This window comes from Somniosus microcephalus, chromosome 21, assembly GCF_052327205.1.
Source record: "Somniosus microcephalus isolate GS21.2 chromosome 21, FLI_Smic_1.0, whole genome shotgun sequence".
NCBI classification, from domain to species: domain Eukaryota; kingdom Metazoa; phylum Chordata; class Chondrichthyes; order Squaliformes; family Somniosidae; genus Somniosus; species Somniosus microcephalus.
This window is the reverse complement of record NC_141007.1, coordinates 65,047,729-65,119,243: the sequence shown is the minus strand read 5'-3', so window position 1 is coordinate 65,119,243 and position 71,515 is coordinate 65,047,729. Positions and strand designations below refer to the sequence as shown.

Genomic DNA, 71,515 nt, shown 5'->3' with positions numbered 1-71,515 from the left:
CCAGTGGGGTACTCGTGTCCAATGGGAGGGGAGTGGAGTGGAGTCGCCGCTCCCACTTCCCACTGTATCTAGCCGGTCTTCCTGCTAGGGGACTGAGGGTCAGGCTAATGACCTGTCCACATAAAGAGCAGGTGTTTGTTCTGGAAAAGCAGAGGAAGAAATGGGTTGTCTCATGTGCTGTTAGGCACGGAAGAGTGAAGATAAGCAACTATGACTGTTACCATCTCCACTCGTACAAGCACTCTTAAGAAACTGTATTCCGTAGAAATTATCGCTGCTTTTGCCTCACACCATCTTAGGAGTTTCAAGGGTAGTGAGTCACTCAGTAATTGGTGTCAACTTCATGTAGATTTGCCAAACACAGAATGATCTTCAACTTTGTGGAGCTGTATCTGCCCTCTGCTTGCTACTCTCAGGACTGAAGCAGACATGGTTTTTTTTTAGTCACCTCTGTGATATTGACTCAGATCAGGCAGTCTGCAGACAGCATTAACGGAACAGTTCTAATAAGCACTATCACCAGAACAGGAACAAGGGGGCACCAAACCAGCAGGCCTCTCACTGCAGTCACTTACCTGTAAACATTTCTTTCTCCAGTTTCATCTGCTTTCTTTCAACTTTCTTTCTAATAAACTTTCCCAACTTCTTCTTATCAAACCTATTTGATACAAATGAAAGTTAACTAACGAATGCATAACTTCCCACAATAGTGATAGTTTAAGACATTTTAATCCCTTGATCTCCAGAAATATCTGTAACCACATTCACCATATTTCTTTAAATGCATTTTGGTATTAGAAAGTTCCATGTTCTGGCTTGACGTTCCTGAAGCAGCACTCTGTGCCCACAGATCAAACTCTCCTGCCCTAAGAGTTTGCAACGGTGCAGCCTTGAAAGATTAATAGGATAGGGGTCACTGTGGATGCAGCGGTTTAGACGTGATTCTTTTGCTCCTTGGACTTGGGTTTTAAGCCAGTGCAGACCTACGGAATACCAGCTGGAATAATATCAAAAAGCTTTCACCATTTGTAATGAAAAAAGATGGCAGTGTCTCTGCAATTATTTCACTTTGAAGGGGCAGAGGAAACCCACTGAATTAAATGGGTGACATGGGACTTGATCCTAAGCAATGGCTACTGGGACTATCGCTGAAATTCTCTTATACCAGCCCAAGCGGGGGTGGTGAGGAAGAAAGAACAATGTCTATCCATTTATATTTGTACACTGTATGCAGATAGAACCTATGCTTTAGCACTGCCCTCGAGGCTGACTTGAACTAAGGTGCTCTGAACGTAGAGTCTTTCTGACAGGAGCACAACAAATTTCGAGATGTCTGGGCTCTTTTCTTTAGATTCCTTAATGCAGAGGACTGGAAAATGAAATGTTATCAAATAGATGCACATACCGGCGACACCTTCAAAGTAAACTGATGTTTTTTGTGTTAAGAATTATGGCCCACATGCATGCAATACGGTAGTACAGTCTGACTCGCAGTGATATATATATATTTTAATAATCACAATGACTTTATTAGATGCCCTTCCCAGAGACAGATTCTCTTTCCTTTGCTTCCACCCTGTTGCTTTCAGGAGAGAAGGGGAAAATACTGCAATTGCAGTTATCTATCACCAATGTCAGGTTCCCACAAGATGTAATACCTTATGTACACAGGTAATAGGACTTACTCTTTCTTTTTCTCAGACTTTGATTTCACGCTGCCTTTCTTTTCTTCCTCCTCATTCTCCATCTCAGGACATCGGGGCAGTTGATTATTGGTCATGAACATTACGTGCTGTGTTTCCTCCTCCATGCGTTGAATGTAGGCTTTCTCTGACTCCCATTTCTGCCTCTTAAACTTTGGAACTGGTATGTCTCCATGACGATCTGAGGCCACTGAAGCAGGCTTCTTCTCTGGCTTTGCTGGGTATTTAAAAAAAATAAGTTCATTCAGTGTTTCTCTGTTACAGGTTATCCACTTAACGGTTTAGTTTATAAGTTTTCCACACAAGAATGGGCTATTTTGGCCCAGAGACAGCCAACTCAGAACGAGCCCTAGGATGTGGATGAGGAAATACGACACTACACAAATGATAGCCTTTGGTTAATCACTTTCAACCAGGGTTCTCACTCATGACTATTATCCAGTAACATGCAAAGCGCATATGTGCTGGTGAACACTGGGACTTGTAATGCCTGCCATATGAACAAAGGGGATAGGAAAGAGCCATCTGCTCTATCATGCCTTCCTAACCAAACTCGGTGTGGCCATGTACACCATCGGCCCCCCCACCCCACTTCACACAATCTCCTGGGAGAGGCAGAAACAAACAGAAAGAGATGGTGAATAGCCCGAGGACACTCCCTATCTTGGCTCACCCATGAAGAACAGCTGCTTGGGCAAGGTGCCGGGAGGGCTGCTGGCTCTCATGGAAAAGCTAGGGCCTTCAGAGAAGGAGGGAGAAAATTAGCCAAAAAAAAACTTACAATTGGAAAACAACCAAAGGCCAGAAAGAAAATCTATGGATGAATTACTAGACTTAAAATATAATCAGGTGCCTTTAAGTAGGTGAGCTGACAAGTAGATAGCATGGGTGCAACGCAACATAAATGTAACTACTTAGAGAAGTTAAAGTCAAAAAGGAAAACTTAAAACTTGGACTGTTCCCCTGTATTGTGTCATATTTATGCACAGTTTATTAAAAGAAAGACTATTTGCAGAATTTGCTTTTCTCCCTCACCCAAAGTTATACTAATAGTGTAAAACATAAATGTGAAGCTGATAAAAATTGTTATGCATTTCGGATTTGACTCAAAAAAATGTAAGGAAATGATTCAACCTGTATCACTTAGCATTTCTAAATAGGCAAAATATACATTTGGACCTATTTAAAATGACTGTTAAGTGCCAAAATGACACAAACTTGTGTGTTCAGGTCTGATTTCAATTAATTTCGTGTGATGTTGTCTGTCATAAAAAGTTGTGCACCTGTAGGTTTGTAGGGTACCGCTGGACCAAATCAGATTACAAAGCCAGAATCAGAACGCATTATGCGCTTAGAATGGTTGGGATGATGTGCGGTAGTACAATCAATATACAGTGCAAGTATGTACAGGAGACAAATTAGTACAGTTCTGTTTTGTCTGCCATAAACAGCTGTCCATTGTATCATATACACCAAATGTGAAATCAGCAAGGCCTGGGGAGCCCAGAAATGGGAGGACAATAGAAATCAGAAAATGTCCTTTGTGCTCTTCAGCCTTCAGCGTTCTCGGAGACGTTAAAATACGGGTAATATGCTTGTATTTTGGGGATTTCCGCTTCAACTGAAGTTGTGATCAAGCCGCATTTCCACTCACTGTAGCAATAGCTCCCAAAATAAATCCTTTGATTACGACCATAAATAAATTTGTCCATACTGACATAATGGCCCAACAACTTTGAGAATGACTGAATTAATTTATTTCCTAGTTAAAACGAAAGACACAGCATTAAAAATATTGATCAAAAAGGGACAGAACAAACTGCTCCAGCAGCGCTCCCTGGAGGCCGTTTCTCTGCTCAGTTTCCTTCTTTGAAAATAAACTTTACCCAACACAATACCACCTCAACCTGCTCACCGACTGGCTGCACGTTCACCCCCACCAGCCTCCAGAATGGACAGGGAAACAAAAAGCCACAATGGCTCCAGTTGCTCATGAGGTTTGTCCAAACATAACGGTAATCCCATCCACACAAGTTAGCTAGTTTGGGTTCCACAGCTGGGATTTGTCCTATTTGTCTGTTCAAACCACACCCACTATAAGCGGAATGCACCGTATCGAATCTCAACAAACTGATACAAGATACAGGCACCTCAAAGCACTAGAGTGGTACCACTAATGCTGCCTCCGCAAGATCCTGCAAATCCATTGGCAGGATAGGCGCACCAACGTCAAGTGTTCTCGCTCAGGCCAACATCCCCAGCATCGAAGCTTTGACCACGCTCAATCAGCTCCGATGGGCGGGTCACATTGTCTGCATGCGCGATACGAGACTCCCAAAACAAGCGCTCTACTCAGAGCTCCGGCACGGCAAGAGAGCCCCAGGTGGGGAGAGGAAATGCTTCAAGGACACCCTCAAAGCCTCCTTGAAAAAGTGTAACATCCCCACCGACACCTGGGAATCCCTGGCCCAAGACCGCACAAAGTGGAGAAGCATCCGGGAAGGTGCCGAACACCTCGAGTCTCTTCGCCGGGAGCAAGCGGAAGCCAAGCGCAGGCAGCGCAAGGAGCGCACGTCAATCCAAGCACCCCACCCATCCGCCCCTTCAACCACCGTCTGCCCCACCTGTGACAGAGACTGTAGGTCCCGCATTGGACTCATCAGTCACCTGAGAACTCATTTTTAATGTGGAAGCAAGTCATCCTCGGTTCTGAGGGACTGCCTAAGAAGAAGACAAGAGCTATACTAATCGTGTGACCCAGGCTCAGGGTAACGATTACAAAAGCAAAATACTGCGGATGCTGGAAATCTGAAATAAAAACAGAAAATGCTGGAAATACTCAGCAGGACCTGACCTGCTGAGTATTTCCAGCATTTTCTGTTTTTATTTCAGGGTAACGATTATCAGGTGAACAGTAACTTCTAAAGGAACAATGATAAACTGACTACTTTACCAGCCTTTCTCTTCTGCTTATTCATCTGCTTCTTCATTTTCTCTTTACTCCTCATTATCTCACGGACTTTGTATGGAATTTCCTGCTCGTCAGTATTTTTGGGCTTCATATTAATCTTCTTTGGTCCACTGTAAGAGTTAAAAGTACATTATTGCCAGATGATCTTTGACATACAGTATTTTACCGCACATATTAACAAGGCTACCAAACACTCAAATATTCTGAAATTAATTTTTCTGTCCATTCATTTCCACATGTTCCTTCTAAAAACAAGAGTGTGGTTAAAAAAAAATAATGATTCATTCACTCTAGATTTTATAGTCATTTTCTCTAGCTTCCCTAGCCCCCAAATCTAGTATTCATCTATAAACAACCTGTTTCACTAGTGGACAGAATTAAAAGCGAACAGCAAACGTGTTGAGAACTTTAATTGCCAGGGCAATTCTCTCTGCTCACTCCCTCTTTCCTCCCAAGCTCCTCCAACAACAACTCAAATCTGTGACCCAACCATGTGAAAGGAGCATGTTTGCTGCTTTGTAATGCATGCTGCATGATCACAAGTGCTTGCTATTAATGTCCGTGTTTATTATGAATTGTGTCTTTTCCTATAAGAAAGAGCCACCTCTGCCAAGGAGTGAAAAACCTCTTCAGGGTAGTTATGTGATTTGGGGATCAGACGTCATGAGACTCAAAGAAATTAATGATTACTGGACTCCTCATTCTTCTACCTTAACAAACTACCCACTCCCCCTAAAAAATGCAATGAGGAGGCAAAAGTAATCATTTAAAACCTCATGATACCCCTGCTTGGAGAGTCTAGAACTAGAGGGCATTTTCTCAGGCTATGGGGTCCATTTAGGACTGAGATGAGGAGAAATTTCTTCACTCAAAGGATTGTGAATCTTTGGAATTCTCTACCCCAAAGGGATGTGGATGCTGAATCGTTGAGCATATCCAAGGCCGAGGAGTTTTGGACTCCAGGGGAATTCAAGGGCTATGGGGATCGGGTGAGAAAGTGGAATTCAGGTCGAAGGTCAGCCATGATCTTATGAATGGCAGAGCAGGCTCGAGGGGCTTTCCGGCCTACTCCTGCTCCTATTTCTTATGATATTTGGGGACTGGTTGCTTCAGAATTAAAACTCTGCCCAATAACCTGGATTAGAAGTTCAAATCCAGCCAGGCTGTAGATGAAGGGGTCTCCCTCTGCTTGTAAATGCATTTGTTGAGTGACAAAAAATGACTAGTCTCAGTTTAGTTCATAATAATGGGTACAAATTTATCATGTAAAACTCCTTCCAGAACAGAAGGCAGCTTGTTAATGGAAGTGCCCCACCGGCAATGTTTGGGATACTGGAGTGCTGAACAGGGAGGTTTTCCCTTCAGCTGCAAGGGAGGCTGCAGGAGCAGTGACCAGAGAGAGCTTGAGGCTTAAGACTTGTGTCAAACTGGTGAAAATGTTCCATTCCCAGTACTGTACCAGTCGAATATTCCGACCCACACGGGTGTGTACGCACCCATAGGGGCCTCGCAAGTGCCAGTTTCAGGCATGCGAAGCGCATGCGCTAAAACCCAGCACTTCCAATCTGTCAAGAATCCTCTTGACAGATCCTCCGCCTGCCCTGGAGAAGAGCCTCTGCGGGCAGAGAGTTCCGCTTTCTGCAGAACCTCTGCCCGCTGAAAACCTTTCAAAATCTTACACCTGGTAAAAGCCTGAGTAAGAGTTTTAAAAAAATAAAAAATACACTTTTTTCCACTCATTTATAATTTAAAAAATACTTTTAAAAAAGGTAAGTTTATTTTTAGCCCCGTAAAAAACTTTAATTTTTTTCAAAAAATTAAATGTTTAAAATATTTAATTTAATTTTAACTAATTTTAAATACGTGATTTAAAAAAAAAATTATTTAATGTTTAACTGTGTTTCTAAATGTGATCCCCATTCATACATTTGACATATCTGTGCGTAGAGACCTGTCAAACGTGTGAAGGGGGATTCCATTCTTTGATTGGTTCCCCATGGCCCATGTGATCCCAGGGACACTTGCGAACCGCCTGCGCCCCTGGGCCTCTGCCCTCGCAGACCCGGAGAGGCCCAGAATCGGAAGTCTCGGGATCTATGGAGTTAGCAGGTAAGTGCGTAGATTTTTGCAGATCGGAGGCATCCGCACGCAGGAAGTCTCCGATCGGAAAATCCGGCACAGTATGTTGCTGATCATTAATAAAACACAGATAACCATAATAAAGTTTGATGTATGTTGTGTTTTGTCTCTGCCAACTGATACATGTTCCATGATTATCATTCATGTAATTTCAAAGCAGGAGATCAGATTTAGTTTCATCTCCCCCATTTTAAATGCCAATACTTAGTGGCATGTTTATAATTCCTGGGTCACGAGGTTACAGAAACCTTTAATCGAGCAAGTGCCCAACTTTCAACTCTTATAGTAAAATTGTGAAAACAGAAGTGACTCCCCGATGACCTAGTGGGTTAAGGCACCACAGTGTTAGAGAGTTAACTGACCTGACCACATTAGCTATGGGCGTGGAATAGTTGGGATAATGTGCAGTAGTATAAAGATTTATCAATAATATACTTTAAAAAAAGACTTGCATTTATATAGCACATTTCACAACCTCTGGGCATCCCAAACTGCTTTACAGCCAATGAAGAATTTTCTGAAGTGTGGTCACTGTTGTAATGTAGGAAACGCGGCAGCTAATTTGCACAAAGCAAGCTCCCACAAACAGCAATATGATAAATGACCAGATAATCTGTTTTTAGTGATAAATATTGGCCAGGACACAGAGGATAACTCCCCTGCCCTTCTTCAAAATAGGGCCATGGGATCTTTTACGTCCACCTGAGAGAGCAGACTGGCTTCGGTTTAACATCTCATCGGAAAGACGGCACCTCTGACAGTGCAGCACTCCCTCAGCACTGCACTGGAGTGTCAGCCTAGATTTTTGTGCTCAAGTCTCTGGAGTGGCGCTTGAACCCACGACCTTCTGACTCGAAGACGATGGATAGGCCATCTGGTTTTGTAGTGCTGTTTGGTTGAGGGACAAACATTGGCCAGGGCCCCGGGATACCAGCGAGTGGGACGGACCCCAGTAACCCAGGCCGCGGTCTGCGGGCCGGTGGGAGTCGCCAGGGCTCGGGCAGCGCTGTGTGGATGGGGAATGTCCCGCACACGTGGGTCACAGGGCGCTTCCTCGCACAATAGCAGCTGTGAAGCAGCGAACGCTCCTTCCCCAACCTGTCCCGCTGCTCCTGCTGCCGCTTCCTAGGCCCCGAGTAATAGGGGTCAACAGCTTTGATCTTCCGATGCTTCCCCATGGCTCCAAACCCACACTCGGCCTCGTGTCTGCCACCGCCACCTTTCACCTTTCTCCCGATTGGCCCATTAAGAGTCACGTAACCAGGGGTTCCGGCCCTTGATTGGCTAGAGTCGTACGGAATCCGGGTCGCGGCTCTTGATTGGCTGGGATCGTACGGAATCCGGATCCGCGGTACTTGATTGGCTGAAATCGTAGGTAACCTGGGGGCCACGGCCCTTGATTGGCTGGGGTCGTACGTAATCCGGAGCTGCGATACTTGATTGGCTGGAGCAGTACGTAACCCGGGGCCGCGGCCCTTGATTGGCTGGAGCCGTTGTCAATCAGGCGGAGCTTCCGTTGCTAGGCAGCCGGGCTGCGCTAGGCCCCGGGTGAGCCGGGCTGCCTCGCTGCACTTGGACCCATGATCAGCTTAATCCGCGCTGCTGTCTGCGGCTTGTGTGTCCGCTGGAAGCCGCCCGGCGCGGTGAGTGCTGTTTACCGTGTGTCTGGGGGCCAGGGCCTGGCTCTGGCTCTGGGGGGACGGAGTGACCTTCACTCTGAAGGGCATTGAATCTAAACATGTCTTTTCGAGCCTTCAATTATATTTGATTGGATTATTCTCCCATTCCATTCCTGAGCCCGAAGTTTGTGGGTTCAAGTCCCACTCCAAAGACTCCAGCACAAAAATCTAGGCTGATGCTCTCAGTGCAGTGCTGAGGGAGTGCTGCACTGTCGGAGGTGCCGTCTTTCGGCTGAGACATTAAACCTCTCTGGTGGATGTAAAAGATCCCATGCCACTATTTCGAAGAAGAGCAGGGGAGTTATCCCTGGTGTCCTGGCTAATATTTATCCCTCAACAGGTTTTCTGGTCATTATCATGTTGTTTGTGGGAGCTTTCTGTGTGCAAATTGGCTGCTGCGTTTCTGATGTTCCAACAGTGACTACACTTCAAAAGTACTTCATTGGCTGTGAAGTGCTTTAGGAGGTCCTGAGGTCGTAAATGGTGTTCTATAAATGCAAGTCTTTCTTTCCCTGTGCCTGGATACCAGGCATTGGCCAACCTTACTGCATTACAGGCAACTGAAAAGTTAGGAGTGGCCTGGGTCAGTTCCCCTTTCACCACCCCCCCCCCCCCTCATTGGCACAGCTATGACTGGAAAATCAAGCAGTCTGAATTTCCAGTGTGGTGTACCGCAGCAATCGTTAACTTCTTCAATACTGTGGTTTCAAGAGATCCTCGCTTGTGCTGCTGTCACTTTGATAACACCAGAGTTGCCGATGTTGAGTTTTAATTGCTCTTTTTGAAGGAGCTATGATCATCTGTCAAAATGATACACCAACTGTTTGCTTATTACTGTTAAAGTAATTGATTGCCTGAAGGAATTAGAAAGAAAAAAGACACTGTATAAAACAATTGAGAGCCCTCTCATAGAAGCCTTGGCTTAAAAGTGCATTGCCTGTTCTGATACTGAACTGCACAGAGCAGGAAGCTCTCAGATGATCCCTGCTGAGTTAGCTGATCTCGATTGGGGCAATAGTTAGGGTACTAATGTCTCCAAGTTGGGAAGTCAGCCAGAATTCCTGCTCAAAATCACTATCGAATGAGCCTTTCTGGAAAGGGGATGCACAAGGATGTCAGCACAATGGATTGCGTGCCAATACTCTGTACAAACTTACACTAAGTCCAAGTACCTTAAGGACTCCCAAGAGAGAGGCCATCCATGCAGTTGCTTCTTGCCCCATGTCTTAAACTTCCTTCATCCACCTAACCCCTGATCACTGTAATGCACACAACTCTACCTCACCACCAATTCCCTCAACTCTTCAATTACCTGTGCTGTCAGACTGCTTGTCTGATGCCAAGTCATGGAGGCAGAACTTTCCTCCAACTGAATATAGGGAAGATCAAAGCCCTTGTATTCAGCCCCACCAAAAACTCCTTACCCTTGCTATTGATTCCATCTCACAGCCTGACATTGGGGAGTTATGTTCTGTTCTCACCGGATGTCCATACACATACATTTTCCAGCAGAGGTCACAGGACGGCAAACACGAGTGGGAACCCTGCCTGATTTTTTATTTCTGTCTTTCTCAATTTTCTCCTTCCCCTTGCCCACCAAGCCAAGCTTCCCCCCTGAACTTGCATCTTTCTGTAGTTCTTCCTATCGCTCCTCGTGCCCCCTCCAAGCTCATCTTCTCCACGAGACCCACCAAATCTTCTTCTGACCCTATTCCCACTAAACTTTTGACCACCCAACTTCTCTTTCTTAGTCTCCATGCTAGCTGATTTGTAAATGCTTCCTTCTCAAGTACTATACCCCTCCCTTTCAAATCTACTGTCATCTGCCTCTCCTCAAAAAAAACACCCATGACCCCCTCCATCCCTGCATGTTACTACTGTCCCATCTCCAAAGTCCTTGAGCATGTTGCCTCGTTCCACTTTTGCCTATCCACTTGTAGCCAGAGAATATCCTGCAATGACTTCTCTTCCTGCCCCTGCACCATTGCCTCTGGACTCCAAGGATCTATCCTTGGCCCCCTCCTATTTCTCATCTATATGCTGCTCCTCAGCAACATCATTCGAAGTCATGATGTCAGGTACGTGTACGTCGACGACATCCAGCTCTGTCTCACCAGCTCCTCTCTCGACCCCTCCATTGCCTCTGATTTGTCAGACTGCTTGTCCGAAATCTACTCTTGGAGAAGATCGAAGACGTTGTATTCAGCCCTCACCACAAACTCCATTCCCTCGTCACCAATTCTATCCAACTTCCTGGGCAATGTCTCTGGCTGAACAGACTGTTCGCAACCTATTTGACCTAGAGCTGAGCTTCCTACCCCATATCCTCTCCATTGCAAAGACTGCCTACTTCCACCTCTACAACATCACCCGTCTCTGCCCTGCCTCAGCTTATCTGCTTCTGAAACCCTCAGCCATAATTTTGTTGCCTCCAGACTCGACTATTCCAAAGCTCTCCTGGACAGCTTCCCATCTTCCACCCTCCATAAACTTAAACTCATCCAAAACTCTACTGCCCATATCGTAACTCGCACCAAGTCACGTTCGCCCATCACCCCTGTGCTTGCTGCCCTACATTGGCTCCTGGTTAAGCGGCGCCTTGATTTAAAAATTCTCATCCTTGTTCTCAATTCCCTACATGGCCTCACCCCTCTATCTCTGTAACCTCCTCCAGACCTACAACCCTCCAAGATAACTGCGCTCCTCTAATTCAGGCCTCTTGCGCATCCCGATTTTAATCGGTTCACCATTGGCAGCCGTGCCTTCAGCTGCCAAGGGCCCTAAGCTCTGGAATTCCCTGGCTAAACTTCTCCGCCTCTCTACCTCTCTTTCCTCCTTTAAGATGCTTCTTAAAACCTACCTCTTTGACTCATCTGTCCTAATATCTCCTTATGTGGCTTGGTGTCAAATTTTGTTTGATAACGCTCCTGTGATGCGCCACAGGACATTTTACTACATTAAAGACGCTATATAAATACAAGTTGTAGTTGTTAACCCGCACTAAGTCCTGCTCACCCATCTCCCCTGCGCTCACTGCTCTACTTTGACTCCCAGTCCACCAACGGTTTGGTTTTAAAATTCTCTTCCTTGTATTCAAATCCTTCTATGGCCTCACCCCACCCGATCTCTGTAACCTCCTAAAACTCACCAAAAACTCTGCGTTCCTCCAACTCTGGCCACTCTTGAATCCCCACTCACTTCTCCCCACCATTGGTGGCCGTGCCTTCAGCCGTATAGGCCCTAAGCTCTGGAATTTCCTCCCTAAACACCTCTCCACTTCACCCTCTTCCTTTAAGACGCTCCTTAAAACCTGCCTCTTTGACCACGTTTTTGGTCACCCATCTCCATATCGCCTTTAGCTCAGTGTCAATTTACGCTCCCCTGAAGCATCTTGAGACGTTTTTCGATGTTAAAGGTGCTATATAAATGCAAGATATTGTACTGACTAATTAAATTGTGAAGTACAATCAAAGGTCACACATTCACTCAGTTTAAGCACCCGTGCATACAAAAATAGTGTTTCATTATGATTTAATTGATTTTCTTTTGTATTTAAGTGATAGATATTTTATAATTGGATTTAAAAGTTGACACAATATTTGGGGTGGACCAGTGAGTAGTGAGGGGAGCGGTTGACTCTTGTATCCTGATTGTCTTGGCTAAAGAACAATACTATGTAAATGAAAAATAACACACCATATCACTCAGCTCTGAAGGTTATTGCCCAGCTCTGCATCCTGTTTCCTATCCTGTTCTGGTCAATCAAGAGGATTCATTGTTTACAATCTACTAACAGATCAGCAAATCTTTTTTATTTGACAAATTCTCCCATTCTTTGTATGGACTATGGTTCTACAGGTGTCGGACGATCTCAAATCAAATCAACTTTTATTGTCATTGTTAGTGCACAAGTGCAGTACAATGAAATGTAGGCTTGCGGCTCCCGAGAGTGTGAGCCAAGATAGTGAGTGAGGTTATAAACTGCGTGAGGCATTACAACCGACCTGCTATCCTCATCCACTCCCAGTAGGGATCCCTGGATTGGGAATGGGAATCCAAGCTGCTTTACCCCTCCCCCATCTCTAGGCTGGAGGTACTATTGGAACCTGGGATTTTTCTAGTTTTGTGGCTCAGCTACTCAGTGCCATAACCAGCTGGGCCATGGCGGGCGGGCGGGGTGGGGGGAAGCATTTAACAAATCATTCTTCACAGTAGACATGCCTCTGGTTCAAAGCAATAAAATGGCTTCTGAAACATGTGGTCTAATTTTTCATATAACCCATTTCCTATTTGAATACAAAGCAGCAATGACAATTTATTTTATAAATAAACTCTTCCCAGTAAAATTTACAGTTCTCTAAGGTGCAAAGAGATGACGAGGCATTAAAAATTAGGAGAGGCTGTAAAATAGTCCTCTTTATCTTGAAACCACTTGCTGATCAAACAGAGAACTAAGACAGAACTACCTGCATGAGCCTCAGAATGGCCTCTGCTAATCCTTGAACGCACAGGTATGCAGATAAGCCCTCTTGATAGCACACTCATAAAGCCTTTCTTCAAGTGCGAGGCCAGATGGCGAGTGTCAGCAGATTATTCGACTGTCGGGATATCACAGCCCAGTCCGATCCTGTCCCCAACCAAATCCATACATGTGCTTTCCATCGGGGGGGGGGGGTCACTGGACAGTGATCAGGAGCAGGAACCCTGTATAATGTTTCTAGCCATGGGGCACTGTGGCCATCCTACTGCCATTCTGTCTGAGACCAGTCCAGACCAGGGATTGAAGCTGGGGCCAAGCTGATCTGCAGGATTCAGTACCATGCCAGAGGTACACTTGCCATTGCACCATCATGGAGCTTTAACTACTAATTGTTTTGGGACAGGGACTTTCTTTATGTCCTCATTGACAAAGCTTCTTTGTTTAGATCCTGGTATTTCACAAGACACTAATAATCACTGCATTTTTATATGCTTTGCAATGAACAATAAGCTTTCTTTATTTTAATCCTCAGGGGGCTCTAGGACAACTTTCAAGGTTCTCCTCCAATGGATTTAGGTGGACATCAAGCTTGCCTCTTTCATCGCACTTGCCTGGACTCTTCAGAGCTTTGCAGATATTGTGCTATAACCGAACTACCACCATGTGCAAACGGCTTTTTACTCCCTCCAGGAACCTGAACTGCAAGGAGAATAAAAAAAACAACCAGAGTCATCTTCAACATAAAGAACAAAGTAATAAGGATGACAGTTGCTTTAGGGTAAATTGCAAACCTCCCCCAGTACCCCCTACCTGGTGCTGTATGAAAGGGTGCCACAACTGTGTATGGATTTCATATGCAGAGGAACTGTCGGACTACTACCAGGATGCAGGAGTAAAAGCCCTCGATGTTATTGATGAACATGTTGACGATGAAAACCTTAAAACTTTTATTAAAATGGAAATAAAATTAAGGAACATGAAATAATATTTAAGAGCAGCATTGGAGCATTGTGTAAGCCTGCTTTGTTGTGTTGTTGATCTGAATCCTAGTAAGGGTACTAGTAGTTAGAAAGTACTAGTTAGCGGGTACTAGAAGTATGGACTTCGATGGGCTAAATGTTCTTTTCTAATCCCTACTTTTCTAATGTAAAGGCTGAGTTCATCCTGCAGTCACTCAGTACAGTCACTGGCCAGGTATCCAGCGATTGAGATGAAAAACTGCAGCGATTGGTGGGCCCTCCTTGCTGCTTGCCATGATGGTGAATTTAAAATCTGCAGCCCCGACATGCCAATCCTCCCAAGTGAAGGAGAAGTAGGGCAGGACCTACAAAAAGATCTGCAGCCCAATTTCCCTTTTTTTTTTACACACACACACACACACACACACACACACACACACACACACACACACTATATCAAACACCGTTCTGTGAATTTATGCACAAATTGTAAACCTTGGCCCTCTCAGCATTCCCAGACTTCGAGCATTTGTTGCTCCTGTTTTCTTCCCATCTCCCACTCCACCTCCCCATCAGCTCTGAGTGAATGACTTTACAGGATAGGGAGAAACTGTGGCTGTGAAATTCTTAATTGCACACATGTATTTATAATTGGTGTTCATACTATTAAATACAATGTGCCGCCTTAATGTAAACTAAATGTCTGGTTTTATAAACCTGAAATGACGGCTAAACTAGACTTAACCACAAAAAAACCGAAGAATCTAAGTGTGTGCAGGACTTCCTGCTCTTTAAGACCGTTTTTTCCAGTGAGCTGTAACCAGAACGGCAGTCACGGCAGCAGCCTTTGGTTACTCAACTTCCCTCTTAGCAGTGACACATTCTGTCACCTTTAAGCTTAAAGGAAAATGTCACGCAGCCATTACTGATTGAATGTATTCACTGTCCAGGGGAATACAAAATATTTTAATCCTCATTTTACAGAGCAGATCACACATAGAAATACAATAAGCAGCCTGAATAAAATATCTTGTTTCAGCATAACATTGAGAAGAAAACTTTCAACCAATTCGTTCTTTGCAGCTCAAAATTACAAAGAATCTGACTCAAATATCTAGTAGAATTTTTTTAAATTAAGAAGCCTAGGTAAAGGACCAATTCCTATAGTGCAAGGTTGGAAAGAATGACAGATACATTAATGCAATTTGTCATGTAATTTAGATTAATATTTACTTATCACAATATTACTTATTTTTGTAACAAAATGATTATACAAATTTACATTTTGTGGTACTACTCGTCATTCTTTTCAAGATAATTTCTAAGCTACTTGTAACCCCAACCTACCCTCTTAGATGCACTCACCCCGACCTCCTCGATGTCCTGGCCCTAATGTGCTGACCATGATCTCCCCACTCCACCCCAATGTGTCAATCCCTGATCATCTCTCTCTCCATGATCTGCTGGCTCTGATCTATTCTTCCCCAATTCAATGTGCTGATCCCTGGATGGAGGGCTGTCGGTGTTGCAGAGGTGGAAGTAAGCAGCCTTGGTGACAGATAGGATGTGAGGTTTAAACCTTATCTTGGAGTCAAACAGGATGCTAGGATTATGGATGGCCTGCTTCAGCCTGGGGGTGTGGCTGCGAGGGAGCAGGGTTTGTCGTGGAACCCAAAAACAATGGCTTCAGACTTCCCAATTTAACCTGGAGGTAATCATGACTCATCCTAGTGAATCTGTACTGCACCCACTCCAAGGCCAATATATTTTTCCTGAAGTTTGGTGCCCCCAAAACTTAATGCAGTATTCCAGGTGGAGACATTTGAGATGATGGTGTGGGAAAGGGAAGAGAAGCCATTACTGGAGATGTACTGGCTGCGTTTGGTTAAGAAGGAACGGAATTGTGCAAGGACAGTTGCATGGAGCTGCGTAATGGAGGGGAAGCCTTGGAGAAGGATGGCGTTGTCAACCGTACAGTGGAGAGGAGGCCAGGGTGGACAAGCACCTCAGTCATGGAAGACGTCATTTGTGACTGGCTTGGACTGTTGTGGGGAGGGTGCAAGCCAGACAGGAGGGATTCAAAGGGAATATTGTGAGGAATAGGCACGGAGCCGGGAGCCAACGACACGTTCAAGGGCCTTAGAAAGGAACAAGGTTGGAGATGGGCTGGCTGTTGAAGAGGATGGATGGGTCAAGGGTAGGAGTGGTAGAAGGGCAGGAAGCAGCAGAGACAGCTGCAAAGGTGGTCTCAATCTTGGGGATGAAGAAGTCCACGAGTTCCTCACATTTGGTCTAAACTAAAACATGAAAAATGGCTACTTGGTCAAGGAAACAGAAGGTATATTGTGACAGCAGTTAGGTCAGTTCACCGATGGGCTATAGAATGTACCTGTGCCTTTTTATTTATGTATCCTCTATATTCATGTGACTTGACAGGACCTATTAACAGTGTTATAATGATGGTCCTTTCACCTCACGCCTAAGTATTAAACAAGGTCACATCAGGATGCTTCCTTTCTCTGGGTTAGAGGATCTGGAGAATCAAAATGAACCGCTGCCATTTTGATATTCTCTGAGGTCAGTGTTGAAAGGCATCAAAGTTGCCAGAAAGAGCAAATTCTGATACTGTAAAATACTGGAGATTTACGCTTGAACTGTAGCATTTGTTTTAAAGCACAAGGCAAGAATTAAAATATGCAGTTCCTTTAACTCATTCTGTTTTTCATATGTCACTGGTTACAACTCCAATCCACTTCACTTAGATGTCATAAAAATGTCCGTGTGTCTCTGCTCAATACCAGGAATTGCAATTGGAGTGTTGCCAAAGGACACATTCAGATAGAACTCAATAGCTTCTTACTTTGTTTCCAAGCAGATGACTTTGCAAAAACAATTTGTGTGGGAGAGAGACACACACAACACAGTGCACGGTTATGGCCTCTCGCAGAAAGTCATACAGGACCATTAAGTATATAAAAACTGACAGTTTCCCTAGAGTACAAATATCCCTTTGTACAACAATAGTTCAAATATTATTCAAATAGATAAAGCATTGTTGATTTCCCAATAATCGCTGTTGATAAGCAGATTCTAACAGAACAGTCTGTGTTTCCTGACGCTGTAACTCACTTCACTGCTTCTGGTTTGTCCCCACACCCATATCAGACCAGCTCTAACAATGTGTGTGTGCATGCCAAAAGAGTAAGACAAGTCAAAAAACAGTTTAAAAACTGCACTCATTTATACTGTAAAGAACAGCTGGCAGTAAGGACCATTCTTTAAGTTTATAAAGTAATCAGAACCAATCAATTGAATCATTGCATAAGTACTTAGAACTTGTATTTGGATAGCCCCTTTCATAACCAATTAAGTATTGTGAGATGTGGTGAAACATTGCAGCCAATTTGTGCACAACAAGGCCCCACAAACAGCAATGAAATAAATGACCAGATAATCTGTTTTTTTTTAGTGATGCTGGTTGTGGGATAAATATTGGCCAGAACAACAGGAGAACCCCCCCTGCTCTTTGAATAGTGCCGTGGGATCTTTTACATTCACTTGTGGGGGCAAATCGGGCCTCGGTTTAACGTCTTTTCCGAAAGACAGCATCTCTGGCAGTGAAGCACTCCCTCGGTACTGCACTGGAGCGTCAGCCTAGATTATGTGCTCAAGTCTATGGATTGGGGCTTGAACCCATCACTTTCTGCCTCAGAAGCAACAGTGCTGGCACTGAGTTCTGTTAAAGGAGTATGAGCAGCTAGGGGTCAAATTAAAAAACAGAACCTCAAGGGTAATAATCTCTGGGTTATTACCTGAGCCACGAGCGAATTTGGCTAGGATAAATAAAATTAAAGAGTTAAATGCGTGGCTCAAAGACTGGTGGGAGAAATGGGTTTTGCTTCTTGGGACACTGGCACCAGTACTGGGACAGGAGGGAGCTGTTCTGTTGGGACGGACTCCACTTGGCCAGTGCTGGGACTAGAGTCCTGGCGAATCATATAACTAGGGCTGTAGAGAGGGCTTTAAACTAATTAGTGGGGGGGATGTTTCTAGAGAGCAAATAATAGAAATGACAACAGAGAAGGTCATAGACTTAGGTAGCAGTGGGGGAATTAAAAAACAGAATGTGTCAGGAAGGGACAGAAGGTATGGAGTAAAAAGTAAAGTACTAAAAAGGGAAAAAACAGGAACTAAGTGTTACAAAACATATTTGAAAGTTCTTTATCTGAATGCACGTAGCATTCGTAACAAAATGAATGAGTTAACGGCACAAATAATGACATATGGGTATGATCTTGTGGCCATTACAGAAACATGGCTGCAGGGTGACCATGACTGGGAATTAAACATACCAGGTTATTTAACAATCAGGAAGGACAGGCAGGAAGGGAGAGGAGGTGGGGTGGCTATGTTAATAAAGGAAGGAATCACTATAATACAGAGAAATGATATTGGGTCAAAGGAGCAGGATAGTGAAACAGTTTGGGTGGAGGTAAGGAATAATAAGGGGAAAAAAACACTAGTGGGTGTAGTCTATAGGCCTCCGAACAGTTGCAACTCTGTTGGACGGAGTATTAATCAGGAAATAGTTGAGGCTTGTAATAAGGGAACAGCTATAATTATGGGGGATTTTAATTATCATATTAACTGGACAAATCAAATTGGGCAGAGCAGCCTTGAGGAAGGGTTCATTGAGTGTATTAGGGATGGGTTTCTTGAGCAGTATGTAACTGAACCGACCAGGGGGCAAGCAACCTTAGATTTGGTCCTGTGTAATGAGACAGGATTAATTAAAAATGTCCTAGTAAAGGATCCCCTTGGAATGAGTGACCATAACATGGTTGAGTTCCATATTCAATTAGAGGGTGAGAAGGTTGGATCTCAAACAAGCGTGCTGAGCTTGAATAAAGGAGACTATGAAGGTATGAGAGCGGAATTAATTAGAGTGGACTGGGAAAATAGATTAAAGGGTAAGACGGTACATGACCAGTGGTGTACATTTAAGGAGTTATTTTACAACTTCCAAAAAAAATATATTCCACTGAGGAAAAAAGGGTGTAAAAGAAAAGATAGCCATCCGTGGCTAAGTAAAGTAATTAAGGATAGTATCCGACTAAAAACAAGGGCATATAAGGTAGCCAAATCTAGTGGGAGGATGGAAGATTGGGAAGTCTTTAAAAGACAGCAAAAAATAACAAAAAGATTGATTAAGAAAGGGAAGATAGATTATGAAAGTAAATTAGCAAAAAATATAAAAACAGACAGTAAAAGTTTCTATAGTTATATAAAAAGAAAAAGGGTGGCTAAAGTAAATGTTGGTCCCTTAGAGGATGAGACCGGGAAATTAATGGTGGGAAACATGGAGATGGCAAAAACACTGAACAATTATTTTGTATCAGTCTTTACAGTAGAGGACACTAAGAATATCCCAACACTGGACAAACAGGGGGCTCTAGGGGGGGAGGAACTAAATACAATTAAAATCACTAAGGAAGTGGTACTTGGTAAAATAATGGGACTCAAGGCGGATAAATCCCCTGGACCTGATGGCTTGCATCCCAGGGTCTTGAGGGAAGTAGCGGTAGGGATTGTGGATGCATTGGTAATAATTTTCCAAAACTCACTGGACTCAGCAAAGGTCCTGGCAGATTGGAAAACTGCTAATGTAACACCCTTATTTAAAAAGGGTAGTAGGCAGAAGGCTGGAAACTATAGACCTGTTAGCCTAACATCTGTGGTTGGTAAAATGTTAGAGTCCATTATTAAGGAGACAGTAACGGGACATTTGGATAAACATAATTTAATAGGGCAAACTCAGCATGGTTTCATGAAGGGGAAGTCATGTTTAACAAATTTGCTTGAGTTTTTTGAGGAAGTAACATACAGGGTGGATAAAGGGGAACCAGTGGACGTAGTGTATTTAGACTTCCAAAAGGCATTTGACAAGGTGCCACACAAAAGATTATTGCTCAAGATAAAAAATCACGGGATTGGGGGTAATATTCTGGCGTGGGTGGAGGATTGGCTCTCTAACAGAAAGCAGAGAGTTGGGATAAATGGTTCGTTCTCAGATTGGCAACCAGTAACTAGTGGTGTTCCGCAGGGGTCAGTGCTGGGTCCCCAACTCTTTACAATCTATATTAACGATTTGGAGGAGGGGACCGAGTGTAACATATCAAAGTTTGCAGATGATACAAAGATGGGACGGAAAGTAGTGAGTGAGGAGGACATAAAAAACCTGCAAAGGGACATAGACAGGCTAAGTAAGTGGGCAGAGATTTGGCAGATGGAATACAATACTGGAAAGTGTGAGGTTATGCACTTTGGCAGGAAAAATCATAGAGCAAGTTATTATCTTAATGGCAAGAAACTGGAAAGTACTGTAGTACAAAGGGATCTGGGGGTCCTGGTGCACGAAACTCAAAAGGTTAGTATGCAGGTGCAGCAAGTGATTAAGAAGGCCAATGGAATGTTGGCTTTTATTGCTAGGGGGTTGGAATATAAAAACAGGGAGGTATTGCTGCAGTTGTACGAGGTATTGGTGAGGCCGCACCTGGAATACTGCATACAGTTTTGGTGTCCATACTTAAGAAAAGACATACTTGCTCTCGAGTCAGTACAAAGAAGGTTCACTCGGTTAATCCCGGGGATGAGGGGGTGGTCATATGAGGAGAGGTTGAGTAGATTGGGACTCTACTCATTGGAGTTCAGAAGAATGAGAGGCGATCTTATTGAAACATATAAGATTGTGAAGGGGCTTGATCGGGTGGATGCGGTGAGGATGTTCCCAATGATGGGTGAAACTAGAACTAGGGGACATAATCTTAAAATAAGGGGCTGCTCATTCAAAACTGAGATGAGGAGAAACTTCTTCACTCAGAGGGTGGTAGGTTTGTGGAATTTGCTGCCCCAGAAAGCTGTGGAAGCTACATCATTAAATAAATTTAAAACAGAAATAGATAGTTTCCTAGAAGTAAAGGGAATTAAGGGTTACGGGGAGCGGGCAGGAAATTGGACATGAGTCTGGGTTCGGAATGGTCATGGCCCTGTGGGTAGTGGAGCGGGCCCAGGGGCCGTGTAGCCTTGTTCTGCTCCTACTGTGTTCTAATTCTGTTAGATTTCAGGAGATGGTTTTATTCCTGTTCCTGGCTGGGGTGGAGATCGCCTTTACAGAAGGTAAGTACTGTAGAAAATATAGGGACAGAGTGATCTCCTGGAAGAATTTCGATCGCCTAGATGGGTCGGAGAGGAATTTCCCAGATTTTTTTCTCCCAAATTGGCCATTGGGTCTTTATCTGGTTTTTCGCCTCTCCCGGGAGATCACATGGGTTCGGGTGGATGCAGAGTGATAGAAGATTTGAGGTTAGGATCAGATCAGCCATGATCTTATTGAATGGTGGAGCAGGCTCGAGGGGCCGATTGGCCTACTCCTGCTCCTATTTCTTATGTTCTTATGTTCTTATGACACCTTTGTAACTCCCTGTCAGCCATTGACATGCTGAATCTACACATAATAAAATCCACTTGCATGCATAGCTGATATAAATGATATTAAAAATTCTTGCGCATTCTTAATTGTTCCTGATTAAAGTCATGTAAAGAAAATTTGTCCTTTCAGGATGTGATGAAAAGACAGGAGTCTAATATTTTGCATGTACATACATTAAGTTATTGCGTCTCTTACTGACGTGGAATCCTGTGGGGGGGAGTACAGATCAAGGACCAGAATGGCTGGAAATGATGACACCTGTGCCATAGCTGTCCCTCACTCTAAATTTAAAAAAACTGGTCAGTTCATGGAGCTAATGCAGGGTTGCTTCTTTGCTAAGCATGTTGAAAAAGACACCAGGAAGGGGCCAGATATGATCTGGTTTTTAACAGCAAGACTTGGATTATGAACATTTTAGAGATATATATAGTACATCTGAGCACCAGTGATTATACGGTCAGACTTGGTCCTCTTTTTATTTGAACCCAAAAAAAACCCCAATTGGACTGTAACTAAACAAAAATTCAACTAAATCTTAACAAATCAAATTAAAATTTGGTTTCCCGAGTTGATGATGCACTCCAGTCCCCGCGGCGCCCACCGGTCGCGGAAATACTCAAGTGCACCGGCGGACACCGCGTGCTCCATCTCCAGGGCCACCCGGGCGCGAACATGGCCGCGGAAGAGAGGCAGGCAATCCGGCTGGACGACCCCCTCGGCCGCCCGCTGCCTGGACTAATTGATTGCTCTTTTAGCCAGGCCCAGGAGCAGGCCCACAAGGAGGTCCTCCAGCCTGTCCGCTCCCCTCCGCACTGGGTGACCGTAGATCAAGAGCGTGGGACTGAAGTGCAACCAAAAATCGAGGAGCAGCCCCTTCAAGTAATGAAAGAGGGGCTGCAACCTCTCACACTCCATATAAACGTGAAACACGGACTCCTCCAGGGCGCAAAAAACGCAGGCGGCCTGGGAGTCCGTGAACCTACTTAAAACCTTATTGCACGGGACCGCTCCATGCAACACCCTCCAGGCCAAGTCCCCGATGGAACAAGGGAGGACTCCCGCGTAGAGAGCCCTCCATTGGGGACCTCCGCCACCGCCAGTCACGGTCAGGCTTGGTAGGGTGAGACGATTAGGAGCAAGAGATGGTGCACAGGCTGAATTTAAAGGGCCCTTTTGGGGGAAAAAATGCAAGTGAGGAAAATCAAATAAAAATGGAATGCTGTTGAAGAGCGGATGCAAATTAAATATGCATCACGTAGGAGGGTAAAGGAATGTTATGAAGGAAGCAATTCAAGCACAGCTAACAACGGTAAAGCAACTGTTCCAAGGCAAAACGGGTGTATAAAAGGCAAGTCATGTTTAACATAATTATTTAAATCACAACAGATTGGTGGATGCCATATATTCCGTCTCTCAGAAGGAACTTGATAAGGTGCCTTAAAAGAGACTTTATTTAGGATAAAGAAACATGTTTTCAACTGGATAATAAATTGACATAACAATAACTGAAGTGTTGTGTTCGATGAAACTTTTCCTAAACGTTAGCTGAAATGACTTTCGTACTTTGTGCTGCACACTATTTATAAATGACGGTGATGAAAGTGTTAAACATGGAATGCCCAAGTTGATACTGGGTCATATAGGGAACTAGGCTGTTCAGAGGAATGGAATATCATTAAAAGAGATCCACATGCACTGAGCAATTTGGGACAAATTACACTGAATGCTACTTTTATACTGGCACTCATCATTGTCTGTGAATGGGCTACCCACAGTTATACAGTATTAAATCAGACTTATGGCAGACCCAGTTTTTCATAGGTCTACGATTCTGCAGCAATATTATTAAAGGCAGTCAGCCAGCTCAAAGGCTGGTCTCCTGGAATCCAAATTAAGCAAATGCCATTACAAAAATGGTTTAAAAGTAAAAGCTGGGGGCATAGCAGGCTGATCCGCATCTGAAACAGAATGCTAAGTCAACATTTGCCTACAAAACAACAGTGACATAAATCGATGGTCAAATGTTAACGCTTTCTGGTGTATAAGGAGATCCATGTAAGGAAGTGATAATGGATTCTGTAAGACAATGAAACCACACGTGGAGTACTGTGAACACATACAACTAATGTGGTTACAATAAGATACAGAGTAGTGGAAAGGATTTAAAAGGACAGTGGAGATAGTTCCAGTGAGCATCTGTAGGTCTGCATGATCTGTTTAGGTCTAGGCAAGACTTTACTGAGATTTACCTCCCCTTCTCTGGGTAAGTACATCCATATTAAAGAAAGAACTTACATTTATAAAGTGCCTTTCACATCTTAAGCCTGACCCAATATGCTTCACAGCCAATGAATTACTTTTTAAAGTGTAGTCACTTGTTTTGTCAAAAAATGTGACAACTAGTTTGCAAGGTCCCACAAACAACAATGAAATAAATGACCAGATAATCTGTTTTGGTGGAGGGATAAATGTTGGCCAGGATAACTCCCCTGTAGTTCTTCCAGTAGTGCCACAAGATATTTTATGTCCACTTGAACAAGGAGACAGGACCTCAGTTTAACATGTCATCCAAAAGGTGCACCTTCAGCAATACAGCACTCCCTCAATACTGCACTGAAGTATCAGCATAGATTTATGTACTCAAATCTTGGAGTGGTGCTTTAACCCATGACCGACTGACTCAGAAGCAAAAGTGCTACCACTAATCCAGGCTGTGAGGGTAATCGAACAATTCCCTCCCCATGCAGGCAAGGACAATTCTGTATTGCTTGGGAACATTGCTCAGGGAATCTAGGGATATGGGGATCGGGCAGGAAAGTGGAGTTGAGGTCGAAGATCAGCCATGATCTTATTGAATGGCGGAGCAGGCTCGAGGAGCCATATGGCCGACTCCTGCTTCTATTTCTTATGTTCTTCTATCAGCTGTGACACTGTCCAAGCTATCTATAAGAATCTTGCACTGCTTAGGAGCTTTATACATCAATTAAAAAGGTGTGGCAGAGCCACTAAGGGACTCCGAGCAATTGTATATAATTCCCTTTAACAATTTGTTAGCTACAGCCTGAGTCTGTATCTTTGTTTTTATTGTTTACATGTACAGAGCGCGATCACTTTAATAGCGCGGGTAAACGCGATGACATCACGCCGTCCATCACATGATCCCCCACCAGTGGGAAAAACGTGATGACGTCATGACGTCAGCCATGGGACCGCCCAAGCAGTCCTCGTGGAGCCTCCGAACTGACTAGACCTATATTCGATGTTCTCCTGTAATTATCCGTTAAACTCTGTTAGTTTTCATTAAACCTTGTTTGTTTGATCACCTGAGTGGACCTCAGTCTTTTGGATAGGAACTAGACATTCCTACATTGGTGACCCCGACTTTTGCGAACGGTTTTCGCAGAAGTTACGAAACATGGATACGAACGCCGTTGCTTTGAAGCTACCGCAATTCTGGGAGCAGCAGCCAGCCGTGTGGTTCATCCAGGCTGAAGCCCAGTTCGCTATCAGGAACATCATTGCGGATCAGACCCGTTACTATTACGTGGTCTCCGCCCTCGACAGCGCCACAGCCTCGCGGATCGTCAGCCTGCTTGGTAATCCGCCAGAAGATCGCAAGTATGAAACGATAAAGGCGCGGTTGTTACAGGTCTTTGGGCTCACAAAGTCAGAGCGCGCCCGCCAGCTGCTCGCTATGCCCGGCCCCGGGGACGCCAAGCCGTCCGAGCTCATGAGCCAAATGCTCACGCTCCTGGGCTCCAAACCGGAATGCTTCCTCTTCAGGGAGCTATTCCTTAGCCAACTACCGTAGCAAGTTCAGGCTGCCCTAGCCAGGTCCGAAGTCACAGACTGCGCTGAGCTTGCTGCCGAAGCGGACAAGATTTTTGCGGTGACGCAGCAGTACTGCGCTGCCATGAGGCGCCCATCCCCCACAGACGCGGCTCCAGCCCCTCCACCTGCGGGGTTGTGCTTCTACCACTCCCGTTTTGGCGCGAAAGCAAGATGCTGCCGCCCTCCCTGCAGTTTTCCGCTCAAAAAAAAACCCAACAGCAACCCTGGCGAAGGAGGACCGGTTATAACGAGTGCCCCGCGGTTGCGATGGCAATCGGAAATTCGGGAAAACTCCTCTTCATCACCGACTCCCTATCTGGTCGACGTTTCCTCTGCGACACCGGGGCGCAGTGTAGATTCCTACCCACGTCAAATCTTGATATCCAAGCTGGTGGGCACGGCCTCTCCCTCGAGGCGACTAATGGCAGGGCCATTCGGACCTTCAGAAGACGGCGGGTCCAGGTGTGCTTCGGCAGCCAGCGGTTTTACTGGGAATTCATCACGGCCAAAGTCTCTCAAGCCATCCTCAGGGCAGATTTTTTGTGCGCCAATGGCCTTCTGGTGGATGTAAGGCACCGCTGGTTGATCAATGCGGCCACTTTCCATTCCATCCCGTGCCACCGCGGTAACGCCATGTCGCGCACTGTCTCCTGTGCTTTCCCACCTCCGGATGACTTCACTCGCCTCCTCGTAGATTTCCCAAACCTGACCAGACCCACCTTCTTCTCCACGGCCACGAAACATGGAGTTGAACATCACATCACCACTTCTGGCTCTCCGGTTTACGCACGGGCCCGGCGCCTCGAACCTGGCAAGCTCGTGGCTGCGAAAGCGGAGTTCGACACGAGGGAGTGGCTAGGGATTATTCGCCGGTCGAACAGTCCCTGGTCTTCGCCTCTCCACATTGTTCCGAAACCTGGCGGCGGATGGCGGCCTTGCGGCGACTACCGACGCCTGAACGACGCCACTACTCCTGACCGGTACCCGATCCCGCACATTCAGGATTTCTCGGCCCATTTGGCGGGAAATACCATTTTTTCAAAAGTCAACCTCATCCGTGGCTACCACCAGGTCCCCGTGCTCCCGCAAGACGTCCCGAAAAATGCAGTCAACACCCCATTCGGCCTGTTTGAATTTCTGTGGATGCCGTTTGGATTGAAGAACGCTGCGCAGGCTTTCCAGCGCTTGATGGACTCCGTGCTGCGGGACCTCGATTTTCTATTCGTCTACCTCGATGACATCCTCATCGCCAGCCCCAACAAAGGGGAGCACATCTGCCATTTACGCACCCTCTTTAAGCTTGATCATCAACCCGGCCAAGTGCCAGTTCGGCCTGCAGCAGATTGATTTCTTAGGCCATCGCATCACATCGGACGGCGCAATTCCCCTGCAAACGAAGGTGGAGGCAGTTACTTCTTTCCCACGCCCGCAGACTGTCAAGACCCTGCAGGAGTTCCTTGGGATGGTTAATTTTTATCACCGGTTTGTCCCTAATGCAGCTCTGCTCATGCAGCCCCTGTACGAGGCCCTCAAGGGCAAGTCCGGCAAGGATCCAATTAGCTGGACGGTTGACATGGATCGGGCATTCGTTGACACAAAAGGCGCCTTAGTGTGGTAAACCACTGTTATACCTGCCTGTGTGGGTGTTTGTATTCCACTGTGTACATGTCTGTACATGCCTCGGCTGACTCCTCCCACGAGTCCAGGTATAAAGGTGACTGCTCCACAGTCCCTCTGTATTCTGGACTGGTCGACCACTCGAGGCACACCTTCATTCTCTTGTTAATAAAAGCCTGTTAGTTACTCGCTTAACCTCAGTCTTTTGAGTAATTGATAGCGCATCAATTTTATTAACAAGATTTTTTTATAATGGAGAAGATCCTCACACCAGCATGCCTGGACTTAGACCATCGGGAGGCGGACGCATCCACCAAGTTTGCTCACTGGCTTAGGTGCTTTGAAAGATTCCTGATCGCCTCCACTGCAACGGTCAAATCGGATGAGGACAAACTGGATGTCCTGACCTCCAAAGTGAACCACCGAGCGTACTCGGTCATCCAGGACGCGACCTCGTACACGGCTGCTCTCAAGCTCCTCAAGGACCAGTACACGCGCCCAGTGAACGAGGTGTACGCCAGGCACCTCCTGGGGAGTCGTAAACAACAACCTGGGGAATCGACCGAGGAATACCTTCAGGCACTGTCTGTGCTTGGCCGGGCCTGTGGTTGTAAGGATGTAAAGGCCGCCGTGTACACAGAGGAACTTATCCGGGACGCTTTTGTAGCGGGCCACAGGTCCAATTACACCCGACAGCGACTTGGAGCAGAGTGACCTCGACCTCAACAAGGCCTCTGAACTCGCACTATCATTGGACGCAGCCTACCGGGGCATGGATGCCTACTCCTCTGCACCGTGGATGCCGCGGGGAACGACAGCCTGGGACACGGTAGGACCGTCTCATAGCGCCGTGCCACCCCAGCCACATCCCAGCAACGGCCCAACTACCGCAGCAGAGTCCCAAGGCCAGAAATGCTACTTCTGTGGCCAGGCCAAACACCCCAGAGCGCGCTGCCCGGCGAAAAATGCGATCTGCTCGGGCTGCGGGAAGAAGGGACACTACGCCAGCGTCTGCAGGGCCAAAGCCACCCCGAACCCCAGCAGCGCCGCGTGTGGGCCGTGCGGGCCGCCATCTTGGGCCTCCCCAGCCATGTGCGAACCACCGGAACAGCAGCCATTTTGGACGCCTCCAGCCACATGGGGATCATGGACGCCGCCATCTTGGATGCCAGCCGGGACGCAGCAGGCCCCCAACACCGCCTCATCTGATACCCGCAGCGACACACCGACCCCTACGCTGGCCTCCGTTACGCTGGACCAAGCGAGACCGCACCAACTGGCCCGGTCCACAATGGACATTAAGGTAAATGGTCACGAAACAACCTGCCTTTTTGACTCTGGGAGCACGGAGAGCTTCATCCACCCCGACACGGTGCGGTGTTGCTCTCTCCCAGTCCTGCCTGCACACCAGCGGATTTCTATGGCCTCCGAGTCCCAGTCGGCGGACATTGGCGGCTACTGCGTGGTGACACTCTTAGTAGACGGGACTGTGTACGATAATTTTAAACTTCTGGTCCTGCCCCACCTCTGCACTGCCGTTCTACTGGGGTTAGATTTTCAGTGCCACCTTAAAAGTGTTACGATGGCGTACGGTGGACCCCTCCCCCCGCTCACAGTCCGCAGCCAGCAGCTTCCAAACTGCCCGCCGCGCGCCAGGTGCAACCTCTCCACACTCAGAGTCACCCCCCCCCCCACTGTTTGCTAACCTCACCCCCGACTGTAAGCCCATCGCCACAAAGAGCAGGCGATACAGTGCCGGGGACAGGGTTTTCATTAAAACCGAAGTGGAGCGGCTCCTGAAGGAGGGGATTATTGAGGGCAGCACCAGCCCCTGGCGAGCCCAGGTTGTGGTCGTTAAGACCGGCGAGAAGCAGCGCCTGGTCATCGACTACAGCCAGACAATAAATCGCTACACCCTGCTGGACGCTTACCCACTCCCCCGCATAGCTGATATGGTCAACCAGATCGCGCAGTACCGCGTCTTCTCGACCATTGACCTGAAATCAGCGTACCACCAGCTCCCTATCCGCCCTGAGGACCGCCAGTATACTGCCTTTGAGGCAAACAGCCGCCTCTATCACTTCCTTAGGGTTCCCTTTGGCATCACCAACGGGGTCTCCGTCTTCCAAAGGGAGATGGACCGGATGGTCGATCAAAATGCGTTGCAGGCCACTTTCCCATATCTGGACAATGTGACCATCTGCGGCCATGACTTGCAGGACCATGACGCAAACCTCGAAAAATTCCTCTGCACCGCCCAACTCCTGAACCTGACGTATAACAAGGAGAAGTGCATATTCCGCACAACCCGCCTCGCCATCCTTGGCTGTGTTGTGGAACACGGAGTCATCGGTCCCGACCCCGACCGGATGCGTCCCCTTATGGAACTCCCACTGCCCCACTGCCTCAAGGCCCTGAAGAGGTGCCTAGGGTTTTTCTCCTATTACGCCCAGTGGGTCCCCTACTATGCGGACAAGGCCCGTCCGCTGATCAAGTCCACCTCTTTTCCCTTGACGGCAGAGGCCCGCTTAGCCTTCCACCGTATCAAGGAAGACATTGCCAAAGCCACCATGCACGCAGTGGACGAATCCATCCCCTTCCAGGTGGAAAGCGACGCGTCCGACTTTGCCCTGGCCGCTACCCTTAATCAGGCGGGGAGACCCGTGGCCTTCTTTTCACGAACCCTCCAGGGCCCGGAGACCAGACACTCCGCTGTTGAGAAGGAGGCCCAGGCTATTGTGGAGGCTGTGCGTCATTGGAGGCACTACCTGGCCGGAAAACGATTTACCCTGCTCACTGACCAGCGTTCAGTTGCTTTTATGTTTAACAACAAGCAGAGGGGTAAAATCAAAAATGACAAGATCTTGAGGTGGAGAATCGAACTTTCCACCTACAATTACGAGATCTTGTACCGGCCCGGGAAGCTCAATGAACCCCCGGATGCTCTATCGCGTGGCACCTGCGCCAGCGCGCAGATCGATAGACTGCGGGCCCTCCACAATGACCTCTGCCACCCGGGGGTCACCAGGTTCTTCCACTTCATCAAGGCCCGCAACCTGCCTTACTCCATTGAGGAGGTCAGGACCATGACCAGGAACTGCCAAGTCTGCGCTGAGTGCAAACCGCACTTTTATAGACCAGACAGGGCTCACCTGATAAAAGCCACTCGCCCCTTCGAGCGCCTGAGCGTTGATTTTAAAGGGCCTCTCCCCTCCTCCGACCGCAATGTGTACTTCCTCAACATTATTGATGAGTACTCCCGTTTCCCGTTTGCCATCCCCTGCCCGGACATGACCAGTGCCACGGTCATTAAATGTCTGAACGACCTCTTCACCCTGTTCGGTTTCCCCAGCTATATCCATAGCGACCGGGGCTCATCGTTTATGAGCGACGAACTCCGCCAGTACCTGCTCGCTAGGGATATTGCCACAAGCAGGACCACCAGTTACAACCCCCGGGGGAACGGACAGGTGGAAAGAGAGAATGCGACAGTTTGGAAGGCCGCCCTGCTAGCCTTAAAGTCTAGGGGCCTTCCGACCTCCCGCTGGCAGGATGTGCTCCCCGATGCGCTCCACTCTATTCGGTCACTGCTCTGCACTGCCACTAATGCCACCCCTCATGAGAAAATGTTTGTCTTCCCAAGGAAGTCCACATCGGGGACATCGCTACCGCCATGGCTGACGTCCCCAGGGCCGGTCCTATTGAGAAGACACGTGAGGACCCATAAAATGGACCCCCTGGTCGAGAGGGTCGACCTCCTCCACGCCAACCCCCAGTATGCTTACATTGCGTACCCGGACAGGCGGGAGGACACAGTCTCCATACGAGACCTCGCACCCTCGGGGGCCCCAGTAACCCACTACCACCCCCCACCACGATCCAATATCCAACCCCAGCAGACGGCACGCCGGGGCCCCGTGACACGCTCGACACCCACGAGGACTACACACCAGTGCCCCAGCCGACGCGGGACTCGACGCCGGAAGCTTCACTACCCCTGCCGTCGCCACGTCGATCACAGCGGCAGACAAGACCTCCGGAGAGACTCCAATACACAAACTTTTAATACACTTCACCCCGCCGGACTCATTTTTAAACAAAGGGTGAATGTGGTAAACCACTGTTATACCTGCCTGTGTGGGTGTTTGTATTCCACTGTGTACATGTCTGTACATGCCTCGGCTGACTCCTCCCACGAGTCCAGGTATAAAGGTGACTGCTCCACAGTCCCTCTGTATTCTGGACTGGTCGACCACTCGAGGCACACCTTCATTCTCTTGTTAATAAAAGCCTGTTAGTTACTCACTTAACCTCAGTCTTTTGAGTAATTGATAGCTCTGCTCATGCAGCCCCTGTACGAGGCCCTCAAGGGCAAGTCCGGCAAGGATCCGATTAGCTGGACAGTTGACATGGACCGGGCATTCGTCGACACAAAAGGCGCCTTAGCAAATGCAACCATGCTGGCGCACCTGCTGCCAGGTGCCACCATCGCCCTTACCACCGACGCGTCAGACTACGCCATTGGCACAGTGCAGGAACAGTGGGTGAATGGGACGTGGCAACCGCTGGCGTTTTTCAGCCATCAACTATGGCGAAACGAACGGCAGTACAGTACTTTCGACCTGGAGTTGCTGGCCCTTTCTCTGGCCATCCGCCATTTCCGGTTCTTGCTAGAGGGACGTCCGTTCACGGCTTTTGTGGACCATAAGCTACTAACGTTCGCTATGGCTAAGACCGCCGAACCGTGGTCAGCTCGGCAACAACGTCAGTTGTCGTTTATCTCACAATCCACCACTGACATTCAGCATGTGTCTGGAAAAGACAACCTGGTGGCGGATTGCCTCTCACGCGCGACCGTTCATGCAGTCCAGCTCGGCGTCGACTATTCCCTCATGGCTGCGGATCAAGCCTCGGATCCGGAGGTCCAATCTTACAGCGGCCGATGTTAAATTCCATGCCGTGGGCACCACACTACTCTGCGACATCTCCGTAGGAGATCCTCGCCTTATCGTGCCGGTCGCCATACACGGGTTGTCGCACCCGGGCATGAAGGCCTCGCAATGGCTAATGTTGTCCAAATTCGTGTGGCGGGGCATGCACATGGATGTCCGCGACTGGGCCAACACCTGCCTGGTCTGCCAAAAGGCCAAGGTGCAGCGTCACGTCAAGGCTCCATTGGCCTCCTTCGCTGTTCCGGAACGTAGGTTCGATCATGTGCATGTGGACCTGGTGGGACCACTTCTGCCTTCGCACGGGTTTACTCATCTCCTTACAATGGTGGACCGCACCACTAGATGGCCTGAGGCGGTTCCTTTGTCATCCACCACTTCCGCAGACGTCGCCAGGGCATTCATCTCCTCTTGGGTCGCCCATTTCGGGGTACCGGCGGACATCTCGTCTGATCGTGGCCCGCAGTTTTCTTCTGAGCTCTGGAACGCTGTGGCTCAGGGGCTCGGCATCAAGTTACATCGCACCACTGCCTACCATCCACAAGCAAACGGCCTGTGCGAATGATTCCACAGGTCGCTCAGAGCCGCACTGCGAGCCAGCCTTCAGGGCGCGGGATGGGTGGACAGGCTTCCATGGGTCGTTTTGGGTCTTCGTACGGCACCTAAAGAAGATCTTCAATCGTCTTCGGCGTAGCTCGTATATGGCCAGCCGCTATGCGTACCAGGGGATTCCCTCCCGACCCCAACAGAGTCATGGTCCGCATCCCAGCAACTCATCAGCCACCAGAAGGCAGCCGGCTGTTTCGCTCCAGTGCCTACGTCGCATCACGGCTTCCGGAGCTCCCACATCCCAGCTGAGCTGAAGAACGCAGACTATGGGCTAAAAATTCAGTTTGGGGCGCCAAGCTCGCCTGGGCGCCGGAATTACCGCTGCGCGCGGAGCCACTTGCGCCATCGGGATATTCAGTTTCAGCGCCCCAAGTGGAAGCCGGCCACTAAACAAGGCTTTCGGCGCCCCGCTTGGGGCGCTGAAACTGAATATCGGCGCGCAAAGTGCCGCAGCGCCACCCACTGCGGCACGGTACGCTGCGGTACTGCAGGCCTTCCTCCCACTGTTAAGGGGGAGGTGCCTGCAACAGCGCGATCCCCGCTCGCGAGTGCCGGCAAATGAGCCCGGCACCAAGGAGAAGTGTCGGGCTCTCGGGAAACAGCCAGCAATGCTGCGGGGGGGGCGGGTGTAGGAGGCCGGGGACGGAGGTGCGGGCAGGCGGCCGCCGAAAAAGCGGCCGGCTGCACCTCCACCTTAACTCGCCCCACTACCGCCACAGGTAGGCCCCTGTGTACCAGTCGCTATTTGCGGCCGGCGCGGAAGAGACGGGTGCGACCTAATATGGCGCTCGGGGTGGTAGCGGGGCGCTGCGCACACCGATGACGTCATCGGTGGCGGCGCAGCGCTACAGGCTAACGCCGCCATTAGCGCCCCGCTAAATATCGCGGTGGTTGTGGCCAGAGGCGCTAAAGCCTCTGAGTGGCCTCTTTGGGCGCAAACTGGTGGCGCAAGCAACTGAATTTCTAGGCCTATGTGTTTATCCGCTACGATGCTCATCGGGATCCGCTCAAACCCCCTTACACTGGTCCTTTCCGTGTGATAGAGCCAGGAGACAAAACCTTTTCAGTCGATATCGGTGGTAAACCGGACCACATTTTGGTTGACCGGTTGAAGCCGGCACACTTGGACCTTGACCGCCCAGTCGAGATCGCACAACCACCAAAACGTGGCCGACCGCCCACAGCTCGCCCGCCGTCCATCAGCTTCCACTCCAAGGCTACAGAAGTCACTCTGACAGGCTTGTCAGGCCTCCTCGCCGTTTGACTTTTGCTGCTAAGGGACTCCGAGCAATTGTATATAATTCCCTTTAACAATATGTTAGCTACAGCCTGAGTCTGTATCTTTGTTTTTACTGTTTACATGTACAAAGTGCGATCACTTTAATAGCGCGGGTAAACGCGATGATATCACGCCGTCCATCACGTGATCCCCCACCGGCGGGAAAAACGTGATGACGTCATGACGTCAGCCACGGGACCGCCCAAGCAGTCCTCGTGGAGCCTCCGAACTGACTAGACCTATATTCGATGTTCTCCTGTAATTATCCGTTAAACTCTGTTAGTTTTCATTAAACCTCGTTTGTTTGATCGCCTGAGTGGACCTCAGTCTTTTGGATAGGAACTAGACATTCCTACAAAGGTAAGTATTGGTGGTGTCCTTGGAGACATGCACAAGCTCAGCTGTCCTCCCTTCTCAACCGAGAACTGTACGCAAGATGGGGTGGGAGGAGCACGTACCATTCCCACCTTTCCCAGTTTGCAATGTGAAAGATTATTTTTTAAGTTTTCAGACCATTGTTTTATTCAGCACTATATAGTAAACAACATATACAAGAGTGGATTGTTTCTCAGAACACTGTTTCATAGAATCATAGAAATTTACGGCACTGAAGGAGGCCATTCGGCCCATCGTGTCTGTGCTGGCCGTAAAAGAGCTCTCCAGCCTAATCTCACGTTCCAGCTCTTGGTCCGTAGCCTTGTAGGAGACGGCACTTCAAGTGCACATCCAAGTACTTTTTAAATGCGATGAGTTTCTGCCTCTCCCACCCTTTCATGCAGAGAGTTCTAGACCCCCACTACCCTCTGGGTGAAAAATTTCTTCTCAACTCCTCTCTAATCCATCTACCAATTACTTTAAATCTATACCCTCTCCCTGGGGAGGGGGAGGGGATCATGATAAAAATGTACATTCACATGTAGAAATGCCAAGATTTGAACTTGCAACCTAAAGTAAACGAAAACAACCAACCCGCCACCTTGTACACCACCTGCATTATCCCAAAGGTTTAGAGTTCTGTCCCCGAGTTGAGAAGTGGGAGTGGGAATGTGAAATGTACTATTCAGCATGAATCACGTCTCACACAGGCTCTCCTATGTCTAGTTCCTTCTTCAATCAAAAAATGTTGAACTGATGTTTGCCAATGTTCCCGTTACGCTGCACAGCAGTCTGTAGGTCCTGCGAAGGCCGCTTGTCAGCTGTACAATGGAAAAACTGTGCATGCGCAGAAATTAGAGGGAACATTGATGTTTAACCATTAAGAACATAATAGGAGCAGGAGTAGGCCGTACGGCCCCTCGAGCCTGCTCCACCTTTCAATAAGATCATGGCTGATCATCGACCTCAACTCCACTTTCCCGCCGATCTCCATATCCCTCGATTTCCCTAGAGTCCAAAAATCTATCGATCTCAGCCTTGAATATACTCAATGACTGAGCATCCACAGCCCTCTGGGGCAGAGAATTCCAAAGATTCACAACCCTGAGTGAAGAAATTCCTCCTCATCCCAGTCTTAAATGGCCGACCCCCTATCCTGAAATTATGCCCCCTAGTTCTAGGCACTCCAGCCAGGGGAAACAACCTCTAAAAACATAACTAAAATGTATTGTTTAAATATTGACTTCATGTGATTTTTTAAAGCATACCTAAAAAATGTGATTTTTTTTAAAAACCTACCTAAAATGTATTGTTTAAACCCACCATTCATTGTTGTAGTTGCTTAAGGGGAAGATTAAGGGGAGATTTAATAGAGGTATTCAAAACGATGAGAGGTTTTGATAGAGTAGATGGGGAGAAACTCTTACCATTTACAGGTGGGTCAGTAACCAGAAGAGACAGATTTAAGATAATTGGCAAAAAAAATCCAGAGAGGAGGAGAATTTTTTAATATAATGAGTTATGATCTGGAATACACTGCCTCAAAGGGCAATGGAAGCAGATTCAACAGTGACTTTCAAAAGGGAAATGGATATATACTTAAAAAGGAAAACTTTGCAAGGCTATGGGGAAAGAGCAGGGGAGTGTTTGTTGAATGGTCAGCATCCATCTCATATATCTGATGTGTTCCCTGGTTTGTTGCTGTAGACTCTTAACTTGGCTAGTGTACGTCAGAGAAAACCCTGAAGATTGAATGTCCTCTTCCAACACTGTTACAGACTCAGCGATGAATAAAGCAGCGATGGAGCAGGGGAGCAGGACTAATTGGAGAGCTCGTTCAAAGGGCAGGCACAGGCACGATGGGCCGAATGGCCTCCTCCTGTGCTGTATCATTCTATGATTCTCCGTGTTTTCATTAGATTTTACTCCCATTTTTAAAGAAACAACCTGCATTTTATCCATTGCCTCTCGCCTGCTGAACGTTCCAATGTTAGAAACATAAAAGATAGGAGCAGGAGTAGGCCATTCGGCTCCTCGAGCCTGCTCCGCCATTCAATGAGATCATGGCTGATCATCCAAACTCAGTACCCTGTCCCTGCCTTCTCCCCATATCCCTTGATCCCTTTAGCCTTAAGAAATATATCTAACTCCTTCTGGAATATATTTAATGACTTGGCCTGAACTGCCTTCTGTGGTAAAGAATTACACAGGTTCACCACTCTCTGGGTGAAGAAATTCTGCGGGGATGGGGAGTGAGAAGGGGGGGGCAGAACTAAAACAGGAGGTGGGCCAACAGGAAAAAAAGCGCTGTAAAAAAATGCTCCAACCTTAAAATTAAACAAAGCATATAAAAAAAAATAAGCTGCAGAATGTTACAACAGCAGGCGATTAAACGGCGGGGTGTTGCAAATGGATTTAAAGCAGGTGGACACAGAACAAGCCAACAAGATTCTAACGAGCAAAGGGACATATTTGAGAAGTTCGAGCAAAGAATGGGAAAGCTGGGATTGAGAAAATGTGTCAAAAATGCACTTATGTAACAGTGAGAGGAACTCTTTTGAGCTGCTGGGTGTGAGTGGTAACATTAAAGCCATGAAACCGGTGTGGAATACCCCGGGTTCGCCGTGTCGGAGTCTGTGGAGCGGCCGCCACTGGTTCTCACTATGGATGTTGATTTAATGTGCCCTGGATTATACTGTGGAAAGCAAATAACAGAAAGCCTAAATGGTAGTCAGCTGCAACATGGAGACTGTGGGGTATGCCCAAGAGGGGAAAGAACAGATGCTCTGAAGATTTGTGGTAAATGTGAGGACTCACCAGGGCTATGTGACTGGCTGTATCTTGGTTTCATGGCAATGCTACCTTTGGTTTTGCATTGGTTCTTTATTGAATGGTATTCAGGCAAAAAGAGCCCCTCTGGAAAGAAAGAGTCGGCGGTGAGTCAGCAGAAGCAGCGATGGAGGCCACGACGACCCGCTGTAGCACGGCAGCCGGCAGCTCCTCGTCGGGAGGCTCTGAGGTCGAACCGGTAGGAGGGAATGCGACCAGCGTACCGAGGTCGGGAAAAGCAGGCCCTGGAAGGTCAGACACCGCGGGAGGCTCGGAGGTCAGACCGGGTGGAAGGAGAGCCAGGGAGAAGCAGGCCCCGGGACGTCGGTACCACGGCGGCTGAAGATTGTCGGGCAGGAGTGCGGGAAAGGCGGAGCGAGGCGAGAGCGGACCCTATTGTGATGGCGCCAATGAAGATGGCTGCCGTCCTTGCGGGCTCCGTGCGTACCAGGCAGCTAAGTGTCCTTTGCTGCTTGGTGCGCTCGGCTCGTTAAGAAAAAAGCATTTCACTGACTGGATTTCACTTGTTGTATTTGGTTATGTGACAAATAAAATTGAAATTGAATTGAATTGAAAGGTGGGAGGGATTGTGATTGTGAAGGAAATGACTTCTAGGAGGAGTTGCTGTTCACTGGACTCCCTTGTGTTTGTGTTGCTCGCTGTGGATTGTGCTCAGGTGCTGTCACGTGATGATCCAGCCCTCCCTTTTGCTCTCTCTCACCAGCTCAGCGCACTGACGTGTCCCGGGGAGTCGGCACAGTCTGACCCGGGAACCACTTAGAAGACTCGTTTCCATCCCCTTTCCCACCCCCCAAATAAATAACATAACAGGAAAGCCTTTATTCCTTTCTCTCTCCTCCTCCCCAAAACTCACTCCCCTCAGTAACGAGATGGAAGGGAACGTGTACGGTGCAGCCAAGGCGGGCGGAGCGTTTGACTTAAAGAACTTTCTGCAACAACCGCAGACTATTAGCCGGATCGCTAGCTGGGTGAGTTTGGGCTGAACGGGCTTTTGTTGTTGCTGTGGATCCTGGTGGGCGGGGGAGTGGGTCAGACAGTGCTTTTTTTTTAAAACTTCCTCTGGTTTAAATAGTTTTTCCTGAAATTGATAAATAGTCTGTGGGAACGGAAACAAAAGTCAGGAAGTGAAAGAGACCCGAATTAAACTGCAGCCTTCAAACTCCTGTAAATAGGATAATAAAAGTGTCTTTTAAAAAAAAAAAATTGCATTGTGATTTTTGTTGCTGCTTTTTTTCCTTTACGGTCAGGCCCAGAATAGGGCGATAGCCCCTGTTTCTCCAGCCGTCCTCTTTCCCCAAGCACTTCCGCATCGATTGGCACTGGGGCATCACATGCTCCGCGATCCAGCTCGAAACTCAAGAGCGGCGCTAAAAGCGAAACCAACAGGCACAATCTTGCTGTGCACTGGAAAGGAAGGACAGGACAGCCCCCTCCCCCCTCCAAAAAAAAAGTTTCCTCCAGTGCGAACATTCTGTCCAAATGCGAAACCAGGGTCATTAACAGCGAACAGACCGGAGAATTCTGCCAACCCCCCTCTCGGAACGGATCCTGCTGAGAGCTTCCCGAAATAAAACTAGTTTTGTGCCAGAAACATGGCTGCTGCCCAGAGTGACCTCATCCCTCCACCAGCCCTGCCTGGTCTGAACTTGCAGCCTCCCAGTGGACATGTAGCTGAAAAAATGTGTTTTCCCCCCAAAATAAGAGAAGCCCAAGTTTTTGTTCTACAGGTCTTGTTGCTAATTTCGTAGGCGGTGCCTAATAAGCCATGTCGCCTTGCTGTTTCCTCAGTGTTTTTGAAGAGGCTCTGTGACCTAGTTCTGGATAATCTTTTTACAAAGTGTGGCTCATGGTAGCAGCCCAGGGTGTTACACACCGGTTGTAAGATGGGTGAATGATGTGGCATCTTATTATGGGGGTTGTGACGAGTTGTTATTGAATGCTAAAATTACATTGGTAACTTCTATGTGGTTTGTTTGTCCTCTGAAACCTTTAGCAGAATGTTGCCCTTTGCCCTGATTTTTAAGCCTGTTCAGTTGCCTTTATGGGTTATATCTGGTTCAAGTTTAATACAGTGTGGCAATTTAGGATCCTCCCCTGTCCCTATCTAACCCACCTTCCCAGCCCCTTACTGCCTTGTGCATTCTTTGCACAGGCATTTGCTGCTTGCCATTTATTTGTCCCTCATGCTGTGGTTTCTCTTCAGCCTCTGATGTATGGTGGGGCTGTAGCGCATGACTTGCTGCTCTTACTCTGGAGCCTGTGCTAACAGGTACCAAACTCAAAAATTACATCAAGCAATGATTCTCTGGCAGTGACCTGTTGGGACTCCTGTCAGTTTCTTATTAATCTTACTTGCAACTCTAAATGTTTCCACCATTTTTGTACATTTGCTCCCAGTACATTATTTTTAGAAGTTTGCTTCTTGTATATGAACTTTTCGCTTTAGGCAATCTGTTTAAAGAGTGCCCAGTGTTTGCAGCAACCAAGGGGACTTTGAGATCAATTGTTCGATTTCCACCCCTCCCTCACATCTCTCCTGCTGGAGACTGTGGTAGAAAAACTGCAGGATGAGAATGGAATAATAAAAAGGTGAAATCGGAAATTAAAAAAAAAAGGAAATGCTGGAAATGCACACCAGTTAGTCAGAATGTGGAAAGAGGAACTCTGAGCTGTGTTCCTGTCGACCTGTACCACTGCCTGTTTCTCATGCGTTTGGTTTTACTTTAATTTTAAAATTTCAAATATCTTGTGCTCCACTAGCCTGTCTGTTGCCTAACTTATTTTGCTTTTTCTTTAGGGGATGTCACTTTACATCTTTGTTCACTGTTTTCTTATTTAGTTTATTTCTCTGCTCCTCCATCTTTGATAGCTTTCTCCATTATTTTCTACCTGAACGTGTTACTCCCTCAACCTTTTGTTGCTTTCTCAGGAAACTGGGTGTTATCTCTCTTTCCTCTTTGATAATCTCCATTGCTGCAAAGGAAAATGACATCACTTTTGCTGGTTCCTGGCTCACTATTTCTAATTTCCTAATCTAGTCCCGGTCCTTGGGCTTGTTCCCTTATTTAACTGAACTTAAATTCCAACTTAAAAAGCAGTTGGTGTGATACTGATGATCTACCATATTAAATAAATACTACTGATGATCTACCATATTAAATAAATACTACAGGTATTAATTTCCAAGTATCTGGGGAGGCATCGCATTACTGAACCAGCTCTTTCCACTGTTGGTGGAGTGAGATGAATGAATGGCTGGCTTCAGGACCGACAGGAGTTACTACAGGGCAGCTGTGACATTATAGCAGCCTTTAACAAAGTTCTAAAAGGAACTCCTTTTGAAATAAAGAAATGAGAAGATGTAGGATGCTTCTGCATGTAGGCCACACCTTGAACTTGAGACCTTCCCCCACTCCCCGAGGAAAAATATTATTGCTCGTGTATAGGATGCACCTCCAAATTGAACTTTTTCTTGATTTAAAAACTCCAGCCTAAATGTCAGTTAAAAAGATAATTGAATTTCACTTTTGTGATGTTGCAGTATATGGAAACTGAACTTGGCTTGAACTGAACTGAAACTGATAACCTAACCGTCGCTAGGAAAGGTTCCAGTCGCGTTCCCGAAGAGTAATGTTGTTAGTACAGAATGGCACTTGATGGTTAATCAGCTTTTGAAACCATGTGCGTCTCAGTGAGAGGTGGTGGTGTTGAGGAAGTGTTTTTTGTTGTAACCAATTTCTGCACTGCACAGTTTTGCCACAGTGATCCACCTCTTTGTTATACAATTAAAAAGTTAAATTCCATATTTTGTTGCTTGCTCACAGTGTAAAAGTCTTACAATCACACACAATAATCTTTGGTTTTTATCTTTGCTTCTCTATGCAGTGTACTCTTTCTTGAATGGGTGCACTAAAACAAATAAACTGTAACTAATATAACTTTTAAATAAAACTTAATAAATTAAATTAAAATTGTGTTGGCCGGGGTGATGATGCACTCCAGTCCCACCGGCTGCGGAAGGCCTCGAGCATGCCACGTGCTCCATCTCCAGGGCCACCCGGGCGCGAACGTGGCCGCCTCTATGCAGTGTAATGTAGACGGTGGCTGCTGTTAGATTGGGCATGATGTCTGTCTGCTGTTGGCAACGTCAACATGGTGAGAGCCAAGCTCTGAACTGGGCCATTTTTTCTACCTAATTTTCTCCCCTCCACTCCTGAAGACAGTGACTCATACTGGGGTGCTGGTCCACAAATGTTGGCAGCAACCCTCCCAAGTAGCCATTTTTCACATGACCCTGGGCAGTGAGGGTTAACCGACTAATTGTTCTCCATGGCCTTGTCTCTCCCTATCTCTGTAACCTCCTCCAACCCTCCGAGATCTTTGCGCTCCTTCAATTCTGGCCTCTTGCGCATCCCCGATTTTCATCTCTCCACCATTGGCGGCCATGCCTTCAGATGCCTAGGCCCTAAGCTCTGGATTTCCCTCCCTTAACCTCTCTCTCTCCCCACCGCCCCTCCTTTAAGGAGCTCCTTAAAACCTACCTCTTTGACCAAGCCTTTGGTCACCTGTCCTAATATCTTTTTGTGTGGCTCAGTGTCAAATTTTGTCTGATCATGCTCCTGTGAAGTGCCTTGGGACATTTTTACTACTTTAAAGACACTGGCCCATATTTCCCGATCCCTACGGGTGTGTACGACCTGTAGGAACATCGGAAATGCTGGTTTCAGGCATGCCCAGCGCCTGCGCTGAAAACTGGCATTTCTTGACACATCCTCCGCCTGCCCTGGAGAAGGGCCTTTGCGGGGGGAGAGTTCCGCTTTCTGCAGAACTTCCGCCTGCTGAAATCACTTTAAAAAATCTTATGCCTGGTAAAAGCAGACGTAAGGCCTGCTTTTACCAGCATAAGAGTTTTTAAAAAAGTTTTAAAAAAAACTTTCACTCATATATAATTTTAAAATACTTTTTAAAAAAAAAGTAAGTTTATTTTTAGCCCTGTAAAAACCTTTAATTTAAAAAAAAAATTTAACTTTTGTTTAAAATATTTAATGTAATTTTAACTCATTTTAAAAACGTGATGGTTTTTTAAAAATCTATTTAATGTTTTTTCAGTGATCCCCATTCATACTTTTGACTGGTCTATCCTTCAAAAGTATGAAGGGAGATTCCCTTCTCCTATTGGCTTGCCTGGCCCACGTGATCCCAGGGACGCTTGCGAACCACATGCGCCCCTGGGATACGTGGGCCCTGCGTATTTCAACTGCGGAGAGGCCCAGGATCGGAAATGGCCGGACCTCAGCAGCTCTCGGGTAAGGGCGCAGATTTTTTCCCGATGGGAGGCCTCCGCACGCAAGAAGCCTCCTATCGGAAATTACGGGCCACTATATAAATGCAAGTTGTTGTGCATCAGCCGTTCCAGCTCTCCACATGTACACCTAGGGGTCAGTGGATAGTGATCAGGAATGAAAATCCCGATTGACTATTACCAACCTCCAACCCAGTTGTAGCACCCTCGCCACTTCCCCAGCTGAGATCTGCCAACTCAACCCAACCCAGGTATTGGACTGTGTGCCTCAGTCCTACACCAGAGACTGCACTTACCCATCAGTGAGACCCCCCACATTGGCCCTATTGTAAAGTTAACTCATCTCCTGGTTTAGTTTCTTGATGGATCTGCCGTTGGATTTGCCTCTGCCTTGTTCTGTTGTGAAATGAAGCTGAACAGTCTGATGCTGACGGAGAGATGGGGAAATATGTGGCTGCAGGTGCTGGGAGTCGGTATAAACTGCATGTAGTGGCAGCAGCATTACATTCTGCCATGAGAGAGAACCTTCCCTTACAATTCTTACTCGTCAATAACTTTATTCTTTTATGTATGTTTTAAGAGTACAGGAAACTTTTTTTATCCGGGACCGGCGTGGTGCCGGTTGATCAAAAAGTCCGGATTACAGAGAGGTATACTTACTAAGGTATGAGAGCCCCGTACACGGCCACAGATCCAGGAATCCCTGTTGCATGGCAACAGGTGCAGGAACCCCGGTTGCACGGCCACAAGTGCAGGAACCCCGGTTGCACGGCCACTAATCTGAAGTAAAACTTACCTGAACCTACTCCTGAATTTTGCCGGTTAAGAGAGATTTCTGGTTATTTAGGCGCCGGTAAAAAGAGAGTTTCCTGTATTGAGAATGCTGCTAATTTCTTTCAGACTATTTCTCCATAATTAAATGTTTTCTATGATGCAGCTGCAGGTTTAATCATCAGTGACATGCCCGGGTTACCCAGGGGTTTATAGGCGCATGCACAACCATCTTGGGACAGGACCCAGGAGGAGGAACTGTTCTGAATTTCTATCCTGTACTTGCAGCAATGGCTTTTGTAAACTGAGAGATTGCAGCTATCTGGAAAGGTTGAACAAGTTGGAGCTTTTTTTCTTTAGAAAAGAGCAGACTTGGAGGAGACCTGATCGAGGTCTTTACAATTCTGAATGGGTTGGACAGGGTAGATGTGGAGAGAACGCTTCAACTTGTGGGAAAATCCAAACTAGAGGCCATAAATACAAGATAGTTACCAATACATCCAACAGGCAAATAAGGATAAATTTCTTTACCCAGAGTGGTTAGAATGTGGGACTCGCTACCACAGGAAGTCGTTGAAGCAAATAGCTTTGGTGCTTTCAAAAGGAAGCTAGACGAGTACTTGAGAGAGAGAAAGGGGAATAGAACGATATGCTGAAAGGCTGAGATGAGGTAGATGGACTGGGAGAACACTTGTGTGGAGTGTAAACACTAGCACAGACTAGTTGTTTCTGTGCTGTAAATTCTATGTCAATACTTCTCGCACTATTGTCTGTCACACAGCCTTTTTGAAAGTCACTAATGTTATTACTCTTGAGCCAGAAGATGAGAGAGAGCAGGGCAAAGTGATCCATCTTCAACACCTTTCTCCCCCCCCCCCCCCCCCCCCCCCCTTCCCATTCCTTACCTTTAGGCCTCAGCTAGGTTTTGAGGTTCCCATACCTTATTGGATGCTCACAATAAGGATAGGCTGTATTCTCCTTGAGGCCAGGCCAGATATGGCCATAGCAAACTAGTCGGAGCTGCCGCATATCCCGCTTGCATCTTCTGCTCAGCAGACTTCTTGGCTGTTGCCTTGATGGCAGCTCATTAAAGCACTTCGCTCCTGCACTCTGGAACTCCCTACCTAGTTCCTTCTGACTGGTTACTTTCCTTCCTGCTTTTAAAATCCTCCTCAAATCCCTTTTCTTCAAACATGCCTTTGGTTCCCAAACACAATGCTCTGAACTTTCCCCCTCCTGATTTGCTGCACTGTTTTGCTCTCCTAATGTTAAGTGACTTGAGCTGTCTTCCTGCACGTGAAGAGCACAATAGAAATGTAAGTTGTTTTGTTTGGGGAAAAGACTTGGAAATTTCCATTGAAGACTCCAAGGATAACATTTGTCTTTTGGCCCATAAATTGTATGTAATGACTTCAGTAAGAATACACGTTACATTGTAGCACAAATTCAAATTACTTTACACTGCATGACCAGACACCAAATCTCTCCCCCCCCCCCCCCCCCCCCCCTCAAAACAAGTAAGAAAGAACTTGCATTTATATTGGACCTTTCACGATCTCAGGATGTCCCAAAGTGCTTCACAGCCAATTAAGTACTTTTGAAGTGTAGTCACTGTTGGGGAAACATGGCAGCCAATTTGTGTGCCACGACACAGAGAACTCTTCGAATCGTGCCATGGGATCTTTAACGTCCCTCTGAGAGGGAAGACAGAGCCTTGGTTTAATATCTCATCCGAGAGGGCAGCACATCCGACAGTGCAGCACTCCCTCAGTACTGCACTGGAGTGTCGGCCTAGATTATGTGCTGAAGTCTCTGGAGTGGGGCTTGAACCCACGACCTTCTGACTCTGAAGCGAGAGTGCTACAACTGAGGCAAAGCTGGTACTTAATAATTTGAGATCATCCGTTCTGATTCTGCCTGATGTTGACCTACTTTGGTTCCAGTACTAGCTGTGCCGTATAATGTCCCACAAATATTCCTGATGCCTTAATTGTTTATCTTTCAACCCGCCCCCCCCTCCCCACCCATATTGCATGTGGCTGCTATTGTTCAAAACTGCATCTCGCTCAACCTTTTATTCCCATCACCACGCTGGAACATTGTGCACTAACCACAGCAGGTGGAAGGGGAGCAGAAGAGAGAATTATACACACGAGTCCGCTTGTCATTTTCTGCCATGGCATTCCTATCCTGCTGTAGCCCTGCATTTTTATGGTTATGTAGGCTTGCTTCCTAACTTTGATAGTAAAGGTGACGTAGCTGGGGATCGGGTCAAGTGTCCAGTTCTCTCTACATCAAAAAAATTATATATAACCTCGTGTCTGGCCTGTGTTCAATGTTATTGGAATGCAAGCATCATGTGTGTTTCTGCACATCATGATAAACAGTCGATGAGAAAGTGCTGGCAGAGCTGTGGAAACGGATACAGGGAGATGTCATGTGGCGTGCACGACGTTCAAATTCAAATCTAGGTTCCTGTCAGGAGGGTTGCCAACCCTCCAGGGTTGCCCTGGAGTCTCCCGGAATGAAAGATTAATCTCGTGGCCACTGCTGCGAGCGACCCAGGAGAAAAATCATCGGGGCATTACAAAATATTGTGGTGTTTTCATTTTCTCTGGAGACTTTTGTTTATTAGTTATGAAAATATTGGAGGTGGGAGGGGGAGTGGGTGGGGCATTTGGCGACGAGAGGTCACGTGATGAAACTTCCAGGAATATGTCCAACCGAAGTTGGCAACCCGATGTGTCAATGAATAACACATTAGATGAAAACACAAAACCCGAGTGCTGCCAGTGTCTTTTTGAAACGTTGAGCTGTGATCATTGATCTGGCCAAGGGTTTACGCGCTCCTTGGCTGCTCAATGATGAACGAAGACTGTAATTTTAGGGCTTCAGATAACCCCTCAGACCTCGAGCAAGCTCTGGTTAACGATGCCGTTTGAACTGCCAGATTAAATAACAATCTTGTAGTCTATCTGTCTAATTTTTCATCATGCACATTACTGTCTGGAAAATTAAAGTATGCTGACTTTGAAATAGTTATCACGAGTTGCAATTGGTTGTAATAGAATTATATTGTGGTAATGTAGTTAAATTCTAAATTAATTAAAGCCCCAGTCTTTAGATAACTTGCCAATTAATACAGTCTAATTCTGTAAGTGATGTTCCAGTTCTTTTAAACTGTTTCAGACTGTCTAATTATTCAGAATATTTCGCATGATTATAACACTGTGCTTGAGCTATGCATTTTGCAGGTTTGTTAACAATATTTTCCTGAATGAATGATGCACATTCTGAAGTGAGTTCCTTTTTTAAGTGTCTAACAGTTGTATAAAACATCATGTTGTTTTGGCCCAAGTGTCAGCCAGTGGCTCAGTTGGTAGCACCCTTGCCTCTGAGTCAGAAGGTTGTGGGTTCAAGTCTCACTGCAGGGACTTGAGCACAAAAATCTAGGCTGACACTCCCCGTGCAGTACTGAGGGAGCGCTGCACTGTCTGAGGTGCCGTCTTTTGGATGAGACAAACCAAGGCCCCGTCTGCTCTCAGGTGGACGTAAAAGATTCCATGGCACTATTTTGAAGAAGAGCAGGGGAGTTATCCCTGGTGTCCTGGCCAATATTTATCCCTCAATCAACATCGCTAAAAACAGATTTTCTGGTCATTATCACATTGCTGTTTGTGGAAGCTTGCTGTGCACAAATTGGCTGCTGCGTTTCCCACATTACAACAGTGACTACACTTCAAAAAGTACTTCATTGGCTGTAAAGTGCTTTGGGACGTCCAGTGGTCATGAAAGGCGCTACCTAAATGCAAGCTTTTCCCCTTCTTCCTCATATATATTTTTCTTTAAAGGTCCAAACTCATTGTTAGGGTAGGGTTCACGGGTACCACCAGCCTCTGCAGTGACAATTCTTCAATAGGTAGTAACTGTGGGCTGTCTTTTCGACCGAGGAGAGCATCAAGGCTGAGCTGGTCCTGCGCTCTCGCCCGATGTGCTTTGTCCAGCTGACCGCACTGTGTGGAAAATCATGAGCAAGAAAAGGCAGTGCATTAAACATGAGCCACCCATTGCTAGATTTCTCCCAGATATGACCATATTTTATACATTAAATGACTTTGGTGTAAAAGTAGGGCAAGCTACACCGCTGTTGTAATTTAAACCGGTTTCCTGACTGACTATGGGGGAGTGTGATACAAAGATTTAAATTTTTAACCCCAGTGTGTAGACTATCTGACCCAAATCAGCCATTTTCTGTCGGCGCTGAATTTGAGAGCCGCAGAGTGCACACCTGAGAATGAGAGCGGGCAGAGCTCGAGTGTTCAAGACTTCCACAGCCTTGTACACTTCAGTGCACAACTGATGAACTCATTCAGGAGCCTGAGATACTAATTTGGGATTAAATGGCAACTGTGGAAATGCAATTTTGGTTAAGAACAATTTCTTTGGAACGCCTGAAGTTTGTGAAGCAGTGTGTGTCAACGGTGAATGTTTTTGAATTATTTTGACCCACACCAATTTTTAGATGTGACATTCTGATCTGTAGCTGTAAGAGTGGGGTTTGCACCATTGATCACCAGTTTATGCATTGTGTGTCTTGGAGGTTGCATTGTAAAGTGCTTGGAACAGCCTGAGGTCATGGAAGGCACTATATAAATACAAGTCTTTTTTTCTTTGTGCATAATAATTTTGCTTTTTGTATTTTTTTTTTTGTTTCTTCCAGATCTTCTCAATAATCGTGTTTGGCTGCATCATCAGTGACGGTTATATAAATGTGCATACGACTCGAGCCCTGAAATGCAGCTTCAATCAGAATGCGGACGCCTGTCACTATGGTGTTGGAATTGGTGTGATTGCATTTCTCATCTGCATAGTTTTCTTTGCTCTTGACATCTATTTCCCTCAGATCAGCAATGCTAACCAACGCAAGTACATCGTTATGGCTGACCTTGGAGTTTCAGGTAGCGAGACTGCAATAAAATGTGGGCTGTAATAGGGAAAGCTTTCTGTAACACTTTTTGCCAAGGACAGGCTTCACGATGTTAGTTTCTGGGGCTGCCTCATACAGTTAACTTACTATCGTATCCACACTGAAGGATTAAGAACAGAAGAAATAGGAGCAGGAGTCGGCCATTTGGCCCCTCGAGCCTGCTCTGCCATTCAATAAGATCATGGCTGATCTTCTACCCCATCGCCACTTTCCTGCACTATCCCCATATCCCTTGATTCCCTTAATATCCAAAAATCTATCGATCTCTGTCTTGAATATACTCAACGACTGAGCCTCCACAGCCCTCCTGGGGTAGAGAATTCCAAAGATTCACCACCCTCTGAGTGAAGAAATTTCACTTCATCTCAGTCCTAAATGGCCGACCCCTTTTTTGGAGACTGTGACCCCTGGTTCTAGACTCCCCAGCCAGGGGAAACATCCTCCCTGCATCTACCCTGTCAAGCCCTATAAGAATTTTGTATGTTTCAATGAGATCACCTCTCATTCTTCTAAACTCTAGAAAATATAGGCCTAGTCTACTCCATCTCTCCTCATAGGACAATCCCCCCATCCCAGAAATCAGTCTGGTGAACATTCGTTGTACTCCCTCTATGGCAAGTATATCCTTCCTTGAGTAAGGAGACCAAAACTGTACACAATACTCCAGGTGTGGTCTCACCAGGGCCCTATATAATTGCAGTTGACATTAACGGTGACATCATTTGTTTACCAAGTGATAATCAGAACTGTGAAAACTTAAATATATCAGTGTCTCAAATTACATGAACTGCCCATGAACAAAACCCTAGGACCCAAGCGTCCTGCCCGATTTTAAAGTTGGTCAGTGCACAGTACAGTTTGTAACTGAGCCACACAGATCCCTGGTTACTGTAATGGATTTCAGTCGGGCAGCAACGGTGCTGCTACACCAGGCCTTGCTGTACCTAGTCAAGGGCGGGGGGGGTGGGGGAATCATCAGCCAGGGTTCCAGGTTTGATCGCTATCTAGTGATGTGTGGAATGTGTGCGCGTGTGAGACAACAGGTTTGGACTGATCGCTACATTCCTTGCTCTTTTACTTTCCTCTCCCCTACCAGCAGCTCTTGTGTCTAAATGTGTCCATGATGAATGGCTACTTGGGTGAGGTACTAGAGGGTGGCTAGCACCTGTGGGTCAGTGCGCCAAGATCAGACACTGCCTTCAGAAGCAGAGAGGAAACTTGTGGGGGAGGGGAGAAAGGAACTTATGCGACTCCATCTCCTGTGTGGTGTTAACTCTTATTCACATTTTTTTTGTTGCTCTGGAGGTGCAATATTTCATTTAAGATTCAGGTATTTTTATTATTCTCAATTATTTGCATGATTTTTAAAGATTATCTTTTCTTTCCTCCCCTCCCCCATGGTGGATTTAATGGTTCTTGCTGAAGGTGTTATTGGTGTAACACTGCTCCGGGCAGTTTATCCCATCGTCGAGTCTCCAATGACCAATGCTTACAGCCATTGCCGTGGACATGACCGACTGATTCTGGCCTCCGCATCAAATTGCTTTGTAAACATTCTCCTGCATCCCTGCAGCAAACATCAATCCTGTCAGTGATTCAATAAAAAAGCCAACACCATTAACTGAGAGATTTAACAATTTAAAAAACTGCATCAAATATTGAAGTGTTTTTCTCAGTTGATGGTGCCTCTTTTTTGTAAATGTTCTGCCTGTTTGTCATGTCATGTCATGTGACATAAGTTATTGTGGTGCTTTCTTGGTCGTCTTGTCCCACTCGCTCCCACAACCTGTCCCTCTGTCTCGCACACACTGAATCTGTCAACAGGAGCTGGAGCTCCCCAGTACCCACGACCCAGAAGAAGTTTGCAACTCCGTGACCGAAGCAAAACTCAAGCCCAGGTCCCAGAGAGGAGTGGGCCTCTGTGGGGAAATTTCTTCTGGGCATTTGAAATGTTTTAAATAAGCAGTTTTTCATGGTTTATTTGCCAATATCCTTCATAAAACTGCCTAAATTAATTCCAAACATTGGATCTTCCTGACTAGCTCGTGGGATAAATTCATTGCCCGGTTTAGTGTTGTACCAGACGGGCAGAAAGGGCCCAGGTTTGACTCTTGGATTTTGCTGCTAATTGCCAGGGCAGCAATGGGGTTCTATTATTGGCCGGAGGAAGCAATACGGTTACTTATCAAATAATTGCATGCAGTTTTCATTTTCACTCGCCTATGCAGAAAGACACCGCAAAGGTACTTAGTAACAACATGGGGGACAGCAGAAGATTGTTGGCCCATCGAGCCTACTCTTCCAAACCTCCCTTCAATTTCCTTACCCTGATTCTAGGAATAATAGTCCTGCACCTCCTTTCTAACACCAGCTGTGGCTTTCTGTTCTACCTCCTCTGCTGATAATCTGATCCATCATCCACTTGCTTGAAAAAAAAAATGTTGCCCGGATTTCCCATTTTCCTTTTGACATTCTAGCTTTTAAAATGCTTCCCCTATTCCTCGAATCCTGTGCCTCAACGAAGAACTCTCCTCAATCCAAATTCTCCATACCAGAGAAAACCTTAAAGACCTCCCCCACCCCCCACATCCTCCTCCTCCTCCAGAAAGTAAAGCCCAAAGGTAGACCATCTTTCCTCCTAACTCGGTCTCCTTAAGTTCAACAACCAGCCTCACAGACCTGCCCTGGACTCCCTCAAATAAATTCACATTTCTTCAGTAACATGGAGACCAAAAACTGAACACTGCTCCAGATGCACCCTCACCAAGACCTGATATAACTTCAGGGGAGTCACCCCCCCCCCCCCCCACCCCCAGCTGTACATCAAGAATTTAATGCGGTTTCTTCACTGCCTGCAAGCACTGAGCTGCCCGTGTTAACAGCCAATCCACCAAAAACCCAGATCTGTTTCCTCGAGCACTTTGCTATTTCATATGTAATCTATATTCTTGCTTCTACCTACACTCATGATTAAATTCCATCTGCCATCACTGCCCGTGGCTCTAACCTGTCCCGATCACTTTGGATGATGACACTCTGATGACCATCATTGGCCACTGCACCTAGCCTGCTGTCCATTTGTAAACTTGGACACCTTGAATATTCCATCCTCCTAATTATTTATAAAAATGATAAACGACAATAGCCCCAACACTGGCAATGAGCTTCCACTGACTGCTCTACCTTTCAGCCACTTATGAAGGTATGAGAGCGGAATTGAGTAGAGTGGATTGGGAAAATAGATTAAAGGGTAAGACGATACATGATCAGTGGTGTACATTTAAGGAGTTATTTTACAACTTCCAAAAAATATATATTCCACTGAGAAGAAAAGGGTGTAAAAGAAAAGACAGCCATCCGTGGCTAAGTAAAGAAATTAAGGATAGTATTCGACTAAAAACAAGGGCATATAAGGTAGCCAAATCTAGTGGGAGGATAGAGGATTGGGAAAACTTTAAAAGACAGCAAAAAATAACAAAAAGATTGATTAAGAAAGGGAAGATAGATTATGAAAGTAAATTAGCAAAAAATATAAAAACAGATAGTAAGAGTTTTTATAGTTATATAAAAAGAAAAAGGTTGGCTAAAGTAAATGTTGGTCCCTTAGAGGATGAGACTGGGAAATTAATAGTGGGAAATATGGAGATGGCAAAAACACTGAATATTTTACATCAGTCTTTACAGTAGAAGACACTAAGAATATCCCAACACTGGACAAACAGGGGGCTAAAGGGGGGGAGGAGCTAAACACGATCAAAATCACTAAGGAAGTGGTACTCGGTAAAATAATGGGACTCAAGGCAGATAAATCACCTGGACCTGATGGCTTACATCCTAGGGTCTTGAGGGAAGTGGCGGTAGGGATTGTGGATGCATTGGTAATAATTTTCCAAAACTCCCTGGACTCGGCAAAGGTCCCGGCAGACTGGAAAACTGCTAATGTAACACCCTTATTTAAAAAGGGCAGTAGACAGAAGGCTGGAAACTATAGACCGGTTAGCCTAACATCTGTGGTAGGTAAAATTTTGGAGTCCATTATTAAGGAGACAGTAACAGGACATTTGGATAATCATAATTTAATAGGACAAAGTCAGCATGGTTTTATGAAGGGGAAGTCATGTTTGACAAATTTGCTGGAGTTCTTTGAGGAAGTAACATATAGGGTGAATAAAGGGGAACCAGTGGACGTAGTGTATTTAGACTTCCAAAAGGCATTTGACAAGGTGCCACACAAGATTATTGCTTAAGATTAAAAAATCACGGGATTGGGGGTAATATTCTGGCATGGATAGAGGATTGGCTATCGAACAGAAGGCAGAGAGTTGGGATAAATGGTTCATTCTCAGACTGGCAATCAGTAACTAGTGGTGTTCCGCAGGGGTCAGTGCTGGGTCCCCAACTCTTTACAATCTATATTAACGATTTGGAGGAGGGGACCGAGTGTAACATATCAAAGTTTGCAGATGATACTAAGATGGGAGGGAAAGTAGTGAGTGAGGAGGACATAAAAAACCTGCAAGGGGACATAGACAGGCTAAGTAAGTGGGCAGAGATTTGGCAGATGGAATACAATACTGGAAGGTGTGAGGTTATGCACTTTGGCAAGAAAAATTGTAGAGCAAGTTATTATCTTAATGGCAAGGAACTGGAAAGTACTGAAGTACAAAGGGATCTGGGGGTCCTGGTGCACGAAACTCAAAAGGTTAGTATGCAGGTGCAGCAAGTGATTAAGAAGGCCAATGGAATGTTGGCTTTCATTGCTAGGGGGATAAATATAAAAATAGGGAGGTATTGCTTCAGTTGTACAAGGTATTGGTGAGACCGCACCTGGAATACTGCATACAGTTTTGGTGTCCATACTTAAGAAAGGACATACTTGCTCTCGAGTCAGTACAAAGAAGGTTCACTCGGTTAATCCCGGGGATGAGCATATGAGGAGAGGTTGAGTAGATTGGGACTCTACTCATTGGAGTTCAGAAGAATGAGAGGCGATCTTATTGAAACATATAAGATTGTGAAGGGGTTGGATCGGGTGGATGCGGGGAAGATGTTCCCGATGATGGGTGAAACTAGAACTAGGGGGCATAGTCTTAGAATAAGGGGCTGCTCTTTCAAAACTGAGATGAGGAGGAACTACTTCACTCAGAGGGTGGTAGGTCCATGGAATATGCTGCCCCAAAAAGCTGTAGAAGCTACATCATTACATAAATTTAAAACAGAAATAGACAGTTTCCTAGAAGTAAAGGGAATTAAGGGTTACGGGGAGCGGGCAAGAATTTGGACATGAGTCTAGGTTCGGATCGGTCATGGCCCTGTGGGTAGCGGAGCGGGCCCAGGGGCCGTGTAGCCATATCCTGCTCCTATTTCGTGTGTCTAATTCTGTTAGATTCAGGAGATGGTTCTGTGATAGTGGATTGGCGGTTAGGATCAGATCAGCCATGATCTTATTGAATGGCGGAGCAGGCTCGAGGGGCCGATTGGCCTACTCCTGCTCCTATTTCTTATGTTCTTATCAATCCAGCCTAATACTTTGCCATCTATCCTATGGGCCCACACCTTGTGAATCAGTCTGTGGTGTGGGGCAGTGTCAAATGCCTTCCTGAAATCCAGATGGATAACCTCTACTGCTTCACCCCCATTCACTAGTCTGCAATCTCCTCAAAGAAATGCTGTAAATTGGCCAGACGTAACCTGTCCTTTCTAAACCCATGCTGGTTTTCTTGAAATACATCTTGTCCTTCCAGGTGCTCTCTTTTGCTATCATCTCATCAAAGTCTCGACCACTTTTCTCTGTAGTTAAGGTAAACCTCACCAGTCTGTATTTTGAGGTTTCATCCCTTTATTTTTTAAGGAATCAAGAGTCACATTTGCTACTTTCCAATCATTGGAATGTCACCCAGCTTCAATCAGCCATGGGATGTTGCGGAGGGGATTTGCAGTCTCCTCGGCCAATCCCATCAGCGCCATTGATTGAAATTGTCAGAGTCTTGTGTACCTTAAGCTCCCTAAATCTTTCCACCATGCCTTCCCTTCTGATAGCGTGGGGTTTCCTGTTTGTGTTCTCCCTTATTCTCTCCTCTCTCAACTCTGGCATCTCTTTTCTCACCCCCTCAGTGTTTTTTTTTATTTTTTAAAACCATCATCACAAAAGTAATCATTTAGGAATTCTACAACCTTTTGCTGCCTTTAGACACCAGTTCCCACTGTCACAGGTAAATGGTCCAACACCTCTCCCCCTGTACCCCTTTCTTGCTCCTGATCTATTTAAAGAATGCTTTGTCATCGTGCTTTATATATTCTGTTGCATTCCCCTCATATTCCCTCTTTGCGTCTCTTGCCAGTTCCTTGGCCTTTGCTTGATTTTAAAATTCTCCCTATCCCGTTCTTCCCTCTGTATTTTGAAATTTTTACATCCTTTCTTTCTCCCTGATGCAGTTCATGACTTTGCTTTTTATCTATGTAATTTTACTCTGCTGCTGGACCTTGGCTGTTTCAGCTAAAGTGCCTGTGCAATGTAAAAAAAAAAAAAAGTTCCTTTAAAACACTCCTATTTTCCTCCATCTCTTTCCCAATCTGTTCCCTTTTCATGTAGCATTTCATCTCAAAGACCTGCTTTCCTGAAATCCAGTTTGTAAATAGTTTTTAATCATCTGTTCCAACCTTTTAAAATTAACAACGTTATGATCAGTAGAGCTCCAAATGTTCCCTTGCCTCATCTTGGCTTATTATTCCCTCCTTATTAGTTGGGAGCAAGTCCAATATTGCCTCCTTCCCTTGTGCATTTCCTTGCTCACTGTTTAATATTCTTGAATAACTTCAGTGAACTTCCTTGTGTATACAGATTTTCCCCACTGTGAATCCTAGTTTACATGTGGGGAGAAACTGAACCCTGACCTTGGTTTGGGGACACTGGTGTGCATTCTCTCAGGATGTTCATTTAAACTGACGCTCCAGCAAGCCCATAGCGGACGAGTGGTATTGCTGTTCAGTATTGAAATGGTATGGTAACAAGCAGGGTGTGTACTCCTAGTTCAGTATCTGCATCGGAGCGAGTGGACTATTTGCTGACCGCTGTGTTTTGTTCAATTTAAAATCCATTTGATGCCGATTTCCATTTTGTGAAAAAAGCCAATGTCAAATTAATCTCGGCACTGGTGATTGTTTACGCTGGTTTGTGAGTAACTGCTGGCAGAAGTTTAACTGGTCTTGTTCTTCTCCTAGTCCTCTGGACGTTCCTGTGGTTTGTTGGCTTTTGCTTCCTCACCAATCAGTGGGTGTCCACAAATCCAGTTCCAGAAATAGGGGCAGATAATGCCCGGGCAGTCATCGCCTTCTCCTTCTTCTCCATTTTCAGCTGGGTAAGTCAAAGAGCTTGTTTGTACTGCAGTTTTCTTGACATATTAAAGTTGGTGGGTAAAGGTGACTTTAAAGGATATGGTAGATTTGTGTTAACAACAACTTGTATTTATATAGCACCTTTTGTAATGTAGTAAAATGTCCCAAGGTGCTTCACAGGTGCGATTATCAAACAAAATGTTGACACCGATCCACATGAGATATTAGGGCAGGTGACCAAAAGCTTGGTCAAAGAGGTAGGTTTTAAGGAGCGTCTTAAAGGAGGAAAGAGGTAGAGGCGGAGAGATTTAGGGAGGGAATTCCAGAGCTTAGGGCCTTGGTAGCTGAAGGCACGACCGCCAATGGTGGAGCAATTAAAATCGGGGACGTTGAAGAGGCCCGAATTAGAGGAGCGCAGATATCTGAGGGTTGTGGGGCTGGAGGAGGTTACAGAGATGGGGAGGGGCGAGGCCATGGAGGGATTTGAAAACCAGGATGAGAATTTTAAAATCGAGGTGCGCTGTTGATCTCTTCCAGCTCTAAAGAACCAACAGCTGTTTATCCACACACTTGCCCCTTATCTAGTTTATTGTCAATGAAGTCCTGTGTTTGATTAGCAGATGAAAATATCATAAAAGGAGAGATGTAATCTTCTGGAGACATGTTTTTAGGAAGCTTATCACAGATGATGAGGGCCTTTCCAGTTCCTGTAGACCCATCTTGTGGGGAGGGATAAAATGACACACTTGAATTCTGATTTACTTATTATAATTTTAATGTTATTTAGTGGCAAAGGGGTTAAACTGTTCAGAAATGTGTAATCCCTTATACAATTACGTATTTAAAAATACATCAATAGTAAACCAGAGTGGCTGAAACGGGGGGGGGGTAAACTACAGTAATTTAAAAAAAATAATAAAGTTTGCCGTTATTGATACCAGCTGGGTTTTTGACATTTTTAAAGTTAATTAAGTTGAAATTTAACAGATTGCTTCATTAAAAAGAAATTAGCCACGGTAGGTGATGAGGGTTTTTTGGGAACATAGATAAAGGTTAATCTCTGGTTGAACTGCAGAGCTGTGATTGACAATGGAAAAGGTGTTAAGGGAAGGTCGAGCACTTGTGGGCTGCTTGCTAGACTGGCTTTGTTAGAGGGAAAGCTAATTTACCTCGCATCAAAAGGATCACATAGTTAAAAGACTAGCAACTACGGCTAGTTTAGTTCCAGCCTGACATCTGAAGCAGACAGTAATTAGAAAGGTGTCACTCACTTAAATTTAGTTCTGTGGATAGTATTTTAAAGAGATAAATAATTCCATTTTGTTTCTTGAGGTATTTTGTATCTGTATTCATAGAATTACAAATATGTATATCTCATTCTTGAAATTGGGTGCATACCACCGAGATGTCAGTCTTTATCAGATTTTTGAAAGCTATAATAGAAAGAATTATTTATTTGGGCGGACTTTTCAATTCAGGTGTCTCCATCTGCCCGTCTGGTCGTAGAATCATAGACATTTATGGCACAGAAGGAGGCCATTCGGCCCATCGTGTCTGTGCTGACCGAAAAAGAGCTCTCCAGCCTCATCCCGCTTTCCCGCTCATAATCCGTAGCCCTGTAGGTTACGGCACTTCAAGTACTTTTTAACAACCAGTAGGTCATGTAACAAATGGTTATGGTCTCTTTAAGGGAGGGTTTTAAGTGTCCACTAGTATAAAAGTGATATATTCATGTCTCCTGACTCCATGAATCTCTGTGGATCAGGCTACTTCCCAAGTCAGCCACTTTGTATTGTTTGAGAGATCCGGCTAGCTTGGATCGTTTCCCAGTAATGTTCTTGCTAATTTGGGCCAGTCCGCAAGTGTTGGTGTGCGGCATATGCCGAGTTCCACAAGGACTCTCGAAGCCTGGGAAATAAAACGACTGGTTTCCTCAAAACCCCTCCTCAAACACAAGTCCATAAATCACACTCTCTTGCAAGAAGCCAAATACTGCGGATGCTGGAAATCTGAAATAAAAACAGAAAATGCTGGAAACACTCAGCAGGTCAGGCAGCATCCATGGAGAGAGAAACCGAGTTAACGCTTCAGGTCAATGACCCTTCGTCAGAACTCTGCCAGGTCTTCAACGCCATTATTTTTCGATCTAAATAAAGGGCAGTGGCGTGAGAGCTGGCTTAAAGGTAGGAAAATAGCGATCGCTATTGGTTTTAATTGGGGGTGGTGGCCAGATTTATGATTAACTTCTCACTGTTTTCGACGAGGGTGATGGAGTGGCGCATCAGGAAAATATGGAGTGACATCATTAATGGCGTAAGTCACTTACTCCATAATTTTCTCTCTCGCGCTGTTCAAGGGTCCTTAAGTTGTAGATGCATCATTAAATGGCGCAAGCCCCCAGAAAACTCAGCCATGTCAATGAAATGTACTCAACCTTGTGACTAGCATGACTTCCACCTGCCCCCCCCCCCCCCCCCCCCCCCCCCCATCCCAGTGATGAGGCTGATGTGCTGTGGCCACAATTTGGGATGAGATCGAAACCTGCTACTAAGTGTAACGTGGCAGGTGAGTGAGTTGGTGCTGTTTAACGGTCGTGTTGTTTGCCTGTGTTTGATCTCTGGCCGTGTAACAGCAGTCGTAGTCTGCTGTCGCATTCCATGTCCTGTGGTAGAAGGTAGCAGGGCTCTGTTTGACGGGGGGCCCGGAGGGAGGGTGTGCACATTTTGCTTCTGTCTGGGCACGTTGCAGACTCTGGCGGTACTGTTTCCTGGGATGGGGCAGTGGCAGAACAACTGTTCAGCTGGTCTGAAATTGCTGCCCCCCTAATAAAGCTCCTCGAGATGCAAGGTGAAGCCACGAGGGGGGTGTGGAGGGAGGAGACTAAATGGTGGCTCTCTTGAGGAAGGAAATCTGACCCTTTTATTTTTTTGAAAATGGTAATTAATATGTTCATATTTAGATTTTTTTACATATCTGAGCATTTTGAAGAAAGTGCGGCCACTGGACTAAACGTTCTCTAAGTCTACTCGCTGCGTAAAAGTGAAAACACCAGGGAAATGAAGTGTGCAGCTAAAGGAGTGAATAGTATTGCACGGCAAAAGGGATCGACACTGCACAGTCCTAGGCTCGGCTCTAAGCCCCAGTGTATGTTTTAATGATACAGGGATGTTTTTTCCAGGCTTTGAGTTCCTGATCTTAACTCTTTGCATTGCCTTCCGTTTAGGGGTTGCTGATTTGTTTTGCTTTCAAGAGGTATCGCATGGGCCCAGATGACTTCTCCGAGAGGTATACGGATCCGTCGCACGATTACCCGTCGTATCCCAACGTTGCGGAAAACTACCAGGAGCCGCCGTTTGGTAGCACTGCCCCGTCAAACTCTGAGGAGTACAAGCCACCTACGTACTAAACCAAAGTGAGCAGTTCCCCGCAGCTCCTCTGGAGTGCGAGGCAAGCTGAACCATGCACAGTGACGAGCTGAAACAGACATTGCTGTCGCTATAACAATCGTTTTTTCAATTTCAGGGTGCGACCTTTCCCCCCCCCCCCCCTCTTCCCCTTTATCTGGCCCCCTGCGAAGTGGGTATTCTGCTGCTAGACTTCCTCCCAACACCACTGGCCACCAAGAGGTGTGTGTGTGTGTCTCCTCACTCCGCCACGAAGGGAGGCCTGTGCTCAGCATCTCTCGGCAGCAGCACAGCTGAAAGGGGGAGCCCGTTGTACAGAGCAACTCTTCTCACAACCCCCTCTTTCCCTCCCCTCTTTTCCCCCCCCACCCCCCCCCCCCACCTCTTCTAAAAGCCTGCCTTTCAACATGAGGTCCTGTTCACCCAAACGCCTGCCCGCTCCAAGCAAAGGTTTCCAGTGTCACCAAACCACGTCCCATTCACTCCTGGTGCACAGACTTGTTGTTTGAATAGTATTCATTTTGATAACCTGACACAATGCCAAATTAATGTTTTAGGACCAGCTTCTGACTTCACGGTTGTCGCTAGCTAGACAACCGTTCTTTTTCTTGTTTTTAATTAACTGGGTTTAAGGGCAATTTCTACACGGAATATGTAACTCGCAGGTGCCCACCACTTCAATACTGTATGCATTGCAGAACCTAGCCTTCAACTGTTGGGATGGGATGCTCACCTCCATGAAGTTGGCACATTTCCACTTGGGTTGTCCAAGTTTGGGAACTCACTGGCTTGGAGTACTGTGACTCAGATCTGAGTTTGGCAAGGGCACCATCAGCAACAGCTCTCTGGGGGAAACCACCTAGTCCCAGTGCCAGCAGAGACACCAAAACCCTCCTCTGGGTGTAGTCTCACTCGGTGCCTGCGGCACTTGCCTCAAATCATTTGAACTCTGCCCACCCTTGTGAGCAACGTGCCTTAGCATTGTCCGTCTGCATGGACCGTCCTCTGATATTGAGGAAGGTTTTTGGGCAGTGGCAGAAATGTGGTTTTGTATTAGTGAAGTGCACCAGATCACCATGCACTGTTGCTTTAAAGTTGCATTTGAGCAACAGTGCCAGGAAAACACGCAGAGTTGCCCCGTTGCTCATTGCAACCTGCAGTGTGTAAAAGGGGGGGTGAACTTTGCAACAGTAGAATTGGCACATGTACACACTATAAAGGGGGGGGGATAAGTGAAACAAATTCTAGTGGGTGCAAGCTCAGGGTAAAACTTCCTATAAAGCAGCACAAATCAACGCTAAATCCCACTCGCACAGAATAGTGCAGGAGATGGACGTGTCACACTGGTGCTGACGGGATTGGTTTTGAGGCTGGGGCTTCAGGCCATTGTTGGTACAAGGAGCTTTTACTCTACATTAAACTTGGGTTATCCGTGACCTGTCATCGGCCAAGGAGCTCTCAACTGGATGTAAAAAGTGGAAGAGTCTTTCATACTCGCAGTGACATCCCTCAACTTAAGTTTGACGCATTCAGCTTAACATCCAGAGAAGGGGGATATATCGAAGTAAAGTGATTGGCAAACATTGCTCACCTGAAGCATAGGAGGGCTACAGTAAGATGGAATACTTATTTTTCTGTATCCGAGCAAGTGCAGGTTTGTAAGAGTTAATGGGAGGTTTGTGGACAGAGTATGGGATGGAGAGTTGGTGAAGTGTATTGAATCTGCCCACTCTAACTGTAATTAGTTAAGAGAATAAAAAAAATGAATATGGTGCCAATATTGGAAGATGGATTTATGGTAATATTATAACCTGGGTGCAGAGGCTTAGCTGAAATACTGTCTCCAATGTAGTGAATTTAGGTCTGCCCTTCAACAGCCCTTTATAAATCCATTGCCATTCTGAGAAGCATTTCAGTGACTTTTGCTGCATGTGCTTTGATCAGAAACATTACAACAGGTTTTTAAATTAGCGGAGTGTGACACCTTTTGAGTTTTAAAATTAGTTTTTAGAGTTTGTGGTGATTTCTAATGTATGCAAATCGGTAGTGAGTTGGGAAAGATTCCGTCCCTTTTTCCAGTTCTAATGGTGTTCATGTTCATCAGTACCCAGTGTTTTTACACAACTGAAAAGGATGCCAGCAGCAGATTTAGATCATTTCATCGCTCTCCAGCCAAGACCTTTTGATGGTACAATTTTCTGCTGAGTTTTCCCAATGTCCCGTCGTAACTTTGATGGAAACTCTGTAGAAATGGAGTAAAACGGCCCTTTACGCAGTTTCTCCTTGTTTTCCATTAGGGTACTGCCAAAGTTGCAGTGGGTGTTTGGGAGAAATCGTGTGGCAATTTCAGGCATTGATCTCCAGTGTAAATAGCACAAGGCCTTGTGCACTTGAGCTTGTGAAAACAAGATTCCATTTGGTGTTCTCATACTTCACAAATATTAGACCCATCAATATCCGGCTAGATAAGGTGGCTACAGTTTAAAGCCTTTTTGAACTTCTAATATCTGTGCCCCATGTAATTGGACTTGACCATTGGCAAACCTTTGGGAAATTGTGAGGTAGACGCTGTCCCAATCACTTAAGTTATGTAATTGATTCATTAATTCCTATGAAATATGTTCCCAATAAAAGAATTCTAATAGAATGAAGCTGTTAAATATCAAATATTACACATTTATGATAAAACCAAAAGTAACAAGCAAATTATTGTTCTTTGTGCTGTACATCCCTCGGGAATTAGTCCGTGCCCCATGTGTTGTACATCCCTCAGGAATTAGTCCGTGTGTCCCATGTGTTGTACATCCCTTGGGAATTAGTCCGTGCCCCATGTGCTGTACATCCCTCTGGAATTAGTCCGTGCCCCATGTGTTGTACATCCCTCGGGAATTAGTCCGTGTGTCCCATGTGCTGTACATCCCTCAGGAATTAGTCCGTGCCCCATGTGCTGTACATCCCTCGGGAATTAGTCCGTGTGTCCCATGTGTTGTACATCCCTTGGGAATTAGTCCGTGTGCCCCATGTGCTGTACATCCCTCGGGAATTAGTCCGTGTCCCCATGTGCTGTACATCCCTCAGGAATTGGTCTGTGTCGTTTCCCCCCCCCCCCCCCCCCCCAATCCCATATGTGCTGTACATCCCTCGGGAATTGGTCTCCATATGTCCCCATGTATTGTACACCACTCAGGACACCCTAGTCTTTGATCAAAAATTGAACTGGCCTTTTGCAAAAAGTTTAACACTTGTTCTGTGGTTTTTTTTGCTGGGAGCTTTGAGCAGCTTGGTATCCACTTGTGGTTCAGTTTGTCACATGCTTCAGTAACCTGTTACGGCATTGATGATGGGAGGGAACTCTCCAAATACACTCAGCGCTGGATATGAACTCATTGATCTGCTGGGTTTGATTGTTTCACAGCTGGAGTGCAAAGATTGAGTGCATGGATAAGGTGCTTATTTTGTGTGTTTTGTTTAATGTCAGTAGGGTATATAAACAAGGAGAGTGTACCTGCTGTGCCTTTGTGGAATTATTGCAAGGAATTTTAACTTGTAATTCTGCTGGATTCTTTGCAGTTTTGCAAGAGTGGTAACATGCTTATAGGCATCCGAACTATGTTGGATTCAGGACAACAGAAGTACTTTATTTACAGGTGTGCAGCATAGATCCCAACCTGAGCAAGCACTGTCCTTGCCGTATGCACAGTTCAGGTCATCATAACCCAGGGGAGAGTGACCTTCGACAGGCAGAGGTGAAATGTTATGGTTGGGGTGGCGGGGTGGTAATACTGGCGAAACAGTGTGCTGTGTGTGTGTGGAGGGGAATAGTAATCTAATTGGAGATCTGCTTTAGGTAGTTAGAATATAACCCACAGCTCTTTACATGCAATCTATCATTACAGCAGAGTTAAAAGGACTGGAGATGGGACGAGAAGCTTGTAACCTCTCCGTTATTGTGAAAAGGTTAAACTGAGGCCCTGTCTGTCTCAAGGTGGACATAAGATCCCATGGCACTATTTCAAAGAAGAGCAGGGGAGATATCCCCGGTGTCCTGGCCAATAATTATCCATCAACCGACATCACTAAAACAGACTATCTGGTCGCTATCATGTTGCTGTTTGCGGGAGTTTGCTGTGCGCAAATTGGCTGCCGCGTTGCCTACAGTACAACAGTGACTGCTCTTCAACAGTCCTTTGGCTGTAAAGCACGTCGAGACGTCCTGAGGCCATGAAAGACGTTATATAAAAGTTTTTTCTTTTATATTTCATCTGGTCTGTCTTTTGATCTGACACCAAAATCAAATTGGGAGTTTTGGGTGCAGCGTGTGGGAGGCATGACGTGCTGGAGAGGAAAGGTCTCGGTTGCTCCTCTGGCGACGGTGAAACCCGTCGGCTGCAGTATGTGCGGTGCCCAGTCATGATCTCGAGGTTTTCATTTGCATTAGGAACAAAAGCTTGTCTGTTCACTGATTATTTGCCATGGATTAGATGTTTTCTCCGCCCGCCCCCCCCCCCCCCCCCCTTTTGCAGGCTGCAGTGCGCTAGGACAAAGAAGACTGGATCCACTGCACAGTCTGAATATTAAAAGGAGATTTCAATTGCCTTTTATGTTCACATATATATTCATTAACAAAGATCAAATTTAACAACTTTTACAACCTGAACTTCTTCCAAAACCATACTAATCCATAAAAACAGAAAATGCACAGCAGGTCTGTCAGAATCCAAGAAGGTATATGGGTTAATGTTTTGGATGTGAACTCTCCTCAGCCTGAATGGTTAACATTTATCTTTCCTGTTGTGTATTTTCCGTTTTGCACTTTTTCTTTTTAATCTCTACTCGGACGTATTTATTTTTGTGCAAATGTTAGGGACTTGGGGAAAGGTGGCTGTCTGGAGCGCGCACACATCCCGGGCAGAATTATCGCTGCAAACAAGCTTCCTTCAGGGCAGCCTCTAAGTGTTTACGGAGTTGGAAGAGGTTATTTAGTTCTATGCATTAAAATGAAAATCTGCACAACTTCTGGGATCCAGTAATAAGGGATGGTAAGTTGTTACTTTCATTAAGTTAGATTTTTTTTCTTTTGTACCACTTCATATTCTGTAATTTGTTCAATAGCCAAAATCACTTTTGTAAAAGGATTCTTTTGTATTCTTTATTTACTGTATAAACTACTGAAATGGGCCTTTAAATGATAGGGAAATGTTATTTAGCTTTTGGTTCACTGTGGCATATATTGATCGAATGTAAGATAGCAATTGTAGTACATTTGGCAACGATTGCACTGGGAATGTGTTGTATAATTAACTAGATACTTGCTGCAAAGTGCCATTTGAAGTGATATTGGGATCAGACACATTATTGACGTTATTTCAGCGTTTAAGTTGAGGGGACTCTGGATTGGAGGCCATGTCTGCTTGCCAGCTGCAGGCTGAGCCCCCACTGCCACACCACTGGTGATGTGCAGGACCATGACTAGCTGGGACAGATCAAACGGACGGTCCGCTGTCTCGGTCGCAGCAGCACAGCGCATATCCCCACTGTACTACGATATGCGTACAGCGCCATAGAGCAGTACTTAAGCTAGTGAGAGTTGTCAGTTTTTAATCTCGGTGTTCACGTGTGCAAAGTATCTGCTGTGTGAAGATTTCACCTGCACCAGGCTCAAATGGACACTTTTTTTTTCCCTCTGCCTTGATTTTTTATGCACTGTTCAGTAGAAGTGAAAACCGTTGAACAGCTAGCCACCTGCTAATGCAATCAGCGCACACTAGCACAATTGGCTTTTATTTAAACGAGAATCTCCTAGGTTATTTCTCATACTTAAATGCGATCCGCAATGCTATATCCAACAGTTGACCTCCAATAGTATAGTTTTAAGCTAATGTTCAGCAGCCACCCTGTGTTCGGTCTAGTCATTGCTCCGCTGGAGTCCGCTTTATATCTGACTCCTGTTATTTATAGCAGTTGCAGACTGCCAAATGGTGAAAGTCTGTTTCATTTAGTTTCTGGGGAAGTGTTGTGGCTCATTTTTGCTCTTGCAGTCAGAGGGCTCTTCATGTAAAATGTATTCTAGGCCTGGGTTCCCACTTCTGATCACTATCCAGTAACCCCGCCCACTACCCTGCTGCTGACCAGTGCATTTGTGTGGGCATTGGGTGAGGAGAGGATCGGGCTCGGCTGTGATGTCCTCCAGAAGAACTTGCCAAAACCTGCGGAATGATACCTATGAGAGGAGGAAGAAAAATTATTTTTTAAAATTCACTATGGTGGAAGAGCATTGTATTTTAACGTGTTGTTCAGTTGCTGCGGTAATGTGGACAGCAAAGGGTGGCGTTTAGTGAAGAACGACCCTTGTTTCAAAATCACATGGGCTGTACATTTAACTACATACTACTTCCACAAAAAATGCATCCAAACCAAAGATTTTTTATTTACTATAGCTGATGTTGGAAAAACTGGTGTGGATCTCTTAACGTACACGCCTTGACCCTCTGTGTGGTGTGCCTTCTAATCTTTCATTGTTGATATTGATTGCATTGGAGCTTGCATAGCAATGTATCATTCTCTGTAACTTCAGTTCACACTGAGGCTTTCAAATAAAGCACGCAAAATGGTTATTGAGCACGGAGTGTTCAATCCATTGTACAAATAAAACCTTTTTTTTGAAAATAGTGGTGGCTGTTGACTTTATTCTGTGTTAGAGGATGAGCTTCATGCTCATTTTGGGACCATTTGGTTCAATGTCATCTTGGCAATTATATAGAAGAAACTTTAGGCTTGTCTGTATGAATGTGGAGTGTATCTTGTGATAAATTACTGATAGTGGCTTCAGGCTGGATGAGGATCAAAAAATATAAACTGCAATTGTAAAGTGCTTTTACTCATCGTTAGTTTATTTCTGGAATATTCAATTTTGGTCTAATTAAAGTGCTGTGGATTTAGAAGCTTGTGTGTTATATAACTGATATTTTTTAATTTACATAAATGATTGGGTCATGAGTCCCACCATTCTCTGGGTCCTCTTCCCAATCTGCTGGTGCTTACTGAGACAGCAACAATGCATACTGTCCATGTTCTGTGATCTGTTGGGAGAAGACTTGCTTTGAGCAATCACGCACTGAAGTATGCATCAAATTCCACATTCTCCACTCTTTTTTTTTTCAGGTGTTTTCTATTGTAGAAATCATAAGCTGGTAGAGTATAATGCAGCAAGGTATGCTAACTTCATTATACATACTCCATAGATTCCCCCCCAAACTATTACAGAACCGTTCCTGGCTGACTGCTGATTAAACCACACCCGGGAATAATGCTGGTCTTGTTGTAGTGAGACTGGTGTGAGTGAGGTGATTAAATATGTGTTGTCAAAGAGGGCGTGAGTGAAATGATTCAACCTGTATTGAGGAGGCTGGTGTACGGGAGGTGATTTAAACTCCAGCAACCAAGATTACCAGGATGGTAGGTGAACTCGATGGACCATGGTGTTTGATTTCGTTCAGACTGTGCACGAATCGGTGGAGCTCCAGCTTTCTCCCAAATTTGGATGTACCACTGCTATTGACAGCTGTCAGTCCACAGGACATTATATGTAAAGGGTATGTGTGCGTTCAGTGACGTGCTGGCACGATCCTGCAAATCCACTGGCAGGATCGGCGTACCAACATCAGTGTTCTTGCTCAGGCCAATATCCCCAGCATCGAAGCTTTGACCACGCTCGATCAGTTCCGATGGACAGGCCACATCGTCCGCATGCCCCATATGAGACTCCCAAAAGAAGCGCTCTACTCTGAGATCCGGCACGGCAAGAGAGCCCCAGCTGGGTAGAGGAAACGCTTCAAGGACATCCTCGGAGCCTCCTTGAAAAATCCCCACCGACATCTGGGAATCCCTGGCCCAAGGCCGCACAAAGTGGAGGAGAAGCATCCGGGAAGGTGCCGAACACCTCGAGTCTCCGGGAGCAAGCGGAAGCCAAGCACAGGCAGTGTAAGGAGCGCACATCAACCCAAGCACCCCACCCACCCGCCCCTTCAACCACCGTCTGCCCCACCTGTGACAGAGACTGTAGGTCCCGCATTGGACTCATCAGTCATCTGAGAACTCATTTTTAGTGTGGAAGCAAGTCATCCTCGGTTCTGAGGGACTGCCTAAGAAGAAGCTTTGCATGGAACCTGAGCACTGCCTCCGGAGAGCTTCTCTGCATCTGTTTATGCATCAAGTGCAGTGGTGGGCTCGGGCAGAGGTACGTACAACAGAGTCATTTGCATTTCCTACATTATTTGACAAGCTGCTGTTGCACGGAGTTTGATCAGCACTTGGCCAGTTATGTGGGCGTGGCCAAATCAGCTGGCATTTTGGCAGCTCAAGTACATTTTTGGTGTTGTCCCGGGTTCAGTTGCTGGTGCAAAAGCTCAAAATAGAAGGGTGTGAGATTGAGTTTGAGTCCTTACTTTGAATTGAAGGGAAAAGACTGCAAATGACACGGAAACAAATTAAAATTGAGGTAAATTGACTGACCTCTTGTGGCAATGCATGATGAGAACTGTGCTTGAGCTGGGTGGGGCAATATTCTTCTGAAACTTATCTACAGTTGGAAGCGTAAAAGAAAATGCCTCTGGATAAATTCTAAAGCCAAGTACCAAATCTGTTATCAGCAATTTGAGATATACTAACTAATGGGAGCAAGGTGTTAAACTTTACACATGGATGTAGCCAAAAACAATAAAGGTTTGGACAGCTTTGAGGTGTGGAACCAGGTTTGAACAGAACAAAGATAAATGACTCACAGGCTTCATCTGTGGTGTTTTCTGCGTGTAGGAACAGGACTAGGCCATTCAGCCTCCCGAGCCTGTTCCACTGTTGGATTTTGGCTGATCTATCAGCAAGGGGCTTACTAAGTGAGAAATGGTATTACCTCCACCCATACCTCTGTGTTGAATACAAAAATAAATCACACAAGTCTTGAGCACTGCACTCGACACATTAGTATGGTCACTGTGGGCCCGGAGCTTTTTTTGAAATGGATTAAGGATTGCACTGGTCCCTATACGTAGTGAAATTGTGAATTTTTGGATGTATTCACTCTATTGCCGAACATAACCAGAGCAATTCTTCTTCACTGTATTAGAATAATGGGAGTAATAGGTTAGATCACAATCCCCCAAAGCCACATCAAATTTACCATCTCGCTCCAAGGATTCTGCAGAGGCCAATTGCTGCCTTAATGGACCTCAAGGCTGCAGCTCTCATACTTTGACACCAGGGAACCACCCAAGCCCCGGAGGCTGGTTGAGAAGGGTCATGATGACGCTGAACCTTAAATGTCAGATGATTGATTTATGAGGATGTTGGAAAAACTTGGACTCCAGCTTTGAAAAGAGGCAAATGCAAGGGGAACCTTCTAGAAGTATACAGGTTCAGTGGAATAGAAAAAGTTAAGCCTGAGCACTTTTTTCCCCGTTAATTTTTTGCGCTCAAAAAGGTGAGGAATGTTGGTTCTTGGGATTGGAATTCTTATCATTTCAGGCATCTGTCAATATCGAGCATTCCTAGGATAGGTATAGTATCACCAAACGTAAAGTTCTCCCAATATTCCTTTGCCCCGCCTGAAAAGCACTCCTTACTACACCAGCATGACATTTGTCCCATTTCCCACACCATCCTTATGATCTCGGCGGTCACAAATTAGTGAATTTTGGACAGTTTTGTGCTGTAGTTCGCTAGGAAGAGGATCCTGAAAACTATTTCAAGTTAAATCATAACAGGTGGACAACTAGTATGAGGTAAGTTTGGGATTGATGTCAGTTGGTATTATCTGCAAACAAGCGTAGGTTAGGGTAGTAGAGGTGAAAACCCTGGAATCGTTCAACAGCCGGTAGCTGCTGTACGGGGAGGGGGGAAACCATTGGTTTCTGTGGCAGGATGAGCTAGATAAGTCAAAAGGCCTTTTATCGAGTTGAGGCAAATAGCATAGATGTATTTAAGGGGAAGCTGGATAAACACATTAAGGAGAAAGGAATTCAAGGTTCTGCTCGTAGGGTTAGATGAAGAGGGGCAGGAGGAGGCTCGTGTGGGCCGAATGGCCTGTTTCTGTGCTGTACATTATGAAATTATACATTGTGAACAAACTGCATCAGGGCAGAACAGTACTTTGACCTCATTAAATGGAGTGATATTCATGAGTTTCATAGCCCATTATTTGACTCTTAAAAGAAACTTGGAGGTTTGAGCAGATTTCTCTCCATAGCAGAGCTATCACTAATCAGGCAGATGTGGCAGATGAGCTAAAATAATGGTGTAGCATTCTCTCTAATAGAGAGCCTCCCACTCAGGACAACTTAACAACACTATTCCCAACCTGAGACTGTTAGCTGGTGGGGAGGCTGTGGTCATTACACATAGATCCAAACTGGTTATATTGTTTATTTTAATACATCTCCAGTCACCACCCATTTCCCCTCTGCGCTTGGATTTTCAGCAGTTTATATTTAAGATTTAAAATGAAACAATCCAATGTATTTTAATTTATACAATGCGGAAGGGTCAGACTTACAAGCTTGAAACAAGGCTGTTTTCCAGTTTGCTATTTGGAGCAAATTCCTAAGCATATTCTTCATACTTGTTTATGACACTATAATTAGCAAACAAAGGAAATCTCACTCTCTCTGCCAAGCTGTAGCCACTATATCATTAAACAACTCGAAGAGGCAGATTGTAATCAGGAAATGGCCCATCATTTTCTGAAAAGTTATGGTGTAACAGCAGTTACACCGTTCTATCCAAGGAAATTTGTGCGTAACTGATTTGCACTGGTTTTACTCCAAAACATTGCTGCACATTTTCTTGATCATTTGTACTTGCCGAAACCCCTTAGCTCATTAACATAGCCCTGCCCCATGCTAAAGACCAGAGAACCCAAGTTTCCTGCATTTATGCCAATTTTTATAAATTTGCACCCAATGAGAAGGTGGTGGTGTTCCCATGCACCTGCTGCCTTTGTCCTTCAAGGTGGTAAAGCTCACAGGGGTGGGAGGTACTGTCAAAAAAGCCTTGGCGGATTGCAGCAGTGCATCTGTAGACAGTACACACTGCAGTCACAGTGCGCCAATGGTGGAGGGAGTGAATGTTTAAGGTGGTGGATGGGCTGCTTTGTCCTGGATGGTGTCGAGCTTGAGTGGAATAAGGAAACGGACTGGGAAAAGGCAGAGCTGAGCACCACCGTAAAGTGCTTGGTGACAACATCCAAGGCATCACCAAACAATATTACCTAAGAAAGGATATACTTGCCATAGAGGGAGTGCAGCAAAGGTTCACCAGAGTGATTCCTGGGATGGCAGGACTGTCCTATGAGGAGAGATTGGGTCGACTAGGCCTGTATTCACTAGAGTTTAGAAGAATGTGGGGAAATCTCATTGAAACTTATACAATTCTGACCAGGCTAGACAGACTGAATGAAGAGCGGATGTTTTCCCTGGCTGCGGGGGGGGGGGGGTCTGGAACAAGGGGTCACAGTCTCAGGATACAGGTAGGACATTTAGGAGTGAGATGAGGAGAAATTTCTTCAGAGGGTGAACCTGCGGAATTCTCTACCACAGAAGGCTGTGGAGGTCAAGTCACTGAATATATTTAAGAAGTAGATAGATTTCTAGATGCAAAAGGCATCAAGGGGTATGGGGAGAGAGCAGGAATATGGTATTTAGAGGGATAGCCACGATCATCTTGAATTGTGGAGCAGGCTCGAAGGGCCGAATGGCCTACTCCTGCTCCTATTTTTCTATGTTGTTGGAGCTGCACTCATCCAGGCAAGTGGAGAGTATTCCATCACATGCCTGACTTGCACCTTGTAGATGGTGGAAAGGCTTTGGGGAAGCAGGTGAGTCACTCGTTGCTGAATACCCAGCCTCTGACCTGCTCTTGTTGCCACAGTATTTTTGGGGCTGGTCCAGTTAAGTTTCTGGTCAATGGTGACCCCCCAGGATGTTGATGGTGGGGGGATTCACTGTTGGTAATATCGTTGAATGTCAAGGGGCAGTGGATAGACTCTTGTTGGAGATGGTCATTGCCTGGCATTTGTGTGGTGCAAATGTTACTTGCCACTTATCAGCCCAAGCCTGGATGTTGTCTAGGTCTTGCTGCATGCAGGAACAGACTGCATCATTATCTGAGGAATTACAAATGGAACTGAACACTGTGCAATCATCAGTGAACATCCCCACTTCTGACCTCATGATGGAGGGAAGATCATTGATGAAACAGCTGAAAATGGTTGGGCCTAGGACACTGCCCTGAGGAACTCCTGCAATTGAGCCAAACCAAAGTATATAAAGTAATTAAAGAGCATACTACACTACACTAGACGAGTAAAATTCACTTTATTTTTAAAAGAAGCGTAGAAAAAGTCGTCGTCCTACGTGTCTTCACACTGTTCCCTTTGGGGCACTGTATGAAGTGGTGGAAGGATTTCTGGCCGCGATTAACGCTCCTTCTGTGACCGTAACCATCTTCGTACCAGCCATTAGGGTGGTTAGTCCTATGGTGGGAGGGTTTTACAGGCTCCCACAACCCATACGAAGGGGGGCGCCACCCACACCCACGGACGCAAGTATCCCGCTGGATGTCAACCCAGAATTTAGAGCCGGAGCTCCAACTCCACTTGCCGGGACTGTCTGGAGCGGGGTTCGAAACCCTACGCCTTCTGGCCCAGCGGCGGGGATGCTACCGCTACGCCAAAGGCCCACTCCTGTAGAAAAAGTGAAACACAAAGAAAGGCATAGTAGATGGAAGTCCTACCTA

The 71,515-nt window shown here is 46.0% G+C and overlaps 3 protein-coding genes across 5 annotated transcripts in view; 2 read left to right on the top strand and 1 right to left on the bottom strand.

Annotated features, from left to right (window-relative positions):
• LOC147102889 (coiled-coil domain-containing protein 137-like) overlaps positions 1-8,041 on the bottom strand; it is a 14,858-nt gene extending 6,817 nt beyond the window's left edge. For both annotated transcript variants that reach the window (XM_085963786.1, XM_085963787.1), the window contains exons 1-4: positions 7,912-8,041; positions 4,657-4,784; positions 1,686-1,920; positions 576-658 (exon numbers count right to left, since the gene is read on the bottom strand). In XM_085963786.1, the coding sequence (XP_085819912.1) occupies positions 576-658; positions 1,686-1,920; positions 4,657-4,784; positions 7,912-7,991 (526 nt within the window). In that variant the 5' untranslated portion in view covers positions 7,992-8,041. The remainder of the gene's footprint in view (positions 1-575; positions 659-1,685; positions 1,921-4,656; positions 4,785-7,911) is intronic.
• Positions 8,042-8,305: 264 nt separating this feature from the next.
• Positions 8,306-16,640, top strand: oxld1 (oxidoreductase-like domain containing 1). The gene is made up of 2 exons (XM_085963788.1): positions 8,306-8,456; positions 13,505-16,640. Exons 1-2 carry the CDS (start codon positions 8,394-8,396, stop codon positions 13,955-13,957), a joined length of 516 nt encoding a protein of 171 aa, XP_085819914.1. The 5' UTR covers positions 8,306-8,393; the 3' UTR covers positions 13,958-16,640.
• A 20,943-nt stretch (positions 16,641-37,583) lies between these two features.
• On the top strand, positions 37,584-65,397 carry LOC147102887 (synaptogyrin-2-like). 2 transcript variants are annotated; one of them, XM_085963784.1, is made up of 4 exons: positions 37,584-37,898; positions 47,724-47,847; positions 55,212-55,348; positions 58,549-65,397. In XM_085963784.1, exons 1-4 carry the CDS (start codon positions 37,800-37,802, stop codon positions 58,729-58,731), a joined length of 543 nt encoding a protein of 180 aa, XP_085819910.1. In that variant the 5' UTR covers positions 37,584-37,799; the 3' UTR covers positions 58,732-65,397. The 2 variants fall into 2 exon arrangements, with proteins under 2 accessions (XP_085819910.1, XP_085819909.1); XM_085963783.1 differs by having other exon boundaries at positions 37,589-37,898; positions 47,724-47,961.
• The last annotated feature ends 6,118 nt before the right edge of the window (positions 65,398-71,515 follow it).

Coding starts and splice junctions, on each gene's coding strand:
- oxld1 (XM_085963788.1), top strand. CDS start 8,394: ATGATCAGCTTAATCCGCGCTGCTGTCTGCGGCTTGTGTGTCCGCTGG. Junction 8,457..13,504: donor GCTGGAAGCCGCCCGGCGCG/GTGAGTGCTGTT, acceptor TTTAATCCTCAG/GGGGCTCTAGGACAACTTTC.
- LOC147102887 (XM_085963783.1), top strand. CDS start 37,800: ATGGAAGGGAACGTGTACGGTGCAGCCAAGGCGGGCGGAGCGTTTGAC. Junction 47,962..55,211: donor GGCTGACCTTGGAGTTTCAG/GTAGCGAGACTG, acceptor TTCTTCTCCTAG/TCCTCTGGACGTTCCTGTGG. Junction 55,349..58,548: donor TCTTCTCCATTTTCAGCTGG/GTAAGTCAAAGA, acceptor CCTTCCGTTTAG/GGGTTGCTGATTTGTTTTGC.